Source organism: Sprattus sprattus (assembly GCF_963457725.1).
Source record: "Sprattus sprattus genome assembly, chromosome: 1".
Taxonomy (NCBI): Eukaryota; Metazoa; Chordata; class Actinopteri; order Clupeiformes; family Clupeidae; genus Sprattus; species Sprattus sprattus.
The window spans coordinates 53,384,388-53,451,276 of record NC_137920.1 but is presented as its reverse complement, the minus strand read 5'-3'; the positions used below and the strand labels follow the sequence as shown (position 1 = coordinate 53,451,276).

General features: G+C 42.5%; 5 protein-coding genes across 5 annotated transcripts; 4 read left to right on the top strand and 1 right to left on the bottom strand.

Annotated features, from left to right (window-relative positions):
* Nucleotides 1-7,587: 7,587 nt before the first annotated feature.
* flrt1a (fibronectin leucine rich transmembrane protein 1a) lies at nt 7,588-9,672 on the top strand (the record flags this gene model as incomplete). The annotated part of the gene is made up of 1 exon (XM_080849611.1): nt 7,588-9,672. The coding sequence occupies one exon, from the start codon at nt 7,588-7,590 to the stop codon at nt 9,670-9,672; it is 2,085 nt and encodes a 694-aa protein (XP_080705737.1).
* A 9,385-nt stretch (nt 9,673-19,057) lies between these two features.
* stip1 (stress-induced phosphoprotein 1) lies at nt 19,058-31,983 on the top strand. The gene is made up of 14 exons (XM_080856555.1): nt 19,058-19,361; nt 22,122-22,331; nt 22,830-22,971; nt 24,870-25,011; nt 25,118-25,286; nt 25,524-25,650; nt 26,179-26,281; nt 28,796-28,916; nt 29,249-29,345; nt 29,953-30,077; nt 30,196-30,232; nt 30,336-30,439; nt 30,592-30,764; nt 30,906-31,983. The coding sequence occupies exons 1-14, from the start codon at nt 19,353-19,355 to the stop codon at nt 30,976-30,978; spliced, it is 1,632 nt and encodes a 543-aa protein (XP_080712681.1). The 5' UTR covers nt 19,058-19,352; the 3' UTR covers nt 30,979-31,983.
* A 1,643-nt stretch (nt 31,984-33,626) lies between these two features.
* On the top strand, nt 33,627-38,630 carry fermt3a (FERM domain containing kindlin 3a; the record flags this gene model as incomplete). The annotated part of the gene is given in 15 exon segments (XM_080849598.1): nt 33,627-33,750; nt 33,998-34,231; nt 34,482-34,595; nt 34,883-35,051; nt 35,363-35,465; nt 35,637-35,744; nt 36,067-36,201; nt 36,327-36,376; nt 36,630-36,754; nt 36,860-36,966; nt 36,968-36,970; nt 37,192-37,407; nt 37,905-38,029; nt 38,173-38,314; nt 38,443-38,630. Coding segments are annotated over 15 exon segments (1,935 nt in total). The 3' UTR covers nt 38,623-38,630.
* Nucleotides 38,631-44,109: 5,479 nt separating this feature from the next.
* On the top strand, nt 44,110-53,126 carry kat5b (K(lysine) acetyltransferase 5b; the record flags this gene model as incomplete). Its single annotated transcript, XM_080847580.1, has 15 exons — nt 44,110-44,124; nt 44,235-44,301; nt 44,706-44,774; nt 44,965-45,194; nt 45,707-45,775; nt 46,345-46,491; nt 46,607-46,681; nt 47,211-47,273; nt 47,670-47,918; nt 48,061-48,150; nt 50,510-50,650; nt 50,810-50,903; nt 51,138-51,297; nt 51,438-51,519; nt 52,551-53,126. The coding sequence occupies 15 exons, from the start codon at nt 44,110-44,112 to the stop codon at nt 52,683-52,685; spliced, it is 1,686 nt and encodes a 561-aa protein (XP_080703706.1). The 3' UTR covers nt 52,686-53,126.
* A 5,747-nt stretch (nt 53,127-58,873) lies between these two features.
* On the bottom strand, nt 58,874-60,148 carry LOC308362549 (insulinoma-associated protein 1a-like; the record flags this gene model as incomplete). The annotated part of the gene is made up of 1 exon (XM_080835256.1): nt 58,874-60,148. The coding sequence occupies one exon, from the start codon at nt 60,146-60,148 to the stop codon at nt 58,874-58,876; it is 1,275 nt and encodes a 424-aa protein (XP_080691382.1).
* Between the last annotated feature and the right edge of the window lie 6,741 nt (nt 60,149-66,889).

Genomic DNA, 66,889 nt, shown 5'->3' with positions numbered 1-66,889 from the left:
CGCCGGCTCACACACTAACTCATTCTGTCCCCTAATTCGGCTTTAAACAAAGCCTTAAAAGAAAAGAGAACCACACACACACACACACACACAGACACACACACACACACACACACACACACAACACACACACACACACACACACACACACACACACACACACACACTCATACAGTACACACAAACGTACACATGCACGCACGACACACACAGACACAGCATTTTATATGATGAGGAATGGGGGCAATTTTGCAGTTTTCACAAAGGGCCTGGATTATTTAGAATTGTTGTCTCTTCATGCACAGTGTTGTTCACAGATAGTGGAGTTGGAATTACAAAGCCAGTCCCAGCATTCTCCTTGTTGCCATGGGGATCACATGACTCACAGTCTGTTTGACTGAACATCCAATTTGATGATAATCAAATGAAAAATAAAAAACGAATCCAGAACAAAATCAAAATGAAAAAAACATGGAATCTGGAAAAAAATAAAAGGACATTTGCCAAAAAGTAGAACGGATTTCATAGGGCCCTAGTAATCTAAATCTGCTCTTCCCTCGTCTTTCCACTGTTCCATCAAAATCCTTATGTTCCCTTCTCGGAAGATTTGTGTGAAGAGGATTCCATTTTGAAGAATCTTGGCTTAGCGTATGTGATGCTCCGAGTTAATGTATTAGCCATTAATACCACTGGATATTCTCTGAAGTGCTCCGTGGCAAGTTTCCCACCATCAATCGCAAACGGCACGGCATCGTTTTGGACACGCATGCACACATCCTCAGCCACCCGCCAACGTGGGCTCCAGCCCCAAAGGCTCTCTGTGTTTGCATTATGCAGTACTGAGTGTGTGTGTGTGTGTGTGTGTGTGTGTGTGTGTGTGTGTGTGTGTGTGTGAGTGTGTGTGTGTGTGTGTTTGTGTGTGTCTGTGTGTGGGTCGATCAGATGCAATGCTACGCTTTTCATTGTGCTATCTCTTCCCGTCAGTGGGGCCTGCGAGATCAGCTATCGTGGCCTAGACTGCTACTGTCAGGGAATGCATTGGCCTGTAATTTGGTTGTATCATGGCTGTCTGCTGAGTGAGTTATTTATCTGTCAGCAATATCCTTCACACTGACCATCAGGCTCTGTGCCTGGAAACCAGAGAAATGGGGAAGGTTGGTAGGGGGGGGGGTGCAGGGTGGAGTAGGGGTGTCTGGAGACGGCAGTGGAGGACATTGGGCCCCTCCGTGATAAATCAATCTGGTATTGATGAAAGCCACTGCCAAACTGCTGCCCCCGCTCTGGGACGAGCGCCTGCTCTGCCGGCTAATGCCGGGGATGGAGGTTAAACAGCAGTCCACCCAGGCAGGTGTGATTATATTGTTTTTCCACTCCCTGCTCATCACACTCGACTCCAACCTGTCACTGCCTGTGAACCCCGTGGCTCTGCCCTCTGCCAGCCGTAGCTTCACCTCTCGTACGCCTCGTTAGGTATTTCAACCCCTTTCTCCCGGGTACTGGGTTTGAATTTGAACAGCAGTAATCTTCAAGAAGGAGAATCATTTTCCCCACAACAATGGCAGTGAAAGCAACTATTTAGGTTTCGCTTTTCTTTCTATCGTCCGTATTAGTATGGCAGTGGACAGCATCTGTCACCCCAAAGCCAAGAGTAGCATTGCATCTATTTAGGTTTCTCTTTTCTTTCCATCGTCCGTATTAGTACGGCAGGGGACAGCATCTGTCGCTCCCAAAGCCAAGAAGCAAACGCCATTGTTAGTACGTCTTCCTTTTTAAACAGTCCTCTGCTGAAGCTGCAAATGCTGTGTGTTTGTAAAGGCTTTGTCACTAATATCTTTGCCTCTGTCTCCCTCCACAGCTTCTTGGCACCAGCAAGATTGACTGAATAAAGAAAGAAAAATATTTTATCTGCACAGCATCGCCAAACAAAGGACTTGGACTCAATATCTGCTGATGTCAAAATAAAGTTTTTTTTTTTTTTTAAGAGTTTTTTTTTTTTTTTTGCTAAAAAAGCAAAGTAGGTAACGTCTCAGCACGGAGAGGACAATGACCAGAAAATGACGTAATGTTACAAGAAATGGCATAAATTCTCTTTGTGTGCTCTGAATATCAGTGAGTGTGCCATGAAAGAGCCATTACTGTTCCTCTAGCTCACTGGTTTTAAAATTACAGCTCTGGATTGGGGCAGCAAAGTTGTAAATACTGAAACCCTTCGTGGGGTTTGTTGTTTGGTAGTCTATCAGAATATTGGCCTGTGGCTGGATACGGCATATGATATTTTGACCTGAACCCATTTACCCCCTTGCAAACCCCATCCATCAATCGTGGACACGGTCAAATCCTGGTCACGGAGGTGAAGGGGGGGTGGGGGTAAAATGAGGTGCTGTTCTGGAAGCGTACGTCATGTCTTTCTCGACTGGGACGTGGCTGTGAGAAGAGAAGAGAAAGAACTTTGGGCAGGTGTTCTCCTGGGATAGGCCCCAAAGCGCATCCCATCCTACATTTGACACCCAGCCGCACCACCCCCCCCCCCCCCCCCCCCCCACCCCCATCAAACCTCCTCCTATGGGAGGCCTTTACACGGAGCGAGGTTGAAGGCCAAAGCCCCCAGCTGGGTGGGAGTTTGACCTTCTGCGGCCTGAATAGGATCCCTGCTGTTCCTAGTCTGCGCCTGTTCCACTTCTCCGGAGAGCCAGCAATTGAGAAAGAGCAAAAAGAGAGAGAGAGAGGTAAGAACCCTCACTTTCTGAACCCCTACAGCCAAAGCAGATACTCATGTGAGCTTACCTTTATCCAGCCGGTGACAGTCCGCAGCTTCTTGCTCGGCTTGAAAAGGGCAGCGTGTCTTTGCCTTTGTCCTGCCTCTCAGATTGGGGTGAGTGCACACTCACAGCCCCAAACAGAACCTGTCAATTACTGTAATGAAATCCATCTTATCAGTTACAATTTTCCAGGCACCCTTTTCACATGAAATGGCACATGGTGACAGAAGGCCTGGCACTTGAGTGTTTTTTTTTTTTGCCGTGTGAGTGTACGGTGTGGTGTTGAATTGACTGCGAGGGAGATGACACTGGTGGGTGTTTGTTAGGGATTGGCATTTAATCTGCAGGAAACATTATTTTTGTTCAAAGGGCGGAGAAACATTGCAGAATTGTATCTCCGAGGCTTTCATCAGCTAAAGGAGAAAGGGACAGTGAAAGCAGGGGGATTAAAAGAACATTGTGGGAGACCACATAGAATGGGCAAGAGAAAGAGAGAAAGAAAGACTGAGTGAGAGAGAGAGAGAAAAAGAAGGAGGGAGTGAGATGAAAAAGAGAGGGAGGTGGGGTAGCTTGTGTTGCGCACCAAATTAAATGAGCAAAGAGAGGAGCGGAGAGGAGGGGCGGAGCTCAGCGAGAGACAGATGAAATGGAAGAATGAAGAGAGGATGGATGGAGAGCTGGAGATGAAACGGGTTTATTGAGTCTAAGGAAGAGTGAGATTAGGAAATGCTGTGGTAGAAATGTGCTGCGGAGCTGGGAGAGAGAGGGGAGAAAGCAGAGAGAGAGAAAGCGAGCGAGAGAGAGAGAGAGAGACAGAGAAAGAGAGAGCGGGAGAGAGAGAGAGGGAGGAAAGGAGAGAAGGGCTGCGGGAGAGGCTCAGTGAAACAGAGGCCACAAAGAAGCCAGAGAGAAAATGCGACTCAATCAGCAGCCATGTTCTTCATGCAGGGCATGTGCAGGGGGAGCAGGAGGGTGACAGTGAGAGGATGAAGAGAGAAGGAGAGCGAGGGAGAGAAGGAGAGGGAGAGAGATAAACAGAATGAGAGGAGAGTGCCTTGAGTGTTCAGGGATATAGACACAGCTTTGATATCACCCTTAAATGTCAGTAGAAACCAACAGAATGTTATTCAAACCTGCACAAAACATATCAAACACAAGGCACAGGAGTACGGAACACAGACACACACACACACACACATACACACACGCACACACTGACACACACACACACAGACATACACACAGACACACACATAGACACACACACACACCCCAAACATCTACAGAATGCATTAGATGGCTTTGTCCTTAGCGACGTACGGTGGCTACAGTTGACATTTCATCTGCTGCCTTGAAACTGAATCTATGCTCGGGGCGATATTGAGTTTTGCTCTCATCATAGCAGGAGGAACAGGCTAAGGCATGCAGGTGGACGTGGATGCTCTACTTGTGTGTTGGTGCACACACACACACACACACACACACACACACACACACACGCACACACACACTTACCCACAGAAGCTGGAGCACTTACACATAGTAACACAAATACACACTTAACAAGAATAAAGTCGTATGAACTGAAAGAAGAATAGCTATGAGACAATTTAAGCCCGATTTGAGAATAACAAAAACAAACAAAGCCATGACCTTTTTGCATTATAAAACTTGTTTTCGAATAATGACAGGGGATAGAGTAAAGACATGCACCAACAGGATTATAGATTAATGCAGGCATCCATAGCATCAAACAGTAATCATTTACAAGACAGCACTGGAGATATCAAAGGCCCCCTACCTCCCTGGAAAATGACAAACACAAAGTTAAAAGTCAACTCAATCATATTGCATCATTCTTTTCAGATGACATCTGACAGACACTAAAAGGAAATAGAAGGATATTTGAAATGAGACTGAAATGAAAAAAAAAAAATCCTATTCTGTGTCAGGCTGTTTTTAAAGTACAGAACGAAATTATACTGTCGTGCTGGCAATGTCATGGGTTTTTTCCTCACAGATATAAGCACAGCTTTACTGACTGCCTTTGTGCACCAGTGAAAAACACTTTCTCTATGCGATGTTCAGTTAGTCGTACGTTAGTCGTTTTTTCCCCCTTAACATCTCTTCCTCTTCCTCCCTTTTCTTCTTCCTCCCTCATGTGTCCCTGTTTCCCACTTCTCCATTTGTAGATTTTTTTTTCTTGTCCTCTGCAGTTAATGCCTTCAGGATTTATTTTTTATCTGTGATTCTGTAGCAAGAGACATTGAGCCAAATGAGTTTGGTGGCAACAGGTTCTGACACGGTAGCGCGCTTTAGTGGCCATTTGGGATTTGGAGCAGCATGATTTAGCGCCGGTTCAGACGGGCCTGTCATTTTGCTTTTCTGAAGACTTGATCCCACTCCAGATTACGCTCTGATAACAGACTGCTGATGCAGGCCCAGTGTGGCTGCTTTTTACTGTCACTCATGTTTTCTCTGTCACATCCTATTGGGCATATTTACTTCCTTCAGCTGTCAGTGTATTCCGTCCATTTCTGGAAAAAAGACACATTGGCATTGTGCAGCCTACATAAAACATTTATCAGCGTAATACAGATATCTCGCACAATGAATTGGGTTATTATATTGTAGGATGAACAAATGGATGGGTGGTTGGCTGGACCGACATAAATCATTTTTGTCTTTAAAATATCTCATCTTGAGGAGAGGAATGACGGTAATAATCTGTGGCAGCAGGCACCAGGTAATGCTTTTTTCCTGATATAGATAACAAAGACATGCGGGTCCCCTGCTTGTTTTTCATGGATTCGAACACCTTCCCATGCCTCTGTTCTCGCAGTCGCCATTCCGTCCATCTACCTGATTTCTGTGTCCATTCTGCATTTCAAATCTCACATTCCCCACACCGGCACGGCAGACTCTATGGCCGCGGTTTGATTGATAAGCCTCACTGCAACATTATCTTCCGCGTGCCATCAGGAGAATGGACTACCTGCTGCACCAGTGGCCTCCGATAATGCCAAGATTTTTTCACTCCTGTATCTCACGTGACACCTTGCGATGCCAGATATGGTCCGTATGCTGCGTTTTTGTGGGGGGGATTGAAGATAGCAGGGATGCTCTTGCTCACTCAATCACTTTTCCCACTGCTTCTCCCTCGGTCCCTCAAAGTAAATTGATACAGTCCTTCCTCTCATTCTCTCTCTCTCTCTCTCTCCTGCTCTCGTCCGCCTATGTTTCCAATATTAGAGTGGTGGTGTTGCGTTGTGCCCGAGGCGACTTTCTGTCTGGATGGTCCCATTTCAGCCAATCCTCTAGTGGCCTCAGCCCCGTTTACCACGCCGACGTCTGTCACGGCTGTGTGTAGACGGAGTGGCAGGCAGGCCCGCCACGCATTGGGGGACTCACCGCTATGCTCACACTCACACTCGCATTATTTCACGAGCCCGTCTATGTTACACTAGGGGGTGAAGCCGCGAGAGCGTGCATGTGAAAGGCACACACGAGTCAATGTGTTGGCCTGTCTCAATCTTTTCAATCTTTTTTTCATGTGGCGTGAGACTTTCCATTTTCAGAAAAGCTAGAGAACAAACATTCTAGCACACATAGACTACCTTTAGACACACAGACACACACACACAAACGCATAGTCACATGCCCCCCAACAAACAGACAAACAAATATATACTCTCAACCGCAATCTCCATAAGCCAGCCAGCTTAAGAGAGCCTGGTGAGGTAGTCATTTTCACCTCTCTGAAAGTTAAAGATGAATGGAAAAATATATACGTCTGTATTTGTTTGTAAGTATGTGTGTGTGTTGTTATTGTTTAGCCATGTGCTATTCTTCTGAACACCTGCTTAATCCACACAATCACAACTCCATATGTTCTTAATCCCTCCTACTCCATTCCTCATTGCAATCGCACTCTCTCCCCATCTCGGCCTTTGAGAGAGGTGACCCAAATACCCCATGCTGCTCGACAGACTCATTCGCCCAGCTGTTCCGTCTCAAGCAGACACCCCAAATCTCACCCGGAATCTTCTAGCACAAACACGCCACAAAATTACCACATATAATCATCCCCAGGCCACAGAGAGATTTATGGCCCCTTTCAAAGACAAAACACTGTCTAGCTCAATGCACGGGATCACATGACACGGTAATGCCTGTTTATTTCCGACTCGTGATGACTTGAATTATTCATTCAGACTTGTGATTAATACATCGTAAATAATCACATGTAATGCATCTGGGCATTGTAACAGATCCTAGACATTCAGACTTTCAGCTCTCCTGCTGGGAATTGTGACAGATTAGACAATGGAAACCTCTTTCTTTCTCCCTCTCCTCTGACTTTCTCTCCCTCTCCCCTGCTTTCTGTCGGTCACACTCTCATTCGGTCTCTGTGTTGTTAGTAGTAAAACTCATATCTGGTGGAGGCTACTTGTGGTATGGATAGATTAGTCTTGCAGTTGAGCTGAGCTGCAACAGTGTATAATCAGTTCTTCACAGTCTGGACATGTGGTGGAATAATCATGTAGCAGGTGCTGTGGTGCTGTATCATTGCAAATATTTATCTACCATTGCAGAAACCATATGTGATTATGCAAATAATTTACAGGGTTACTAACATGAACCCTCTTTTCTGAAATTTTTCACAGGCCGGTGAAACTGGATTGGTGCGGGAGGACTTGAGATAAATAAGCACTCTGTGTTCGGCGCGGTGAGGAGGAGACATCGCCGCACAGACACGGCAAGAAATCTGGGACGATAATAGAGGCATCAACAAGAGGAAGTGAAGGAAAAGGAGAGAGGAGGCAACATGGCCCTTGAAGGAGTGGCAGAGTCGCGAGATTGGCTGTTTATGCTTCTGCTATGCTTGACCTTAATGGCTGAGGTGCTTGAGTTTGCTGCTGCCTCGACTCAGGGCCTGGGAGACATCGACATGGGGGACTCTTATTGCCCCTCCGTGTGCCGGTGTGACGAGGACTTCATATACTGCAACGACCGCGGCCTTAGCGCCATCCCGCCGCTTCCGCCCTCCGCAACCGTCCTCTATCTCCAGAACAACCACATCGACAACGCCGGGCTACCCACCTCGCTGGAGCACCTCACCACCGTCCGCGTCATCTACCTCTATGACAACGAGCTGGACGACTTCCCTCTGCACATGCCCCCCTCTCTGCGGGAGCTGCACCTGCAGGACAACAACATCCGCGTTCTGCCCCGTGCCACGCTGGCCCGCCTGCCCTTGCTCGAGAAGCTGCACCTGGACGACAACTCTGTCTCCACTGTCAGCATCGAGGACCAGGCGTTTGTGGACAACCCGCGGCTCCGGCTGCTCTTCCTGTCCCGCAACCACCTCTCGAGCATCCCCTCGGGGCTGCCCGCTGCGCTGGAGGAGCTGCGTCTCGACGACAACCGCATCTCCACCATCCCCACGCACGCCTTCCGCGGGCTGTCCTCACTGCGTCGCCTCGTCCTGGATGGGAACCTGCTGGCCAACCAGCGCATAGCGGACGACACCTTTGCTCGGCTGTCCAACCTGACGGAACTGTCGCTGGTGCGGAACTCCCTGCAGAAGCCACCGCTGAACCTGCCCGGCGCCACCCTGCAGAGGCTGTCCCTGCAGGACAACGCCATCACCCACATGCCCCGTGGCTCTCTGGATGGCATGCGCCACCTGCAGAGGCTTGACCTTTCCGGAAACAACCTTACCACTTTGCCCAGGGGCTTGTTCCGGGATTTGGATAGCCTGGCGCAGCTGCTAGTGCGTGGGAACCCTTGGTACTGCAATTGCAACTTGCGCTGGCTCCATGATTGGCTGCACGCCCGAGGCAACACCATCACAGTCAGGGGTCTGACCTGCCAAGGGCCAGAGAGAGTGCGAGACATGGCCCTGAGGGATCTCACCAGCCAGATGGAGGAGTGTGAGACGACAGCCCCGGCTGCTGGGGCCGCGGGGGCTGCTGGGAGTCGAGATAGGGCGGCGGGGGGAGGTATCGCGGGCAGCTCCACCACCCTGTCACCTCTCCAGGGCTCCCTGTTCACGCTGCGCTCCCGGAGGCCCAGTCTGGGATTCCCGGATGCCGGGCTCGACTTCAAGCTGAGCAGCAGCGGGGTGGGCAAGAACCTGGCACTGAACGTGAAGGCCCTCTCCCACGACAGCATACGGGTGACGTGGAGTGTGGCCCAGCCCACCACCTCCTTCAGGCTCAGCTGGCTCCGGCAGGGCAGCAGTGCGGCCATGGGCTCCATCACCGAGACGCTCGTGCAGTCGGACAGGCGTGAGTACCTGCTGACCTCCCTGCAGCCCCTCTCCAGCTACATCATCTGCATAGTGCCCCTGGCTACCAGCTCAGGGGCCAAGGGCGCGATGACAGGCGAGGAAGTGGACCCGGACAACGAGCCAGTTTGCGCCAAGACGGAGACGGCCAGTCCACGCCAGGACACCAGCCAGGACCAAGGGCAGGGGTCGGAGCAGCTGACCACCTTGCCACTTGCGGGGATCATCGGTGGTGCGTCAGCCCTGGTGTCCCTGGCTCTCATCTTGGCTATATTCTGCTGGTACAGCCACCGAGCAGGCTGCCTCACCAACAGAGACCACTACACCCGTAACAACTCGCGCAAGACCAAGCAGTACGACGACTACATTGAGTCAGGGACTAAGAAAGACACCACCATCCTCGAGATACGCAGCCCTGGCTTCCAGATGACACCCATGGCTACCAGAGAGCCCTTGCAACCAAAACCCCTTCGCGAAGACTACATCATACACACCATTTTCCCTCCGAATGGCACAGGCATTTACAAAGCCCCCCATCATATGACTAACACTGCTGGCTACGGAACAAACCGCGGCTACAGAGAAGGCGGTATCCCAGATTTAGACTACTCCTACACGTGATGGACCTCACCTCACAGTTAGAAATGTCCTGTACTGTATAGATGCACAGTTTTTCTATCAGCATGGGTTGTGAAGCACCCCTTTGTGCCTTCTGGTTTCCATTCCAACTTCGTCCCGCTGTTTACGGCACGGAAACTTTTAATTGGCTGTGCCCCTGGGAAGCATCTCTCTGTCTGTGTGCGTAAAGGCTGTGGTGAATGCAGCATTTCAGGTGTCAACACCAACGGCCAGTTTCACACTGGTAATGATCAGTGTCACTACACTGTTTCCCTGCGTGCTCTCACTCTCTGGGAGCGGTGAGTGCCAGAGCAGTCTGTACAGAAGAAGCTAACCTCCAGACGCTTTCTTTCTTTGCTTGCACAGGCTATTCAGGTTGACACATAAAAAAAGCAGCTGCACCAGAATCTAAACCTACAAACTGCAAGGTGTAAGAGGTGTGCTGTCCAAGTCCTCCAGTAGTTGCCATGCAGTAAAAGGCTATAGCAGTCATTGCAAAAGAACAGCGAGAAGGACACTGCATCCTGTTGGTTCTCTCCGCCTCTGCTTCAGCGAACAGAGGAAACTGATTGCTGCAAGAAGGCTCTTTTTTATGACGAAAGGACTGATGTGGGATATTTATGGATCAGCTGACATTTGGCTCCAAAGGGAGAAGCCGTACCTATTCCCTGAAGATGATTGTTGCACATTGAAAGAGACTTGATTTGTGCTGTATCTCCCCCAAAATGCAGATTCATAAAATGCCTGGATAGCTAGTCTGTCTGTCTCGGAAGGAGTCTACCACATGCTTCGTAACGCCTCAAACTGTCATCACTTGCCAGCAAGCTTACAGTACATGCCTAATGAAATACTGTATTTTTAACTTGGCCCTTTAAACTCATCTGACCCCAAGTACTGTGTACATCTGTGAGAGGGATCCTATTGTGATTGGTTGACTCTTAAACATTTGAAGAGTAAATATCTGCATTGTACTGAAAGCAACTCATGTGTATAAAGATATACACCAACATCTATTAATGGACATCTTTGTGAAAATAATGCTATGTTCCCAAGTAGGTTTGTTTTCCACCAAATGACACAATTTACCTTTATGTATTTGATCTTTACATGCTTTTCTGTTTTTTTATTTTCAGTACCATCAATAGTGATTGACAAATTACCCCCAGGGGGGTTTGGGGGTATTTAATTATTGAGTAGGCCATTGGAAATATGACAGTATGTCAGTGGGAATAATGATACATATGAGAGGGTCAGGGCTTTCAATATTTCACCCTCAGAGGGGAAATTCTTATGGTAGAAGCCTAAAGGTTTGTCCCCTTCCTGGTGGGCTGTGGCAAGAAATAAAGAGTGGTGACAAAGTAAGTCACTTGTAGTATCAACTTAGTCCTTCAGAGATGCTGTATTAGCCTCACCTATGCTCTGGATACTTTCAAACCCAGGCAATTTCGTAAGGGAATGGTAGGCAGACTAGAGAGGATAACAGCTTACTCTGAATTTAGCCTGTGCTAATCACCTGCTCCAAGCCAAACATATTACCCGTTAATAACGAAAGCCCTCCTGTCCTCTCCTAGGTCATCTTTGAATCAGTCCAGAGTGAGTTGGTATCAGTGGGCCATCAGGGAGACTAAAGTAAACTTCACCTAAAAACATGAACCGTTTCACTGTGGACCAGCACTGTGGGAGGGCAGAGGAGATTGTTAACCGAGAGTTGAGAGGTTTGGCCGGTGTGGGGCTTCCAGGAGAACTCACTCCTCTGTTCCAGTTTGTCTGCCTCACAGCACTACTAATGTAAAAGAAGCAGCACTTAACAGGCACTCTTTATTATGGGCATATGAACCAAGAGAAAAGCAAAGGGAGAGAAAGTAAAAGAGTGAAAGAAAAAGAATCAGAGAGCGAGAGAGAGAGAGAGAGAGAGAAAGATCTGAAGACAAATATGAGTTGAGAGATGAAGTAAAATGATAGCTTGGGAGCAGTGAAGTTCACCCATGCATAAACCTGTTTGTCATAGCCTGATATCTCACATTGCATTAGTGTCCTCTACAGACTCTGTTCGCAGGACCATTTATAACTGCACCGTTTGAAAGATGGAAACAAATTGTGCTTCTTTGTCTTTCCTTTGTGTGAGGGAAATGTACGGCCCTGTTTGTACTGAGAAAGAGGAGTTTTCTCCCATAGCTGGTGCAACCCAGAACACGTTTAGCTTAATGTACTACAGATGTGGTTTGACTAACATTGATGGTGTCAGCACATTTCCGCTCCCCAGTATGTTTATGGCTTTCTACAGATATTTCATATAGCAGCATTTTTGTGTCCTTTCCACTGCTGTCCTTAAAAGTGGCACCGTTCAAAGTGCAACACAAACCTTTTTCACAATCTGAAATTTGCACTGTGATGTCTCATCCTTTATCACTATTGTTAAAATTGCATTTTTTAGCTTGAGCACAAGTTACAACACAAACTTTTACCAGTGGATTGATTTATTGCATGGGTGATCTTGATGTAGTAAAGAACACAACAGAAACGACGCCCACCTCCATTTAAAAGGTAGCCATGTTTATCCCTCTGTCCATTATCCAGACTGTCCTGTGTCTACAGAACACATGGTTTTATTTGAGTATGTATGAGAACGCTATGAGTGTGTGTGTCTGTGCGTGCACACATGTCTGTAGGTGTGTGTATGTGTGTGTGTCTGTTCGTGCACACTTGTCCAAGTGTGTGTGTGTGTGTGCGGGTGTCCTTTGTTCTTCGTGAGACTTTTGTGAGATGCACGGTGATGACAGCAGGTATTTATTGGACTATTTATTTATCTATTTATTTATTTATTTATTGAAACCATCTGCAGATTCTGCAGCTCCTGTCGACTCGGACCAGCAGTTGTTCCACCTGCAGTCCATTAACACAGATGTCCCCCCCCCCCTCCCCCGCTGAGCCCTGGCTCTGGTAGAAAAGTGTTTGCCTCCTCTGTGTCCCGTGCAAATAGACAGCCTCTATGCTCCCATTGCGCTATAATTGAGCTCTCAGCGTGGGTCATTTGAGGCTGCATCAATGGGTCCTCCATTTTTCTTCTTTTTCACACCGTGTTGGTGAGATGGTCGACTTCCAACGACATCATCTTCGCCGGCGTCGTCAGCGACATTACGCCCCTCTCTGCATCTGTAAGAGAGGGATGTACGGCTTGCGCAGTCTCCGAGCGTGATAATGGCAATGCTGTTTCCTGGAGGCCACAGTAGTTACTCTTTAGCATCACCACATGCTGCCGTATGGATGCCGAGTTGAAATGGCCAAACGTGCTGACCTTGTGCGTGCTCTCTTCATCCCTCTCCCTCTCCCTCTCCCTCTCCCTCTCCCTCTCCCTCTCTCTCTCTCTCATCTCTCATCTCTCCCTCTCTCTCTCGTCTCACTGCGGCACCATCAGGAAATGGTTTCCTCATCACAGGGACAGAATGTCTTGAGTCTGCAAGGATGGATGCAGGTATCCATGAACAAAACAAATTAAACTAGAAAACATGAGCAAGTGTCCGGACAGGACTGTGGACTACTTCATCCTCTTTCATTTTAGTTTTAGACACAAAAAACAGACACTGACTGTTAACCAGAGTTGGTCTGTTATTTGGTCTCACAGAAACGTTTCCACTGTAACTTTTGATAGGCTGCTGCTTTTGAAACATCGCTCCCTCATCCTTTGCTGGACTCTGTGGTACAAGTCAAAGAGGAAAAAAAAACTATTTTGTATAAAGTATGTTTCTTTTCTATGTGATTAAAGGCGAGATGTACTGAAATGTCTCTGGTTTATTTTGTATTTACAATATTCTTTTGATGTCACATGTGTGGGCGCATGAATATGTTTTATATGTGGTATAATACAACCTAAGATTGTTCTAATATTAATATTTTTTTATGAAAATGCGAGTAAGACACACATCTATATTTGTGTGCATGCGTGTGTGAGCACGTCAGTTGTGTGTGTGTCTACCTGTGTTATGTGTGTGTGTCTTTCTGTGCAGAACAGTGCAAGGGCATGTGTGAGACTGAGACAGAGTTGTACTGACACAAAATAATCTCTGCAGAGGGAGTCCCAGCTGTTCCTTGACTGCAGGTGATTACAGACGTATTGATTTTCCCTGCACTAGCCTTCACCTGTATGCACACGCAGGTACTCGCCAACGTACCGCGTTTACATCCTAACCCCTCACAGGATTATACTTTCATTTGGATTCTTTATTCTAACACTGAAAATACTAAGACACAATTTTACTACTAAATACTAAGAAATAATTAAACACTTATGTTTAATTATTTCATATAAAAGAGTTTGCATGTTTAAGATAAATAGTATCAGATTATTATATGGTGATCAATTAATAATCAACCACATGATTTCACCAAATACTATATAATACATTATAAACTAGTGTCTGATTTATGATATCAAAAAAGTATATTTATGCAAGCTGGAGGAAGCATTGTCTGTTCTAACATTTTGGAGGAAAAGGCTGGATTTAAAATGTTTTCATCTTAAATGAAAAGAGAATACAAAGATATGAAAATTAACTTCTCAGTCCACTAGGAAATAAGCGCTTGTTGACAATAATGTATCCAAAATGTTGCACAGAAATAGAAAAAAAAAAAAAAAAAAACTTTTTCATTCCATCAGTGCTCTGGGTTCCTGGAAAAGGCTCCTTAAAATGTGTCCATTGTGTATTTTGGTGAACACATTGCTTGTTGGGCTGACCAAAAAGTCTGTAAAAGCGCATTAGATTTGGACAAATGCAGAGGAAAATGCACTGAGACATCTTCCAGTTGGAGGGCATGTAGTCATACAGGAAAGAGTGATGTTTTGCTCTCACTCATGCAGAGAACAGAGTCCAAGTGCCCAGGGCCCACAGAGCCGCTATGGTTCATAGAATGACTGGGGGTGCCATGTTTAATCAAAGCATTGGAAAGGGTTGGGGATCATTTGGCATGGGTGGAGGTAGACCCCCACCCCGATGAATCTGCCCTTAGAGAGGAGTGACACAAACAGCCTGCTTTTTGTATTGATCAACACTGAGTGAGGATGAGGTCATTACGTGTGCGTGTGCGTGTGTGTGTGTGGTGTGTGTGTGTGTGTGTGTGCGTGCGTGCGTACGTGCGTGCGTGGGGGCGGGCGTGCGGGCGTGCGTGCTTGCGTGTGGTGTGTGTGTGAGACTATCCGTCCAGTGTCTCCTTCTTCATTTGTCTCTGTTTGCCTCCACCCCACCCCAACCGTCTCCCTCTGTCTGTCCCGTGTTTATTCCTCCATCCATCTGCCCCCCCCCCTACTGCTACTCCTCTGTGGAATGTCTCTTTGTCTGTGTCCTTCAGCTGACATACATAAATCAATCAATCAATCCAATTTCTTTCCAGGCTACTGTAGGCCTGACAGATTTGCCTTGAGCAATATTTGGTATTTAGAGGGAAAAAAGAATATAAAGTGCCTAATTACACTCTAAATCCCATTATGGCTGTAAGTCGATCTATAGGAAATAAAAATCTGACGAATGGACTGCAGGCTATCCATTTGGGATTGAAGAAAAACAATTAGGGATGTCCAGGTGATATTTCTCGGTCACAATAAGAATCTATTGGAGTTCTCCTAAGTTCCTCTTTTTCTTTACAGTGGAGACAGTTCCATAATATGCTTGTCACACCTGTGTAACTATAATGTATGGCACCCTGTGCCCTGCCCTGTATTAGTGCTGGCCAAATGAAATAGAGAGGGGACCATCGTACAGCTCAGGGAAATCTGAGCAAATCCCTCATCAGCAGACTCACAAACAGGCCTGTGCTTCCTAGGCACGGTCCGGCTGGGCCGCTCAAAGCTGATTTACTGCCGACCCCTCTCTCCATGGTGCACGAGAGCCATTCATTACACGAGCCAGTGCCTTAATCCTCACGCTTTTCCACACGGACAGGGCTGTCCACTGATCGATGCAGTCGGAATAAATCAATCGATGGGCCTGCCACACAGCCATACTCTCCCTGCCTCTCTCCCCGGCCAATCACCACCACTACCCCCCCACCCCCCCCCCCACCCCTTCTACCCCCACCCTGTAACCCCCATCCACCGTATTTAAGCTTTTGTTGACTTCATAGCCATCACCTCTGCAGGGCCCAAGTCAACCCAGTTCTTTGCCTCTCGTGGCATTTGCCTTGCGCAAGGAGTTCCTTCCCTTCCCTCTTTATTTAGTTTGCAGATATTAGAATGATCTGCACCAGTAATTACTGTATTTGCTCTGGCTCATAATGGACAAGGCTGTATCACCCCTCTGGTTCGGCTTGGCTCCATATTGCAATCCTTATTTTAATGGGAGCTGTTACACCAGTGTTTATCATGCTCTCTGTCCTTCCTATGCTAAGCACTCTGCTGTTCTCTCTTCTTTGGCACATCCTCTCTCATTTTTCTCTTGCTTCTTCTGCAGGCAATCTAGCTGTGCAGTGAGCTGTGAAAGACTCTCTCTCTTTCTCTCACTCACTCACCCACTCACCCATTCACTCACTCATTCACTCACTCACTCATTCTCTCTCTCTGCCCCACACTTAGTGCACAGGCACCAGTATACACAAACATGGCCATGCAGAAACACACATGCACACAGAAACTGGTATTTCTCTTCCCACTTCACAGGTAAAAAAAAAGCTTCCAACTGATGGGTAGCGTAAAGCATTCTCTCACTCTCCACTTTGTCTGTGGTAGATGTGTCTTCTCTTACCTAAAGAAATTACAATGGCACCCTCATCCCTTGTTTGTGTTTGTGTGAAAGATGAAATCTATTGACTTTTCTAATATCAGGGTGGATAGAGGGTAATGGATATGAATGTAGTTTCCCTGTTCCTCATTTATAGAGCTCTGATGATCTACTTAACTCCCCAAGCCTTATTCTGACAGTGAGAATTAAACGAACATGAGCATGCCGAGAAGCACTGGTTCACTCTAACACAGCCGTCAAGGCCAGGATAACAACTGAGGACTATAATGAACAGGATTTTATGTTTTGTAGTGAAATACTGTTCTTTCAACCTCAAAGTCTCAAGGGTACGTTTTAAACCCACTGTTCTCTTGTTCTTTGTTTGTGCAAGGACAAGTTACCGATTTGTATTAGCAAAAATCCTTCTCTTATAACAATTTTATCATTGTGCCATTAATATAATGGTGGTTTCATGTTTAACAGACTGTACTGCATGTATATTGTTGGAGAAATTTTAACAATAGCTAATAGATCTTATTATATAAAAAGAAAATCAATCTTTCAATTACATATACAATAATGCACACATGCTGCAAAAACACAGCAATATAAAGTGTGTCACTACAGATGACAAAGAGTCATGCAAATCATTCTGTATACATATTATAAGTTGTTTAAATTCTATTTTTTTTCACATGTGTTTTGTAGGTTGCTTGTAAGTTGGCATAAGCATCTGCTATATATACTAAATCTATAACTATAACTACAGTATCTCCAACATCAAGATATTTCCTGTCTTAAGCCTGTTCAGAGAAAATTATTTGAAATAGAATTCCAAACAATAGGATTGGCTTCTTAATATTAAAATGGAAACGTCCATACAAGCATTATAAAGTAACCTTACAGACCTGTCCGGAAAATATGGAAATGTAAGATTCCATAAAGGCAAGGAAATGTGTTCCGGCTGTAGTTGTCTACCTGTGCTGATGTGTGATGAGCTAAGCTTTGCAGCAGCGGCAGACAAAACCATGCCTCATTTCACTTGGATATTCAATATCTATTCCAGCAAGCAGTATAAATCTTAATAAAATACACAGCCACTGCAACAACACCAGTGCAACACATGTACCCACCCATCCACCAATATACATAGACACACGCGCATGCATAAAGACATGCACACACGTACTCATACATATCCCTTTGCACAACTAGTATTATTCAACTGTTGCCATCTGCTGGTAAATGTATGCAACGGCCCCTTTTGTCATGGATTTGTTAAAGCAACACTATGCAACAATTTGCCACTTTTTGAGGTATGCTTTTTTTATGAGCAACTTCTTTTGGTGTCATCTTTTGGAATATGGTCACGTGAATAGGCATTCCCACAAGCTGTCCAGGCTATGCACTATGCAGTTATGTGGTTTGTGTCAGAACACCCCACGGAAATGTAAGAAAAGCCATCATAGCAATACCAATATCCCCAATAAACACCAGTTAGTATCTTGGCAAGCTTTTATCAGGGCCAGCTATGCTGTTGGTGGTGTTTGCAAGGTTAGGCTATAGTTTTAGACCAAAATGTCTCTATGATGTCTCTAGGTGCTGAATAGAAAATTTAGAATATATCATTATTTTCTAAGAAATCTAGCATATTCTACCTCAATTTGATCTACTGGAAATTGAGCATTAGAAACATACCATAAAACAAATATAGAATATTACTGATTGTAAAATAACAATTAATTTCTGACCTGTTAATATAATTCAAAGCAGGACTGACCACAGACTCAGTCACCAGCTACACAACTCATTATGATGAAGAGCAGTCTGCCCAAAGGATCAATCAGCAATCGCTCAAAGCTGTGTTAAATCCTGTGATTTCACATGATAGCCTCTTGAGGGTCATTTCACAAAAGTCAGTTGTATTGGGGTCCTTTAAAAACATGTAAAATTCATTGGTTTCAGTTACAAATAAAAATCATTGTCTCAACCAATATCACCAAATATGTAGACGTTGTTACACCTTTACATGTTGTTTCCATATTTGTTTCTCTTATGGGAGGGTTTTATGTATTGTATGTATTATTGAAGTGGTTTATAGGTTGTCAGTGATTTATTTTTTCTGTTTCTTCCATGTCATGCATTCTAAACAGTCTAAAACAAGGGGTGTTTGAGAAGGCTTCTAACGGCATGTTAAGTTATAGGCCTTGGCAAACAGTATGTCTAGTAACTAGGTTCTTGTTTCTGGAATTTTCTGTAGCCCTATAAAAAAGTAGGCTCAATAAGCCAACCAAAATATAAATTTGCCCTAGCATATTCTCTTCTGGGTCAATGTGTTTTGATTTACTATTATCGGAAGGATTTGTAGACGACATCGAATAATTGAATATATGAAATGTATTGTAGGCTACTACTCTTTTAAGATGACACAGCAGGCTCGTTTCCAGAAGCTTAAGGGCTCAATGAACTAGAACGTTCTTAAAATCATCATAAGACATCACTCATTGCTCGAGCACAGTCCTATTTGATTCGTCAAAAATGAAAAGAAACGACCAGAAAATGATTCGACAGAAGAGGTGAGGGGGTGGAAAGCAGTCTGTCAGCACTTCAACATGAGAAACTTCGAGGCGTATTAGTTGCCATGCAAAGAAACACTGAAGAGGAAGTAGTCACAATCCGTAATTTTAGAAACTTCTAGAACCTGCAGGAACAGACTATCCACTTATCAGAATGTTATTTATCCAGTCTTTAATTGTATGCCTACGCTCGTCTTGCTTGTGAATCCTGCATTTATGTATATATTATTAATTGCGTGCGTGTAACCACTTAGACTGCAGAAAGTTGCCTTACTTCCCAAAGCTTGGACCGACATTTTTGGAGGAAAACCTGGCAACCTGGCAACCTGTTCCGTCAGTGCATAGGCGGAGCTCACCCGCTGTCGTTTCACAGTAGTTTCTGGAACCTCATGGTCGCACCATGGAGAAAGTAAGTAGCTAACTAGCCGGCTAACAACTTACATCCGGAAATTTCTTATTAATATCATAATTTGGTGTTTTGTGGAGTACATTCTATCAACGTCAATTACGTTAAACTTTTAAAGGTTTCTGTATTATACAATTCTGATGAGCACCCGCGATCAAATCAATTAAGATGTCATATCTGCAACTACTGCAGTAAGGTTAACATTGCTTTCATTATTAGCTGACTAGCTTAGCCAACCAGATTACCCTACCTCATTGAAATGATAACGCAAACATTGTTACATTAACGTACTACATTGTATGTACCCATCAACATTTAGAAGTTCGCATTTAATAACTCAGTTTTTGTTTTTAAAGTGCAGTTATAGCAAAGGAGCTCATGCCATCGTTAAGGTCGGCTTTCAGCAATCTTGAGTCTACAAGCTAATGCTGGCTGGCATGAAGCAGCATTGAATCGCCATCATATGCCAACTTTCACTAGAGAATGTCAAATCCACTGCGGATAACAATAAATGGTTTAGCTACCCGGCTAACTAGCTGTTAGGTTTTTACACTTGTACATGTGTTTACTGGCAAACGTGGGTGTAGATCGTAAATAGTCCTCTGAAATGTTCCTTGTAACCTTAGCTACCTGGTTATGAAATGTGTCGCTACGCGAAGTTATTTCTTTCCAATTTAGTGTGTTAACGCTACAATTATCAGAGGTAACGTTAGCTAAATGTTAGCAATCAGGCTAGTTTTCTAGCTATTCAGCTGATTTGATAAAGTTGGATTGTGTCCTAATTTGCTGCTGTGAACTAGCTAACATTAAACGTCAAGTAATATGTTTGAGCTCACGAGTCTGGGTAGCTAGTTAACTACTGCCACCAGGTAACTACCTTTGTAGGCTAACTAGCCAGCTAATGTTAGGTGCATCTTCTATTTCGCTAGCATCTTGCTATGTTCCTTTATGGACTAGCGAGGTTAGTATTATTGGCTGTGAGCTATCCGTGCAGGTCTTGGCCGTATGGATTGTTCCATTATTTTTACGCGGTGGAGTGATGGTCAGGTGTTACATAAATACATTCAGCCTTCGACGTGTGCATGCATCAATTGAGGAGACAAAACGTTGCTTATTAGCATTGTGTGACCATCAAATACACTCACGCTCCCACACAGAGATACAGAGAACATATAGAATATTTAGATCATAAGAGAATCTATTCGAGGGTTCATGGTGTTCTTTAAACCGGCAGCATCTTTGCTAAAACTAGTGCTATACATTACCACCAGAATTATGCTCGCCTCTTACTGGGTGGTGATATTGGCTTGAATGTCAGACACAGCTGATCCATGGCAGTTGTTGAACTTTGCAGCTGCCATTAGAGACCAGTGGAACAAAGCAGGTTTTGATTTTTAAATTTGACCTGTCTATTTGGACAGATACTGATTGGAATGTCGACTATAGAGTCAAAAGTAGAACTACATCACAGTAGAATCGTGAGCAAGGGTGGTAAAGAAGCAAGCCCCCCACCCCCTTTGATCCTAGTTGTGCAAAAGAATGGGCACCCCTTGTTGGAATACCATGCTTAGTTGATTTTTAATATGAAAAGTTAAGTAAAGCCCAAAAGGTTATCTACAGATTTCAATGCTGTGTTACTACTTAGGTTACTACTTAGGTTATTGTGGCTTGTGCAAAGGTTTGGGCACCTTATTTTGTCAGTACTTGGTACTACTTGTTTGACAGATATCGCAGCTTAAAAATATTTGATGATATTATTGATTCATGATTTTTTTTAATTTTTTTTATCCACTCTACCTGGCAAAGCATCTAAAGTTCTGATCTACATTTAGGGTGTCTTGCATGCACATCATATTTAAGATTAACCTACAGATTTTCAGTTATGCTTTTAAGTTTGGTCACTGCAGGATGTACCAAAAGCTGGGTAGACCCCTGTTTGTGTGAGTGGCACTGCACAGTGGAATGGTGCACCACCACACCTGTGTCAGATAAATCTTCCTGTAGGTATTATGATTTCGTATGAGGGCTTTGGCCTTTCTGCCCAACAGACATGAAGTTTTATCTGAAATCGTTCTTGATCTTACTTTGATTTACAGCTACCCTTACATTTCAGTCATTGAAAATTGGAAGCTCAGAATGCTTTTATATCTTTTTAAAAGTCTTCTGCTGCTTTGAGGACATCAGATGGGTTCATTCAGATTCTCTGTCAGTTGCTGGGAAACGTTTGTTGAGTGTTGCCACAACATTGGAAGAGGCAGAGAATTCTTCAGCTTTTGGAATTGTCATTTTGCTGCAGGAGTTGTATTTACTTCCTTTCACTTAAAAAAGCAACTAAATATGGATTTTTGCTCTGGAAGTGCCCAAACGTTTGCATACAACTGTACTACAATGAAATACAACTCTAAGCTGTTACACGCACAGTTAACGAGCAGTTGTCTCTTATTTCAAATTCCCAGTGCTATTTGCTAATAGGACACCTAAAGTTTGATATAGTGTGATATGGTTTCCAAAACAGGAGCTGATGGAAATAAGCAGGCCTACCTGCTACTCAGTTGTGTTATGTTTTTCACTTAAAGATAAGATTAAGACTTAACTGCACAGAATGTGTTGTATTTTTCTTTTTTCTTCTTCTTCAGCGTGAAGACAATCTGTCACTCTCCCTATGCCTATCTGTATCCCTCAGCCTAATCCTCCCCTCCGCTCCCTTGTGCGTCATAGTGATGTCCCCTAATGTCGCTCCTGCACTGTCCTCTCCCCCCTCAGGTGGCACAGCTGAAAGATGAGGGCAACAAGGCACTCAGTGCCGGAAACATTGATGAAGCCGTACGCTGCTACACCGAGGCACTGGCCCTGGACTCCAACAACCACGTACTCTACAGTAACCGCTCAGCCGCGTACGCCAAGAAGGCAGACTACGAAAATGCCTTGAAGGATGCCAGTCAGACTATCAAGATTAAACCTGACTGGGGCAAGGTTGGTGTTGTGATCATCAGTCCTGTTGTAAGAGGGTGGAGTATGTTCATGTGTGGGGTATGTTCCTGCATGGTTTGCAGGGCAGTGGTGTTTTCAATGGATATTTTCCTTCTCGGTGAACCTTACAATTGGGTCCCCCCCCCCGCCAAAACAAAATGATCAATGTTCATAATTTTACACCGTACGTTTGATGCTTGTATTCTGCTGTGGTTGGGTGTAGAAAAGGGATTGTTCGCCACGCCCTTTTAGTCCAGTCTTTGCCAAAGCCAACAGCAAAACTATTTGGAGGTGACACTGTCTAGCCAGAGTGTAGCTACCTTATTAGGGTGCAAGAGCATTCTGAATATCTTTGTCCTTCCCTATTGATTGGAATTACTCCTCTCTTACACATCTCAAGCAGTTTTGTCTATGGAAAGTGATGGGAGGAATATCTAAGTTATCATAGTAATATCTAGGAAGAATAATACTGTGTTGATCGGTTCCTCTGTCTCTCCTCAGGGGTACTCACGAAAAGCTGCGGCGCTCGAGTTCCTTGGGAAATTTGAGGATGCTAAAGCAACTTATCAGGAAGGCATTCGTCAGGAGCCAGGCAACCAACAGCTGAAGGAAGGACTCCAGAATATTGAGGCCCGCCTGGCAGGTACGGAGAGTTGGCTATGCGGAAGCCTTTTTGATGCAAGCTCTTTGAAAGTGACTTTAATTACACTGTGAGCAGTAACCCCCCTGAAGGTTCTAAAAGCAATGTTGGATGAGGCACTCTGTTTACACAGTATTCGTTTTGTAACGTAGAAGGTTTCTGAGACTGGGTGAATTGCCACTCAATGACATCAGCCAAAAAATAAAGTTTCAGGTGGTGTAAACTCAGTTAGGTACACTTGGGTGTTTCCTGTTGAAATAGGCATACAATCACTTGGCAACCTGAAAACAATGTTGCAATGTCCATTTGATTGATGATGGATATTTCCATGACGGACAATACATTACGTTTTTTATTTTGGGAGACGCTAATTAGATGCTATTCTGTTGCAAAGTTTGTACATTAACTATTTTTCTGTTATGACCCTCTCTCTTTTGACTGATGAGCTGGTGCTTATAAGTATAAGCAATGATCCAGTCATATAAAGTGTATGCTTTTATTATTACGGTTGTGGTTGGAGCTCAAAGATCCTCACTCATTCCTTTCTATTTATTTGGTGAATAAGCTTGCAGTTGTCAACATCAGCTGTCTTAACATAAATCATTTGCCCAGTTATCACCAGGTTTGATAGGCAGTTATAGTTGTGTTATTGTATGAAGTATTGTTTGTATTGTGGGCTATGTAAGATGGATATCTCAGTTTAACTGGTCAGTTTGGTCCACCACGACCTTTAATAACTTAGGCGATGTCTCTTCAGACAGCCCTACTACTCCTACTAGGCCTTCACCATGTGTAATGGAGGCTCCATACGTCATTCTGTGCTCCACATGTGAATGGGTCATATGGTTTTGTCACAGACAAGAATTGAAAAGGTATAATCTGGGTTAACAGTGAAGTAGGTAGAGTATTATGTTAGCTCTTTCTGGAGAGAAGGCGTAAAATGCTGCACAGCTGGTTACGACAGCCTCTCTGATAACAATGGGAGTGTTCAGATTTAGTTGTTGATGCTCACTCACCTAGCTTGTTGCTAGGGAAAACTCTTAGGCCGAATCTCGATTCTTCTCCTTGCCCCTTTTGCTTAATCTTGTCTTAGTCTTAACCCTAGCACTTGCAAGTGTAAGGGCCCAGGGCTGAGATTTTCCCCCTATGAAATGAGACGCCACTAGGTTTTGGGTACGTCATGCGTGACTGTATGAGCTATGAAACTAGCGATTTAAAAAAAAGTCTAATGAAGAACATGGTTGCAAATATATATGTATACAACTGTGTAGAGCACGAAACAAGACTGTCGTCATTTTTAAATTAATTATAAGCCAAAAATACTTACATGTAGTGTATGTAGCATGATAGCTGGCAAGCTACCATATAAGCCAATGGAGTGGTGGTATACGCGCTAATTGTATCCTAAAACTACCGTTTGAAAGCTTCAGTTAAGACCAACAATTCTATGCATCGCTCGTGTAGTACATTTCAGATCAAACCGAGTCATGATAAACATATAAAAAGTTGTGTAGATAGCTTTATTCATGTAAAATATTCCTCGCTTCAAGCAGCCATTTTTTTTTGAAAATTCCCGAACTGGTTTCGCTGTGTGCTCTGGGATAGCCCTTGGAGGAGCAAGGTAGCTCTCCGATCAGCTTAAAAACGAGGGCCATACACCACTTAAGCTTACCCCTTAATCTTGATCAAGTTGGGTATTGAGACACCACTAGCTCTCACATGAACGCGCAATTTCAAGGGTAAGGGGTAAGATAAGGGGTAAGGGATGAGGGGAAGTATTGAGATTGGGCCTTAATCCCAGTTGTTCTGTATAGACATTAAGGTTTTAAGTGTGTTCTTTTTAAAGCATAATGGTCATGAGTGTGTCCAACATTCTGCCCTTATTTGGTGTTGCTGCACAGAGAAGAAGATGATGAACCCCTTTGCCATGCCTAATCTGTATGAGAAGTTGGAGGGCGACACCCGCACCCGCGCCCTGCTCTCTGACCCCAGCTACAAGGAGCTGCTGGAGCAGCTCAGGAAAAACCCCTCAGAGCTCGGAACGTGAGTACATCTCTCTCTGCCTCCAACCCATTCAGATGCCCGCAGACGCAGTCTCGTCTCGCCTCGTCCTTGCTCTGCAATCTAACCCCAATTACCCTCCCATTAGGCGGTTGCAGGATCCGAGGGTAATGACCACGCTGTCTGTGCTGCTGGGCCTGGACCTGGCTGGCATGGAGGAAGATGATGAGCCCACCCCGCCGCCACCAGCCCCCAAGCCCAAAGAGACCAAGCCTCCCCCACCCAAAGAGGAAGACCTGCCGGAGAACAAGAGACTGGTACGGCCAGCTCATTAGCTGACTTGCTCAACCCGCACACCTTGCTTTGATTCTGCCTCTTTAGTTTATTTACCACAAAGTGACCTCTTATCTTGTCTGTAAGATGGCTACACATAAGTAGAATAAAGAAATAATACTACACGTGTGTATTGGATATTGGATATTTTATGTTCTTTTAAAGGCCATTGTGATAGAAACAACCCCAGGGCATATTATAACTCTTTCTGTGTATTGCAGGCATTGAAGGCAAAAGAGCTCGGCAATGATGCCTATAAAAAGAAAGAGTTTGAAGCAGCACTGAAACACTATGAAGAGGCCATGAATCACGACCCTACTAATATGACTTACTTGTCCAATCAAGCAGGTAAACAGGCATTCATAACATCAATGACAACAACATCAACATCAAAAAACAATGTTCTGGTCCAGCAGTAAATCTCTTTGTTTATTAAGCATTTATCTGAAATATTAAGCTAGTATTGGTAATTCTGTACCCAGCTAGATCATTTGTATGGCTTTGTGTGTAATGAATGCAGTTGATATAAAGGACCAATCATCTTTGTACATGACCTTTGGAACACACATTGAAAGGCTAATCTGAATCGGGTGATCTAGGGTGTAAATTTCTTGAACATTAATTGAATGTCTGCCCTCAGCTTAGCTCAGCTCAGTCACTCATTAAGGCAACCAGCAAATTGAAGAAAAAAAAAAGTAGTGCATAACCAATGGGATTCCTCAGGCTATAATGTGATTGCATTCAGAATGTTGAATGCAAAAAGTAGCCCAGAATCATGCCCAGTTGTAAGATTTTTGAGTACACAAAGCTTCATTTGAAATTTTCTACCCATTTTTCCACTTTAAAATGTTAAATTTCTCTCTTTCTCCATTCCAGCGGTATACTTTGAGAAGGGCCATTATGACAAGTGCAGGGAACTGTGTGAGAAAGCTATTGATGTTGGCCGAGAGAATCGAGAGGACTACAGACAGATTGCTAAGTGAGTGTCTTTTTACTTGCTTAGCGCTGGCTGCATTCAGGAGCTGTATGTGGAGCTCTGACCTGATGCCAAAAACAGCCTTTGCTCTCCTCTCCCTTCCTCTCCTCTCCTCTCCTCTTCTAGATGAGGTGCTAACACTCAGCCAGTCACATTTGCATGAAATCACCACCCAGAGTGGCAGCTCGTATGCAGTGCTTTGAAATTGAAATGGTTTTATGTTGGCCATGCCTGACACTAATATGTCAGAATCTAACCGGTGCACACAGTATGTCGCAAATAATTTCGAACTGTGTTTGAAACAACTGGCTTGGAATTATTGCCCTTTACTCTCTCGAAGGGACAAAATGAAATTGTAATAGCAACTAGAAAATGCATTTCCTGAAGGAAATACCAGTGCATGAAATGCAAAGGTTAAGAAAGGAAGAAGAAAAGAAAGAAGAGTGAAAGAAGGAAAGAAGAAAGGAAAGAAGAGTGGAAGAAGGAAAGACAAAAGGAAAGAAGAGTGAAGAAAGGAGAGAAGAGTGGAAGAAGGAAAGAAGAAAGGTAAGAAGAGTGAAAGAAGGAAAGAAGAAAAGAAAGAAGAGTGAAGAAAGGTAAGAAGAGTGGAAGAAGGAAAGAAGAAAAGAAAGAAGAGTGAAATAATGAAAGAAGAAAGGAAAGAAGAGTGAAGGAAGGAAAGAAGAGTGGAAGAAGGAAATAAGAAAAGAAAGAAGAAGGAAAGAAGAGTGTAAGAAGGAAAGAAGAGTAAAGAAAGGAAAGAAAAGTGGAAGAAGGAAATAAGAGTGGATGAAGGAAAAAAGAAAGGCAAGAAGAGTGGAAGAAGGAAAGAAAAATGGAAGAAGAAAATAAGAAAGGAAAGAAGAGTGGAAGAAGGAAAGAAGAGTGAACAAGAGTGGCTCTGGATGAAGAGATAAAGAGAGAGTGAAAATATTGAAAAAAGGAGATAAAAATGGAGTGAAGAAGAGAGATTGAGTGTGAGAGAAAGTTGACTGAGAGAGAAAGATGGAGAGATGGAGAGAAAAAAAATTGAGAATGGATGGTGTCTTAATGTTCATAGTAACAGTTAAATTGAGAGGGACAGAGAGAGAAGAGGTTCCTTGGATTTGGCACAGGTGTCAGTAAAGCACAGGTGCAAGCCAGTTTAAAGACCCTATCATGATGTCATAATGGCCCAATGTAAGTCAATGGGAGAAATTTATATTCGTTTTTATTTAATATCTTAAAAAGTATAAAGTTTAGAAAAGTGAAAAATACATAGCATAAGTGTCGTTTACAAGACCTACGCCACAAAGTTTGAATGAAGTTTCTACGTTAAGCGGTTCGGGCTGAATTAATCGCAGAAAAAGGTAACAAGAATAAGAACTAGAAAATGCATTTCCTGAAGGAAATACCAGTGCATGAAATGCAAAAGTTAGGAAAGGAAGAAGAAAAGAAAGAAGAGTGAAAGAAGGAAATAAGAAAGGAAAGAAGAGTGGAAGAAGGAAAGAAGAAAGGAAAGAAGAGTGAAGAAAGGAGAGAAGAGAGGATGAAGGAAAGAAGAAAAGAAAGAAGAGTGAAGAAAGAAAAGAAGAGTGGAAGAAGAAAAGAAAGAAGAGTGAAGAAAGGAAAGAAGAGTGAAAGAAGGAAATAATAGTTGAAGAAGGAAAGAAGAAAGGAAAGAAGAGTGAAAGAAGGAAAGAAGAAAGGAGAGTGAAGAAAGGAAAGAAAAGTGAAAGAAGGAAAGAAGAGTGGAAGAAGGAAAGAAGAAAGGAAAGAAGAGTGGAGGAAGGAAAGAAGAGTGGAAGAGAAAAAGAGAGTGAAAATGTTGAAAAAAGGAGATAAAAATGGAGTGAAGAAGAGAGATTGAGTGTGAGAGAAAGTAGACTGAGAGGGAAAGAGAGAAAGATGGAGAGATGGAGAGAAAAAAAGTAGAGAATGGAAGGTGTCTTAATGTTCCTAGTTACAGTTAAATTGAGAGGGACAGAGAAGAGGTTCCTTTGATTTGGTGCAGCTGTCAGTGAAGCACAGGTGCAAGCCAGTTTAAAGACCCTATTATGATGTCATAATGGCCCAATGTAAGTCAATGGGAAAATTTAGATTCGTTTTTATTTAATATCTTAAAAAGTATAAAGTTTAGAAAAGTGAAAAATACATAGCATAAGTGTCCTTTACAAGACCTACGCGACAAAGTTTGAATGAAGTTTCTACGTTAAGCGGTTCGGGCTGAATTAATCGCAGAAAAAGGTAACAAGAATAAGAAGAAGAAGAAGAAGCCTAGGAATAACAATACAGGGCATTTCATGCACTGTAATAAGAAGAAGAAGAAGAAGCCTAGGAATAACAATACAGGGCATTTCATGCACTGTAATAACTAAATCATAGCTTTGTTAGAAATGTTCCGTGATGTATTTATCAATCTACTAAAGCTAGGAATTCTGAAAGCTGACAGCTGCATGGCCTCTTGTGTTTGTCTCTGCGTAGATGTGTCTGATAATCTGGTGCGGCTCCTCTGACTCATCTGCTTCTCTTCTTCAGAGCCTATGCTAGGATTGGAAACTCCTACTTCAAGCAGAACCAGCACAAAGAAGCCATTAAGTTCTTCCACAAAAGCCTCTCAGAGCACCGCGTTCCTGAGGTGCTGAAGAGGTGTCAGCAGGTAAGCCTTGACCACAGCCGAACCTTGGAACCTGGAAACTTGATTATTTTGCCATGGATTGAGCTGGACGAGTCTTGGTGAAAGCTTCAACAGCTCTCTATCTTGGGTGGAACTGGGACAAAAAAACAAATGCAATGGCCAAGCAGCAGTAGAGTACTTTCTGATGTACAGCTAATTTTCTTCTTGGGTTTTGTTTAAAATAGACATAGTATTACATATATTTTACAATATGGTAGACTTAAGCTACATGAGTAAAATGCCATAAGTAGTATTTTAAAGGATTAGATGTTTTCTTTCATGAAGTTAATTTTATTCTTTTCTTCTGTCCTTAGGCAGAGAAGATAGTGAAGGACCAGGAGACGATTGCCTACATTAATCCTGATTTGGCCCTGGAGGAGAAGAGCAAGGGCAATGAGGCCTTCCAGAAGGGTGAGCCTCAGATGGCACTCTGACCGTGTCGCTGTTAATCCCCACTGCTTGTTTTGTGTTGGTACAGTTATAGTACAAGAGTGGTTAGCTTAAGTATCACGTTGATAGCTAAGTTAGCCGTGTTAATACAAAGTAATTCCATGAAACTGATCTGAATACCACTTCCTACCTCAATATTATTGTACTAGGCTGCACCAGTTAAACAGTTTGCCTACAGGCATTACTTTGGAGTTACCCTCAAACTACTACAAGTGCACCACACAAATAGTTTCAGGATATGGCTATCCATTTTTAACGGTAGGAAGGTTCAATTTGAGTGTACGTCGAGAGGAGTTCATACACTATCAACATAGTGTGCCGAACTGCAAGATGCTTCCCCCATCATCTGACGGCTATATTGATTAGTTGTCTGTGGTGAAAACATCATTCTGCCCAACAGTATTTAGATTTTAAGACCTACTAGGGTACTAGAGACGCTTTACACCCAAACTTACGATGAAACCTATGCTCAAGTGGTGCACCCGTCTGCAGATGCTGTATTGGTATTGATCTATGAGATGACTTTTGTTTCAAAGAGCCGTCCTCTGATTCATTCCCTTGTACACAGGTGATTATCCAGCGGCTATGAAACATTACTCCGAGGCCATCAAGAGGAACCCAAAGGATGCCAAGCTCTTCAGCAACAGAGCTGCATGCTACACCAAACTGGCCGAGTTCCAGCTGGCCCTCAAGGTTTTGCACTTCTGTCTGACACGGTTCTAGGTTTTGACGTACTCTGTTCCGTGAGGTCCGTTTGGAGTTATGAGGTTTGACATGTTGAATTTCTCCATTTTGTTCATTTATCTATCAGGACTGTGAAGACTGCATCAAACTGGACCCCGACTTCAGTACGTATTAGGACTCTAATTTAGAGTTGTTCAACTGTATTGTATTTATAAATGTGTTTATTATTATTGTTGTTGTTGTATTTACACATGTTTTTTTCTGCAGTAAAGGGATACACACGCAAGGCTGGTTGTCTTGAGGCCATGAAAGATTTCACCAAAGCCACAGACGCCTACCAGAAAGCTCTGGAGCTCGACTCCACTTCTAAGGTACACAACAAGACCTAGAGCAGCTGTTTGCTCACTGTGTGATGTTATGCGACCTGGCCAGTCCCTAACACAATGTCTCTTCTGATTTTTCTCTCATGCTCTCTCTCTCTCCCCCCCCCACACACACACCTTTGCATCCTCTCCTGCTACAGGAAGCATCCGAGGGTATCCAACGCTGCATTATGAATCAGGCCACGAGGAACGACAGTCCGGAGGACGTGAAGCGGAGGGCCATGGCCGACCCCGAGGTGCAGCAGATCATGACCGACCCGGCCATGCGCATGATCCTGGAGCAGATGCAGAAGGACCCGCAGGCCCTCAGCGAGTACGACCACTCACACATACACTAAAAACCTTTTTACGGAAGTGCCTTTCTAATTCTCCTTCCAGTGACCGTTCCGCCTTGTTTGTATCCTGTTGTTTTGTATGTTTTGACAGTCTCTCTTTGTCCTTGTTTCTGTCTCAGTCACCTGAAGAACCCGGTCATTGCCGGGAAGATCCAGAAACTAATTGATGTCGGACTCATAGCCATCCGGTGATCACCGGGACTCGGGGAAGCAAGGGCAGTGGTCCATTGGAGAAAATGGATTGAAGAGACGGAAGAAAATGCCATTCCCTCTGGACAAGGACAGATCATCTCTCCATCACTATTTGCTCGCCGCCGCTTCACTCACCACCCTAGTTACTTACGCAGGCACCCCCTACCCCAAACTCCCCTCTGTCAGTGTTGATTTCATCTTCAGAATTTGGCCTTAATCAGATTGAGAAACGTTGCATTTTATCTGAAGTTTTGATCTCATAGCACTCCTGACTGTGGTCTTGCGCACTGTCTGTCTCTCTCTCTCTCCACCTGCTTATTGCATAGGCCATTGGGAGGTTGAAAGTGTTGTGAGTGAATACTTGATTTGATGGTGTATTTCAGCCCTTCAGATATTTGTCTTTGGATTCTTGTCTCTAAACATTTTTTGTTTCCTTTTTTTACATTATGAAATTGTCACTTTTAGCCAGAGGAAGTTAGAATGGATTTTCTTTCTTTTTTTTCTTTTCTCTGTTGTGTTCCCGATGGCCAATGTTAGTCGCAGACAGATAAAGAACTCAGCTGGGTGTACCAATGTTACATTAGCTATTTGAAGTTGTCAGGCTTATTGAATTCCCTCCCCTCAAAAACTTTGTATCAGTGCAGGACGCAAAGCTTATCTACTTCGGTTGGTGCATAGTGAACTTGATTTAGGTAACATAACGTCTGCTTCATGCAGTTCAGGGACACCTCTGTCTAAATTATAAAGGCACATGGAATGGACAGGTGGGTGGGGGGGGTACATCAGTGTGCTCAAAACAAATACCACGTGGCACTGAATTGTTTGGGGGGGCTGGTATTGCAGAAACAGGTGGCTCATTGACATAGAAGCAAGTTCTTATCACTTGACACAATATCAAAAAGTGGTGCTCACATGTTAAATGCCCTTGTAAAAATGACTCCCCACATGTGTAATGTTATATCACGATCCTGTAATGAAAATACATATGAATGTATTTCAATTGTTCAGTTGCTTTTGTGTGTGTTTCTGTTGTGTCCCAAGTTTGATTCTGCTTTTAGTACTGCGTGCTCAGATGGTTCAAAATACAGTTAATACATTAAGACCTCATCTTACAATGATTTAATTTGTGTTCATCTTAAGTTGTCAAAAATGTTTCAATAACAGTATCATATGAAGAATTGTGAGTATCATATGAAGAATTGTGAGGGTTTGGGGTATCGAAAAGTTTGCATGTGAACAGAAGGTCGATTGACATTGATTGAGATGGCATGCCTTTTGTTGTAAAAGGGAAGGTTTACTGAGTGTCTAAGGACAGAACATTCCATTGGCAGCAGTTGCTCTCGAGTCCTACTTCTTGCATACTGCAAACTACCCGTGACACATCTAGCTTTTTTTGTAATGGCTAATTCAGTCAAGGAGTTAAGCACAAAAATAGGAGTGGTGACAGAATACTTGTGTTTGAAGTAGCATCTGTTTTTCTTAACTTTAAAGTTTGCTGATAGTATTTGAAACCTCTGCACACCCAGTAAAACAGTAAAAACTTGATGAATGCTCAATATCACAAAATACATATTCAACATATTGATGCCTTTTACAAATGGACTTAGTGTAAGCAGAGCAGTCTACAATGTGTCCACTGGAAGGCGCTCTTATCTCATTTTAGGTGCACTGATGAGCAGATAATGAAACTCATCATTTTATTCACACGGTGGTCTGCTTCTCACACAACAAATTCTCTTTTTATACTTTCGGTCTTCTCTGACTTTGGTAATGATGAGTTACTGTTTAAAAGCTAGCAGTCTTTGGGATTTAGCCCCTAACCGCTAAAAAAGGCCTTATTCAGAGTTTCCCTCAATGCAGAAGAGCAAAAAAGCATGAGAAGAGGAAGTGCTTACTTGAAGCTTGTGCATGTGCTCAAACAGGATGAAGCGCTAAGTGACACTGGAAGAAAAAAAAATTGAGAAGAGGAAGTGGCACTGTTTCTCGAACTGACAAAGGAGAGTATCACAGTGGTGGAGACAAGGGCGTTTTCTGTTAAATACTTTTGGAACCACGTTCAAAGGTAAGTCATATAAAATATGCCGAGGGCGGGGGATGGTGATGCTCAAGATGCCGGGGTAACGGGGAGGGAGAGAAGAGATCAGTGCTGAGGTGATCTACATTTGTAGGTCCTTCATGTGCGACTGGCAGAAAAGCATGCCGTTATCTACATATATAATCAAAAGGACCTGGGTATGAAAAGATTGCCCATTGTTTCTTGGTTTTGTTGCCATTAATAGTAATTATTTTGACAAATACATCATTTTTGATATGTATTAAGAAATTAATTCAGGTGAAAGTTAATTTTAGCTCTTCCTGAAGGACAATACTAGTTTAATTTTCAGCAAGTGCCAAGTTAAGGATTGTAGCTTTTAATATGCCTGATAATATCACAATTCCTGCCTCACAAGTGAAGTATTCCTCTAATATGATGGACCTATATTTCTTAAACATGTATTTAACTTAATTTTGTGTCAAAAACCACTATGTTCATTCAGTGTTATGACCAGCATGAACGTAACTCCTTTAATTTCAGAAGTAACAGGTGACCTCTCCTTTAATTTCAGAAGTAACTGTTGACTTGTGTGAATGGTTTTTTTTCTGACAGCATGGCTGCATGGGACCTGACTGTCATTGTGGAGGAACTGGGCCCTGAGGCCCCTCCTCTCAAAGTCAGCGTGACCTCTGACCTCCATATAGGGGGAGTCATCCTCAAGATAGTAGAGAAAACACGTAAGTGTCCCTTATCCATGACATCTTTAGGACATGAACAGTTTGGAGGTGTGGATTATAGGTTTTCTGTATCTTTTTTTTCTGATATAGTTTAACAATAGTGGAAGATGATAAGCCATATATACTAATGGTTGGTGATATCAACTGAACTGTCAGCAGAAACAGAAAATAACTTTATTTCTCATGTGTGCAATTACTTGCTTTTTGGCACACACACCGCTTTGAGTCCATTCTTATTGTCTTGCAGAGATAAAGAAGGACTGGTCAGACCATGGGCTTTGGTGGGAGCAGAAGAAGCTATGGGTTCTGAAGGCGGCTTGGTCGCTGGATAAGTGCGGGATCCACGCCGACGCCCGGCTCAACTTCATGCCCCAGCACAAGCCCCTAAGGCTGGGCCTGCCCAACGGGGCCACAGTCTTACTGAGCGCTTCTTTCTCCGCTCCGGTGTTCCGCTGCGTCGTGGGCCTCTGCCAAATACTGAGTGAGTGAAGGAGGGAATGGGGAAGTGTGTGGAGGGAAAGCCTAACAAGCAAGGCAAGCCATTAAAGAAGGAGGACATTTTAGAAAACAATAGGTCTCATGCAGTATGCAGTGCGGCAGTACAAAGGAATGTATCATTTTAGGCTCACACATCTAAGCCCATCTTAGAAACAAAATAATTTCAAGCGGGGATTCCCAGACATTTGATGCAACAAATTATTGACATATTTTTTTCTTGGTGTGTGTTTCAGACATTCGTCATCCTGAAGAGCTCTCTCTGCTGCGGCCCTTGGAAGAGAAGAAGAAGAAAAAAGTAAAATCACAAGAGACCGTGTATGACATCACGGGCGCCTCAGTTACCTCAGGTCTGTTTTGAATCAAAAATACAAAGCTACAAAAAAAGAGCTTTCAACAGCCAAAAGGATCACTTAGACTCAGGATGTCATTGGCTGTTTAAATGAATGTAGGAAGAAAATGCATGCATTATCTGTGTATACTGGACACCTCAATGCATTAACAACTGCAGGATATCAGAATTAGATGACTGGAATCTAGTGGTTTCAATCATCTGTCCTTATGTTAAAATATACATCTTAAAATCTGCTGTTGATTGGTCAGTGATAATGATATAGTTTGCTCTAAACTGTTGTAGGCTCTTTGCTGACTCTAGCAAATGGGATGCCTGCTCACTTTGCACAGTCTGCAGAATATGAGGCTGTGTATAAGATACTGTCTATAAGCCAACCAGCTCCCGCCCCAGAGACCATAGCCAAGACATTTCGACCAGCCAATATTGTGGAAAAAGCTCAAGTGAATGGCCGGTCAGTACGATGAGAACTGCTAAAATATGAGTACTTTTTTTGTTTTGCTGTGTGAACAAGGTTGTGGTTGTGTGAGATGAAATCCTATAGAGATGTTTGCAGAGCTATTCCATTGATGAACGCATAAAACATTTCTGTAGTACATTTACTTTTAGCCATTTAGCAGACGCTTTTTATCCAAAGTGACGTACAAGGGAGAGAACAGTCAAGCTACGAGCAATAGAGACCTAGTGTAACAATAAATACTACTTTACATAAGAAATAGAACAAAGAAATGGAAATATTATGACTTAAGAGATGTGTCTCTCCAGGTGGCTGGATTCATCTCGCTCTCTGCTGCAGCAGGAGATCAATGAAAATGACATGCTGCAACTGCGCTTCAAATACTTCACTTTCCATGACATGACACCCAAGGTACACTGATGGTGCTCAGACCCCTCTTGCATGTATTCAATGTACACAGCATGTATTCCACATCCCATGTTCAGTATTTGGCTGTTGTAGTGAGCTTAGCCTGTGTGATTTCCTCAATGGCGTGTTGCATTTGAGTGTGGGTTTTAAGTAGTCTCCCGTTCTTCTTTCAAGCATGATGCGGTTCGTCTAACGCAGCTCTTTGAGCAAGCTCGATGGGCCATTTTGTTGGAGGAAATCGACTGCACTGAAGAAGAGATGATGCTGTTTGCAGCCCTTCAGGTATATACAATGACAGTACACACTTTCAACCTCTGCATACAAATACATGTCTTGTATCACAATCTCTCTCTCTCATTCTCTCTCTCTCTCTCTCTCTCTCTCTCTCTCTCTGCCTGTGTGTGTGTGTGTGTGTGTGTGTGTGAATGTGTGTGTGTGTGTGTCTGTGTGTGTGTGTGTGTGTGTGTGTGTGTGTGTTTGTGTGTGTGTGTGTGTGTGTTTGTGTGTTTGTGTGTGTGTGTGTGTGTGTCTGTGTGTGTGTGTGTGTGTGTGTGTGTGTGTGTGTGTGTGTGTGTGTGTGTGTGTGTGTGTGTGTGTTCTCTAGTACCACATTGGAAAGGTTTCTCTGACAGAGCCTCAGGTGACATCATCTCCAGCTATGGATGATCTGGACTCTGCTCTTCAGTGTCTGGAGCTGAAGCTGGACGAGGAGAGCGGCGGCAGTAGCGCAGACATGCTGGTCAGTCTCACTGGCCTCCTCTCGTGGCTGTTTTCATAGGCCTTGTATCAGTATCAGATGTCAAATCTATCAAATGAAAAATGAAAGATGCCGAGTTCAAAGTAAGTATTTTTGTATCTTTGTAGGACACCATGACACCAGCTCCAGAACTTCATGATTATTTGAAAATCTTTAGGTAAGTGATGTGTTATAATGACACATCTAGGATAAACACATCAAATGTTACAACCACTTGATGAATGTTACAACCATTTCCATTCTGTGGAACAAATGACAGATACACACACACACACACACACACACACACACACACACACACACACACACACACACCTGTACTGAATCCTGATGCAGGGTTCAGTCCTCCTCTCACATCTGCAGTGGACAGACTGAACATTCACCTCACATTTATCTCCCTCATATTGCAGGCCAAAGAAACTGACTCTTAAGGGCTACAAGCAGTTCTGGTTTACCTTCAAGGACACATCCATCTCATACTACAAAAGTAAAGAGGAGAGCTTAAGGGAGCCCATTCAGCAAATGAACCTGAAAGGTAAACCAACTGATACATTTTTTAAAAAACACAATTAAAGGCACATTTATAATTAAAACGTATGAGTGAGTACATGTTCAGAAGTGTTTTGAATAATTTTCACAGGCTGTGAGGCGACCCCTGATGTGAGCATAGCAGGCCAGAAGTTCTGTATAAAGCTGCTTATCCCTGAATCTGATGGGATGAATGAAGTCTATCTGCGGTGTGAAAATGCAAGTGATATTTCCTCCACTTTCTTAACCACAACCAAAACAAGAGAATGTGGTGAAATACACTGTAGTGAAATACACTGCAATATACTGTTTTACTCCTGGTCTAACTCTGGGGGCGTTACTGTGCACTTTTATCTCATAACATACCGCAGTGTATGTCTAGAGTGTGTTTTAGGTGTTTATAAATTATTATTTTAAAAGTGGCTTATCAATGACTCTCACCAGGAGCAACAGTATAGTAAGTGGATGGCAGCCTGTCGCCTGGCCTCTAAAGGGAAGACCTTAGCAGACAGTTCTTACTCCAGTGAGGTAGAGAGCATCGAGTCTTTCTTATCCATGCAGCGAACCAACCCTGGCACCGCCTCTGCCCAGACCGATGAGAGCATCAACACACACAGCTTGGTGTCACCACGATACCAGAAAAAGTACAAACCCAAACAGGTACTTCAGCTTAATAATATGCCCTTTTGAGTTTCAGCCCTACACACCACACACACACACACACACACACACACACACACACACACACACACACACACACACACACACACACACACACACACACACACACACACACACACACACACACGCACACACACACACAAAAACACACACACAAAAACACACACACAAACAAACACTCACATACACACACACACACACATATACGCACACACACTGATACATGCACACACACACATACACATTCAGATATGCGTGCACACACAGAGACTGATGCATGCACACACACACACACACACATATGCATGCACACACAGAGATAGATACACGCACACACACACACACACACAACACACACACACACACACACACACACACACACACACACACACACATACACACACACACACCTATGCATGCACACACAGACAGATATGCACACAGTTTATGGTCTAAGACCTTTTTCCTTTCCCCAGTTGACCCCTCGAATCCTCGAGTCCTATCAGAATGTCGCACAGCTCTCATTAACAGAAGCAATTCAGAAGTTCCTTCAGATCTGGCAAGGCTTGCCTGATTTTGGAGCCGCATATTTTGTGGTGAAGTGAGTAATTGCCATGAATTCATGACCTTGAAGAAAATATGTATTATTCCTTGACATATTCCAGAACCATTCACAATATCTTGTGATACTGTGAACCCATATCAGCCTTTCTCATTGCTCTCTAATGGCACTCTCACACACAGATTTAAAGGCTGCCGTAAGGATGAAGTCCTCGGAATTGCCAACAATCGCCTAATCCGCATTGACCTCAGTGTGGGAGATGTGGTGAAAACGTGGAGGTACAACACCATGAAGCAGTGGAATGTCAACTGGGACATCCGTCAGGTGAACACCCAAGTTAACTTTTAGAACACGACCCTACGTGTGTTAGCATCTAGTGTATTCATCTTATTATGTCTGTGCTAATACCTGTATCTTCTTTCTCCTCTCTCATCCAATGTTCGATGTACTAGGTTCGTATTGAGTTTAACGGTAATGTAAACATTGCCTTCTCCTGTGTGACTGCTGACTGCAAGATTGTGCACGAGTACATCGGGGGCTACATCTTCATGTCGACCCGCAGCAAAGAGCCCAGTAACACTCTCAATGAGGAACTCTTTCACAAACTCACCGGAGGCCACGAAGCACTCTGAAGCCTATCTGATATATGGACATGACAATCAGTAAACTGTGTAATAATTAACAGCTTTAATAGGTTAAACAATCTAATAAATCTTTGTCCAAATTTGTTTCCCTTTCATAGTAGATTCAGTTGTCTTTATCTTCTAGAGGAAATGGTTTGATACTTTGTTCAGTCTAAAAAAATGAAATTATGACACAGAACAACATGACACCAACATGTAGAGATTGCGTGTTTATATGAACCACATATTGACACATTTAAAATGTTTGTTTTACCAATTCATTCTCAACATATATGTACTTCCACTCACTTCCTTTTAGCTAAATAAATGTAAGCCATAAGTCAACCCATAGATGTATTGCTACTGAATCCACCACATCCTGTTTCCTGCCATATCTAGTTTACAGTTTTGCAAATGGCAGTGGTTTACATCGGAAAAGGGTTTGGACATGCTGGAAGAGGCTGTATGATTTGTACACCTTTGTAAGTCTGTGCAGAAACAATTGAGTTAGAACACAAACAATCTGTTTGTTATTATACAATCTGTTATAGATTACTCAGATGTGTAGTGAAATACGCTATAAGTGTGAAAGTGTGTGAATCTGCTATTAACCCCAATATAGTCGAGTTCTGGATGCACCCTGTGTCTGCTGGGCTCACCTTAATTTCCTTGCAATGATTAAGCCTCAATGAATGTTTAATCTAAAATGAATTAATTGTGTGTGTGTGTGTGTGTGTGTGTGTGTATGTGTGTGTGTGTGTGTGTCTGTGTCTGTGTCTGTGTCTGTGTCTGTGTCTGTGTCTGTGTCTGTGTGTCTCTGTGTTAAGGTGACCATATTTCTGAGACAAAATCCCAGGACGTTTTCAGTTTAGAAACGAAAACACCTCCAAAACAGTGTAATATTCTTATGTTTGTACACGAAAAACAGGGACTGTCCCCGGAAACCGAGGACGTCTGGTCACCTTACTCTGTGTGTGAGAGGAAATAAAAATCAGTTTGGGTCAAATTAAGGTTGGGCCCAGTGTGTAGTCCAGGGTATACCCAGGTATACGGAGTATACACACTTGTTTTTCAGTCAGCATTTGGTATAGGCTACCCACCACTTCTCAAAACAGGGCGTTTATCCTGTGCTGTATGGGCTGCTTAAAAATAAATAAGAGTATACCCACTTCTCCAGGGACCACTCCACCACTGGTTGGGCCTCTATAAATGTACACCCATCAGTCAAGTATTTGTAATACAGTAGCCCAATTCGTTATTATGAAATTGTATTCAAACAAGCAATAGAACGAAATTTGTTTGCATAAAAACAGTGCAGTGATCAAGACACTTAAACAGCGTAACATTTGAAGAATACTAGGCTAACTATTGTGGGAGTTACCAGTCAAGCACGCATTCATTAAGTTACTCAAAACTTACTGACTAATACAGATGAGCATGTGAAATAAATGTATGACTGTTATTTATACTTAAAACCACTCTACACAATTGCTCAATAGGATTACTACAGGAAACTCACCTAAATGAGGCTGAGCACAAGAAATTGAGAAGAGATTGGGTGGAGCAGGTGTTCTATGCATCTTGTCCAAATAGTAGAAAGAGAGGAGTGGCAATTTTGATTAGTAGATCCAGCGGTCTTGCAGTACATAGGGAAGTAAAGGATATTCAGGGCAGGTATATAGCAGTCATAGGAAAAATAGGTGGAATAGATCTGACCATCATGAATATTTATGCTCCGAATGAAGATGATCCTTCGTTTTTTAAGGATGTTGCATCCATATTGGCAAGGGAAGCTAAAGGTACCATCATTTTAGGAGGAGACTTTAATTGTGTCTTAAATGCAAAATTAGACAAATTACCTACAGACCATGGACCCCCTAGCAGGAAAGCTAGAGCTGCAAAACATATGTTGGAAGAGTTAGGGCTTGAAGATGGCTGGAGAGTCAAGAATCCAACGACAAAAGATTTTACATTTCTGTCTATGGTTCATGGCTCATACTCCAGGATTGATCTGATTTGCATTTCAAAGCAGAGCCTTCATAAAATTAAGGAGTGTGTTATAGAACCTATTACTCTATCTGATCATGGCCCAGTAAGACTGAAATTGAACTTGGGTTTCGAAAGGCATTTTAAATACTGGAGATTAAACATCTCTTTGCTAACAGACCCGATAACCCAAGAGCAACTAAAACAAACTATAGAAGAATACTTTGCAATAAATGATAATGGAGCAGTATCCCCCTCCACCCTTTGGGATGGGGCTAAGGCGGTGCTGAGAGGGAAATGTATAGAAATAGCTGTTAAATTAAACAAACAGAGACTTGAAAAGGAGAAACAATTGGAAAGTGATCTAAAAAGATTGGGACATGAGCATAGAGTAACTGGGGACAAAAATATATTGACACAACTAGAGGAGTGTAGATCTGCTCTGGACGAATTACTTACACGCAAAGCCGAGGGGGCGCTCAGATATACAAATCAAAGATATTATGAGATGGGGAATCGAGCAAGCCGGCTACTTGCCTTCCAGTTGAGAAAGGAGCAGTCAAACCGTATTGTTCCTACAATAAGGCACCCAACATCCTTAGCTGAGGTTTCACATCCAGTAGAAGTGGCAGAGGCATTTCAAACTTTTTACAAGAATCTTTATGATGCACCAGAGGAAGCACCAAACATGGTGAAAATGGAGGGAATATTTAAAGATCTTAACTTAGTAAAGCTATCAGATGCAGAGGCAGTGGAGTTGACGGCCCCAATTTTAGAAAGTGAAATAGAAGGTGTCATCAGATCTCTGAAAAACAACCGTTCCCCAGGGACAGATGGCCTGCCTGGAGAGCTTTACAAGACCTTTATGAAGGAGCTTGTGCCTAAGCTTTGTGGGCTCTTTAACTATGCATTGCATGAGAATGACCCACCCAAGAGCTGGTCAGAGGCTATAATAACAGTCATACACAAAGAGGGGAAGGATCCACTAGAGTGTGGCGCCTATAGGCCAATTAGTCTGCTTGGAAGTGATGTAAAGATTCTTAGTTCTATACTGGCGAATAGAATGCAGAAATACCTAAGGAACTTAATCAATCCTGATCAGACTGGGTTTATCCCGGGCCGTCAAGGTGCAAATAATATTAGAAGAGTTCTAAATTTACAATCAGTAGCTAGAGACTCTGTTCTTCCTTCAATGCTTCTCAGTCTTGATGCTGAGAAGGCGTTTGATAGGGTGGACTGGTCATATTTAAATTATACTATGGAACAAATGGGATTTAATTTGACATTTATTAAATGGATTAACACTCTAAATAAAGACCCAATATCAAGAGTTAGAGTTAACGGACACTGCTCTCAATTCTTCAAACTTAAGAAGGGGGTTCGACAAGGAAATCCAGTGTCTCCTATTTTGTTTGCACTAAGTATTGAACCATTGGCTGAGTTAATAAGGGTTAATGATCAAATTGAAGGTATAGCAGATAAAGGGGGCATGATGCATAAGATATCGTTGTTTGCAGATGATGTTCTTTTGTTTATAAGAAATCCCTTGTCATCTATACCAGCGGTTATGCAATGTCTGAGGAACTATGGAGAAGTTTCAGGACATAAGGTTAATGAGGGGAAATCAGAAGCAATGATGATCACAGGAAGCTGGCCTACACAATTGGACAGACTTGTGAGATTTAGATGGTCAAAAGGGGGCTTTAGATACTTGGGGGTGATTTTGACTCCTATTTCCTCTCAATTATACAGCACAAATTATGACAAACTTATTTCCCAGATCAAAAACGACCTGGAAAGGTGGGAGATGCTTCCTCTTTCCTTGGTTGGGAGGGTAGAAACCATTAGGATGAATGTTCTGCCAAGGCTGTTATTTCTCTTTTGCTCTCTTCCTATTGTTGTCCCGGTATCTACATTTAAGATCTTAGATAAGCTTGTTTCCCGATTCATATGGCAGAACAAGAGGCCGAGAGTGAGACTCAAAGTTCTCTGCTTACATAAAGAAAAGGGCGGTTTATCTTTGCCTCATTTCAGAAGTTATTACTGGGCAGCACAACTTAGAGTACTGGTCTCCTGGATGAGATTGGATATGGAAACAAAATGGGTACATATAGAGCAAAGTTCAGTAAACACATCACTCTCAGCCCTCCCCTTTCTGACGACAAAAGCATTGCGTAAACTAAGAATACAAAATGAATGGGTTAAGTATACATTAAAGGTTTGGAAGAAAATACGACAGGTATTAAATCTATCATTATCTGTCTCTAGGGCAACAAAAATAACTGATCTTTCGGATTTTTTGCCTGCCAAATTAGACAGTGGTTTTAGAAGATGGGCGGAGAAGGGTTTGACCACAACAAGTCAATTATTTGAAGGAATGACTCTCAGGGCTTTTGCACAACTTCAAGCTAAGTATGGTATTGAATCTAAGGATCTATTCCGATACTTCCAACTTCGGCACTATTTGACCACACACAAGGAATGGGGAAAAATGAAGGAATCACCAGGCAATTTTGAACAGTATTGGGTGGAGATAGCTGAGTATCGAATCGAAACAAAACATATAATATCCTGTATATACGGTAGAATTCATATGGACACATCTATTGATACACTGGATATAAAAGGTAAATGGGAATTGGAGGCTAACATCATTATTACAGATGAAGAATGGGAAAGCTCTTGGATGTCCTGGCACAAATGTTTAAGTAGTCCAAACTGGAGAGAATTTAGTTGGAAGCTAAGGATGAGATATTTTAAAACACCCTTAGTAATATCTAAGTATGACAAGAAGTGTTCCCCTCTCTGCTGGAGAGGTTGTGGTCAAATAGGGGATTTTTCCCACATTTTCTGGGATTGCCCTAAATTGCAGAGGTACTGGGAGGAGGTGAAGGGGAAGATAAAGGAGATCTTGAACTTAGACAGTTCGATTGACCCACAGCAGCTGATTTTGGGAACTATGCCTTCAATGGGGCTAGGGAAAAACACACTGTACATAATCAGAGTTATGATGATAATTGCCCACAAAATGATCACAGTAAACTGGCTCAAGCCCCACCCACCTACCGTGGACCAGTGGGCCCAGAGGCTCCATGCTGTGAATTGTATGGAAAGTTTAACTGCAAGTTTACGACTCCGAATGGACATTTATTTAGCAAGATGGACACCTGTTACAGTGTATCTGTTAAAATGAACATTCTGTTGACATCTGACTGGACAAGCTGGATCGATTATGAAACTATGTGAACGCATTGGGATAACTCTTCTGCCATTTGTGTTTTCTTTTTATTTGGTATAGACTTGTAATATATATTGTTATTATAACTATATGTATTATTGTATGCCATTCTGTGTGAGACTCATTGTCAAGGTACTTGTTCTAATAAAAGTTCAAAAAAAAAAAAAACCACTCTACATTGCCTACAGTATTAGCGGAGCCCCATCCAGAGAGTGAAACTGAGTTGGCTTCCCAGAAGCCTTTGCGTCATTAGCTACGATCGCAGAATCACAATGGCGGACACTACGGTAGGTTGATACGAAGAACTCGATCTAAAATATGTTATTCTTCGATGTATTATTATTTAATCGACTTGTGACCTTGCATTAATACTCATAACTGTGTTATGTGTTGACAGGTGGATATCGTCGAGGGCTGTCGGCTTCCTGTCCTGCGAAAAAATCAGGAAAACGAAGACGAGTGGCGTGAGTACATCAGTTAGCCGGGTGCTAAAATGCTAGCTGCATAGTAAAACAACTGTCATGGCTGATAAGCTACCATGGGTCAGCCTCTGTGTTATATAAGCGTATGGGACTGCACTTGTCAGATAGTAAACAAAGCTTTGGCAGCGAGAAACGTGAAATGGAACATGGCTTCTAACGCTTTGGTATGTATTGCTGCAAACTTTGCAAAATGTCAATCAGCTGGTTACGTTAGTTGTTTTTAGTGAATTCAAGACAAGTCAGCCCTAGCCGCTAGTTATTAACGTTACTGTCAACATGAGAGAATTGTGGAATGTGTTGTATGTAAACGGTGGTGAAATGTTTGATGTATTTTAATTTAATTTAGTTGACCATAATTGAACACACTTAACACTCTTCTTTGACAGCCTTGGCTGAAATTCTCAGTGTTAAAGATATCCCTGGGAAAAAGGTCTACTATGTGCACTACATCGACTGTAAGTATATTCTTGCTTGCCTATCATAACTAGCTAGTGCTGTAATACAAGCCAATAATTGATAGACCTCAATGCATGATTGTCATTGAAAAATTGTTGTCGGTGTATAAGGCCAGCACAGTTTTACCTGGATACTACAGTTTGCATGTCTGAAATCTCATGACATACCTTCGGTCTCTTATGATAATAGTCAATAAGCGTCTGGATGAATGGGTCACACCAGAGCGACTGGATTTGAAGAAGCTTCAATTCCCTAAGAAGGAGGCCAAGACACCCACTAAAAATGGGCTCTCTGGATCTCGGCCTAGTTCGCCGGAGAGAGACGTGGTAAGACCTGCCAGACCTGGACCCCATCCTCCAGTCACTCTCCCACCTGTAACTCCAGCTCCTCTTCACCAAACTACACAACCTCAACCACAGGTTTGACAACATATTACTCCTTGACCCCATTGTGTTTACTCAGGCAATCAGTGCTGTATTGACCTCTTCCGATCCAATATGACATGATTATGATGACATTAGGTGTTTAGGTGTGGGATATGCATTTTGTTCGTGCACTGTAATACTCATTTACCTTTGGATAAACAGATGTGATTCTTCAATTTCTCAACCCCCTAATGCCTGAAACCTTTGGAAAGAGCATCTTCATGAGGTTGTCTAAAAGATGTTTGTGGTCTTGCCTCTGAAATGAGAGCCCACTGCCACAAATGTTATTCTCTTCATCCAGTTTTTTGAGAGTGTTGTAACAATGTTGAGCGAAACATCCCTGTGGTGAGCTCCCGTTGGAATCAAAAGTAATCGAGCAGGTGGTTGATTGACTGCGTTCTGGTACAACTCATCCTGAATGAAACTGTTGGCTCCGTGCTTGTGGAGGTCTGAAGTGGGACTGTCACTTAACCTCCCTTTCCCTCATCCTTTGTGTTGAAATTCAGAGGAAGAGTCTAGAAATCAACGTTCAACCCGCCGCAGCTCCTTCCAGAGGCAAAACCCTCCCTACACCGGTACAATTTCCACCTTACCGATTCTACACAATGAGAAATTTACTACTGATGGCCTTTTAAAATTGCAAAGCATGGGACCCATTTGGCAATATCAGATTTCAGTATGAACACTCTAGGTCTCAGGCTTTCACATTTAAAGCTGGGAGGTTCACACATTTGTCTGCAGCTGTACATCCTTTTGTAATTACAGTCATTACGAAAAATGTTCCATTTGTCAGACCTTAATAATTGATGAGAGAGCAAGTATGTTGAAAAGAACCTGTTCTGTTATTGTCTAACAGATACAAAATAGTTTGTGGCAGTACCTTTTTAAATATCTGTGTACAGGTTGTTACTGTTTGTGCATGCTTTGTTTACTTCTGTGAATATGTGCACATGGTTTAAGTGCCACCCAGCATTGAACTATTGAATTGTTGTTTTTATTATGCCATTATAATCATAAAAGATGTGGATGAACAAGGAAACATTTAAAGTTAAAACTATCCTCTAAAATTCTTAAGCTTGTTTTAAGATGGATGATATCTATATTGTTACCTCCATCTGTTGTCTTTGTTGTGATTGACTAACAGAAGAGAAAAGCAGAGCCGGTCTCTTTGACATCACAGCCATCCCCGGCAACACCAAGTTCCACAGAGACCCCTCAGACCTACCCACCCGCAAGAGAAGCCTTCACCCCTAAATCAAATAACCGGGAGGAGCATGAACCACTCACTACAGTACTGTGATTTTCAGTTGGTTTAGTATTCATGCCAGTACATGTAACTTGCTGTACATTTATGGATTTTGTTATCTTTTAATAATCTTCCCTTTAAATGTCTTTTGCCTTTTCAGAATGGAACAACCCGTCGTCTCATCCCATCTCAGCCAGGAAGGAAGAGGAAAGCCAACTGTGGGGCCACAGATGAGGTACAATATCTTTCTTTGGCTTTCTCCTCATTCTTCTTCTGTTTCATTTCATTTTTTGTATTATGATTATTTCTGGTGTTTTAGTGCCTTTGGCTTTTGAATCCATCAGTCCAGTTTTTTCAGAACATCTCATGTTTTGTTGCATTAAGTCTTGTTTAGTTGAAATCTTTTTCGTCATATCCCGTTATCTGCTTCAATAATCCTCCAAAGGCATAGTGCTTGGGCAGGCTGTCTGTGTTGGGCTGTATTTAAACAGCACTGTGTGTGACCAAAAGCAGAAAAGATTTCAGCAGTCACTGATATGGCATTAAAAGGAAGATTAAAATAGCTGTATTATAATTTTTAGGAAATGTATGTCTGCAGGTCATAATTAACTACTACACACACCAAAACAACACTTCTAACACATATAAGTGATTAATAATTAAGTAATTCCTCTGGATGAAAAAAAAGAAAAGCTTTTTAGGAAAGTAATTTCCTCCTCCCCTTTAAACCATGTCCAAAAAGTCTGCAATTCCTGTGTTTCTAGATTATAAAGGTTTTCCAGTATAACAGCCCTCGATGCCCCAGTGCCTATCTTCCATCAGGAGAGGTCCGTCCGATTTCCTTGTCATTGCCTGTTTGCTGTGTGTTTGTTTGGGCCCAGGCCCTGGTTTATGTTAAGGAGTAAGTCTATCCAGTTATGCTCTATGAATGACATATTGAATACTTCTGACCCTGGGAACATACCAGGCCTTCACTGTAACATGGAGGTGTTGGTGCTTGATGCATATGGTGCCATTGCCCAGCACTTGTAATGATGTTGTAAGATGATATATTTTGGCTAGCATTAGGGCTTCAAAATAATAAATCTTAGAAATCCAGAGTTTTAAATGAAAATATGTTTTAGTTGTATATCATTATTCAAATGTTACATTTTTTTTTTTTAAGTAGTTCAACAATAATAACCCTGTCCTTGCTTCCTCCCTAACCAATGGTGATGGTTTAGGACTCTCAGGACAGCACGGATGGCATCCCGACCGCACCCCGCATGACCGGCAGTCTGGTGTCGGACCGCAGCCACGACGACATAGTCACGCGCATGAAGAACATCGACTGCATCGAACTAGGCCGGCACCGGCTCAAGCCCTGGTACTTCTCGCCCTACCCGCAGGAGCTCACCGCCCTCCCCATCCTCTACCTCTGCGAGTTCTGTCTCAAGTACCTCAAGAGCCTTAAGTGTCTCCAAAGACACCTGGTGAGTGCTGCCTATGCCTTTAGCCGTCACATTAGAGGACCTCTTTGATGTCATAAGCTGCAGTAGTAGTAGTGTTTGGTTTCCTGTTGTCTTTTTGCCTTATCTGTCAGTGATGTTTGTGTGTTTGTTTGTTTGTTTTCAGACAAAATGCAACCTTCGCCATCCACCAGGAAATGAGATTTACCGTAAAGGGACCATCTCCTTCTTTGAAATTGATGGCAGGAAAAACAAGGTGAACGAATATGCAGGCATGCAAACTTGTCGCTTTTCGGCGAAATTTGCCGTTTTCCCACCGAAATATGCCATTTACGTGAATCGTGTAGATCCGAGGAGTTTTTTTTTGGGGGGGGGGGGGGCAATACGGGCAAATGACAATTGTCGTTATGGTTACGCCCATAGACATATAGAATTATAATTCTATATGTCTATGGTTACGCCACTCCTGCCCCTCCATCCCACAGTCTGTGCTCCCTCCCGCCACCTTGTTCTGTTTACATGCGCGCCATGGTTACGCCACTCCTGTGCTACCTCCCGCCACCTCGTTCTATTTATGCGTGCGACCATCTGAGCTGTCATCTTCAAAAGAGAACATCTTTGTTGTCTTTTGGCCTATAATCAAGAACGTCATCTTTCCCATGGATAAAGTCAGCTGCATTCAGAAGAAGATGAAGAACAGCTGCATTACTTTTGAGGTGAGTCTCGGTATCTGGCAATGAAGTAATATATGCTATGTGTGACTTAAGTTACACAGCATTATAGCAACATTATCTTACTTACGTAATCTTACTTAAACAACGTGTCGTGAGCTGTTACCTTTTTTATTTATTTCAAACGTGTTTTACTAGCTAGCTAGTATTCACATTAGTGAATTGTGTGTTATTATAATCTCCACTGCATAAGTATTAATGTATATCATCGTCGTAAGATATGAGAGAATTCTTACTAATAATACGTACTAATAAACCTGGACACGCCTGTAATTTCCATTCAAATGGCTGCTGCTAGAATCCCTGAGCCTAATGTTAAGATATTGCATCAGATGTTACATTAACTTCACGACATGAAATTATCTATAATTATGTATTATTATCATGTTTAACGTAAACACCTTTTAAAAAAGTGTGCCGCTACAATTGACGTTTATTGATACCACGCTACGCGCTCTGTGATCTTAGATTGATACTACTGCCTGGGGTCAACAAGCGAACTTCTCCATGCTGCACTTTTCTTAGAGCCACCAGGTAACTACTCTCTGCCTAGCAAGTTACTTATTTGCCGTCGTATTTGTCGTCTTGCCTTGTCTTATGTTGCAGTTGCTTGATGTGTGACTGTGTTAGGAAAGTTGTTGACTAGTTCGTCATATTGTCAAAGTAAGCTAATTTAACGGGTTTAATCTCGTTTGCAATTAGGCTTGTGCTGCATAGGATCACTTTAACGTTAGATACCCATGTTAATGTAGGCAAACATTTGTGAAAACAGAAAATATAGACGAACATTTTCGCTAAATATCACATATGTTGCCTTGTAATGGATATTACAGGTGTGTCTTGTTTCATTAGTACTACGTGGTCGTTTTAATTTCTCTCCTATTTTAGGACTATGACATACATTAACAATATGCTAATGCAGTGGAGATAGCCTTCTAGCTAGTATTAAGTAATGATTATATGTCAGTTATTGTACGGTAATTAAGATTAGCATGTCACATTTAATATTATGTAAATAACACATTTGATATGATAATGTGTTTGTGATGTATCTGATAGATAATAATTTAAAATATAAAAATATGATATATGTGTCTAATATGATAATATTAGACCAGCATTTGAATGAAACTTTTGCCTGACCCTAAACTGTTCTTATGGCTTTATTCCAGAATGAGAGATCTTGGAGAGCAGGATGCCCTTACAGTCAAACAGCTAGATGCAGGCCTGAAGTGTCCCTGGAATTGGGCCTGGCTGAAGTTAGACTTCCAGGTAAAAGGGGACAGCTGCAGACTACCTCACCTGGCAGTGCTCTGGAGAGGAAAAAACAGACCATTGAGGAGGAGAGGAGGGCCAGGCTGAAGCATGCTGCCAAACAGCGGAAGCAAGCGCTCCAAACTTTGGTCCAAGCAAAAAAAAACGAAATAAATGTTGTATGTTTTGTTGTTTATTTGTTGTTTGGCTGCAATAAAAGCCTTTCTGTAGAATGAGTCATTCTGTAGTTTGTTTTCTTTGTAAATCTGTTTTTGAGCCATTTCATACTCAATGTTAATAATGTCACTCGTGCGTGAAGAAGCGGCAATTTTTCCTCTCACGCAATCTTCTCACCTTTTTCCACCCCTGACCAGTTTGCATGCCTGAATATGTGTTAAACTGATTCAGTGTCGTGTCTGTGTGTCTGTGTGTCTGTGTCTGTGTGTCTGTGTGTCTGTGTGTCTGTGTGTCTGTGTCTGTGTCTGTGTCTCTGTCTATGTGTATGTGTGTGTGTCTGTAGGTATGTGTGTGTGTGTGTGTGTGTGTGTGTGTGTGTGTGTGTGTGTTTGTCTGTGTCTGTGTCTGTGTACCCACTCACTAGTAGTTCTCCGTCATTGTGTTATTCTACAGATGTACTCCCAGAACCTGTGTTTGCTTGCCAAGTGCTTCCTGGACCACAAAACCCTCTACTATGACACTGACCCATTCCTCTTCTATGTAATGACCGAATATGACTCCAAAGGCTTCCACATAGTGGGGTATTTTTCCAAGGTACAGTACAGACCTTTCCCTTTTACTTCCTTCATGAAGGACAAACATGTAGCCTTAATGTAGATTCCCCTTCGGTAACCGCAGGGTTTTATTTGGGCCAGTGGGTTGGAATATTCCCCTTACATTTTTTCACCTGCGGCTGTCCTTAACCTTTTTTAGGAGAAAGAGTCGACAGAAGATTACAACGTGGCATGTATTCTGACATTACCGCCATACCAGAGGAGAGGCTATGGGAAACTGCTCATAGAGTTCAGTAAGTCCACACGACTTCAAGCCCCCCCAACCTACAACCAAAGTTTACAACTTCAGATTAAAGTCTGTAAAACAAAGCAATATATATATATTTTAAATCTGCTGCTAAAGTAAAACACATTTATTGGCAAACACAATTATGAAGCAATTATGTGTTATGTTATGCCGTTACCTGGCTTGTGGAGTTAACCTCTACTCTTCCTTGTTCCCTTACTTCCATCCCCACCTCTCTCAGGCTATGAGTTGTCAAAGGTGGAAGGGAAGACTGGCACCCCAGAGAAGCCCCTGTCTGACCTAGGCCTGCTGTCCTACCGCTCCTACTGGTCTCAGACCATCCTGGAGATACTCATGGACCTCAAGTCGGAAAACGGGGAGAGGCCCCAGATCACTATCAAGTATGTGTTCAGTTATATGGGCCCATATGGCTCAACAACCTAAAGGTTGAGGCCATATTAATACTGTGCTAAGACATGATTTTACTGGCATCATGATTTTGTTTGTGTGAAGTTGTAAGATTACTGTTCATTTGTTTCAGTGAGATCAGTGAAATAACCAGCGTTAAGAAGGAGGACGTCATATCAACCCTTCAATACCTCAATCTCATCAATTACTACAAGGTAATCTATAGCTCTGGAGCAGCCTGTCCAGTATGTGTATTCAACTCTGTTTTTCCTTTTTTTTTTTGCCACTGTTTTTTTATAGGCAGTAGGTGTTTTGCGCGCTGCTTACGTTTTTCTGCCATTGTTTTATATAGGCAGTAGGCGTTTTGTGCCCTGGGCACCTTGCTTTTTTGCAGGAGAGCTCTCCAGTTGGAAAAACTTCCACTCAGAATCAGAACTCCACCTGTCCATTTCTGAATGCTGATGTTCTTAGCCAAAAAAGGTACAGATCTGTGAGCAAGATCGTGGTAAGGCTAAGGACAGCTGATTCGATGGTTGCCTAGCAACAGCAAAAAAAGAGATGCTGCAAACGGCCCTTTTTTAAATAGTGGGCTTTGGCAAAAAAAAAGGCTCTGCAGTGTGGCGTGGCCCTGTCTCTGTCTGTCTGTCTGTCTGTCTGTCTGTCTGTCTGTCTGTCTGTCTGTCTGTCTGTCTGTCTGTGTCTGTCTGTGACTGTCTTGACTGACTGGGCCCTCAAAGTGATTTTGTGAAAGAGATAGTCAGGATGCAGAGCATTACATAATCCTACTGCCACAACTAACAGAAAGAAATATGTGCCTCCTTTGCCCATAACAAAAGAACATCATTTGTTGTAATGTAGTATGATGTCCAGTAGAGGTCTCCTTCATCCAAGGATTTTGCAGTCGAGAGGCAGGCAGTAGCCTTTTTTTGGAAGATCTTGTAAAACATCCATGTATATAGTCATTGATGTGTCTGTGCCATGGCTGGTGGTGTAGGTGTGATATGCCAGCCAGTGTCTTAACAACACATCTCAAAAACCATGAAGTACAAGTGTTCTCAAACCTTGCAACTGCTATTTGACACTGCATGAGACAGCCTGCAGCGATTAAATCACCATACCACTACTACTACGCGTCTCCGCGACACTCTGCACTGGGTCCGTCTCGTCACAAATTGTTGGCGTTGGCCTTTTACACAAAACACATCCTGCGTCTAAAAGGTTTCCCCTCTTCTCTCCCTTCGCTCAGGGCCAGTACATCCTGACCCTGTCTGAGGACATCGTGGACGGCCACGAGAGAGCCATGCAGAAACGCCACCTGCGCATCGACTCCAAATGCCTCCATTTCACCCCCAAGGACTGGAGCAAGAGGGGGAAGTGGTGAAAGCACGCCAAGAGCACAAACGCCGCATTATCCAAATTGATTACCTTTTTATTTCACTCGCGTTTGGTCCTCCACTGTTGTGGGTGGTCGTTTGAATAAGAGATGTCACATATCCACCAGACCATGACTAAAAACATTTGTTAGTGTTCAGAGGTATTCGTACATCTAAATAGTTTCTTTGTAAAGGATTTTTGAATAACTTTGTGTTGAACAAAACAGTGGCAGTTTCCTCTTTCAAAAAGCCATGATATACTGTTACAAGAATGTAAATTTGGTACTTGTACAGATGTGTGTCTTTTTTTATCTGAATGTAAACTATGGTAATACACTGGCACAATGGGCGTGCCAATTTTAAATTAGACAATTTTCTGTAAAACTGTGTGTATTAATCTTTATAGTTGTAAATGTGAACTAGGAACAGAATCATGATTTCACCCTAATAAATGTATAGTCATTCAAATTTTATTTAAAATGTCATGTTTTCTGAAATGAACGCCCCAATCCAAACTATTTGGGCAAGCTATTGTGATTGTGTCCATTCATGTTTAAGAGCATATTCACAAGGAAATACAGTACCAGATGATCAAAAGCAGCTTTATTGCGCTATAAATCTGTGGTAATAAAAACTGAAGAGCGTAACGCTCAATCATACTCGGCAGCCTCAATATTATCGCCAGCCTGAAACGGAAAAGAAAAAAAATCACTTATGCTGCGGATATATATGTATATATTATATATAATCCTCACAGGTTAGTTTATATGTGTGAAAATATATATATATATATATATATATATATATATATATATATAAGCCTTACCGGTTTGGTAGATAAGTTGCAGTTTTATCAGTTTGAGTTATGCACATTTCATTTCCCTATATAGAAATAAAGCCTCTTTTGTTTCGATAATAATAACACTGTTCTTGATGAGTCACATGGAACTAATGAGATGGCTTTACCTCAAAGAAGGTGTCAACAAGCCTGTCAAGCACAGCACCTTGGGACACGAATGTTTGCTGGTTCTGGTCGATGGCGGCCAGAAGTTTGAGGTACGAAGTAATCGAGTTAATCTCCCTGTAACCAACATTTACATTGAGTACAGGCGCTTACAGGCCAAAGTTAATTAAAGAAATTATTATAAGATGCATCCCTACACTCATTCCAGCTCTGGGTAGTCTCTGTGGCGAACGCATCAAGGGCGTGGTTAGAGACTGACAGTAGTCTTAGAAAGTTTGTGAGCTGTTCACACACTTCTACATTGTGTCATTTAACAAATGGTGCTGTCCCTGTCAACATCACCCCTGGTGCAACTGTGTTTTGATTTTCTTGAGCTGACGGACACTCAGTAAATGTAAATTTAGCAAACAAAATATTGTAAAGTCAAAAGGTTTTGATTCAGCTGTAACTATAACGCTTTGAGGAAAACTTCACCTCACTTTTCATGTGATGCCGATGGAAACTGATTGGCTTTCTATTTCTATTGTTCACACAATCGCTCTGAAAGTGATGCCCAATGGTATCATTTTTCATGTTGTTATTGGGGGTATACAGACGACATCACAACATTTACATGATTTGTAGCTAACAGTAGTTCGGGGGTAAAAAATAAGTTATATTTCCTTAAGACTGTTTGCAACTTTCCACACCTGTTAGTACTAATGATTCACTATTTTGTTGAACATGTCTGCTGTCTTAACTTAATATTCCTATTACCCACTCTGCACTGTATTTATTCTCGCTGTAGGTCAGCTTCAGAGCCTGCTTATAGAACTCCTCATCAGTCTGGGGCACTGTGGTCTTGGCCTCTGAGAAAGCAAGAACAATTGAAATATTTCAATTTCAGATTTCAGATTAGAATTAGAAGTATGTATTGTGCAGTGTTGTCACAATGTACCTATTTTTCTGATTGACTCCAACTCATCCGCAAATATGTCCTGAAACTGAAAATGACCATATGCCTTAATATCTTGATTTTCATTCACAGTTACAGCATGTGGATTTAAAAACAGTATAAGTATAGTTTGAATACCCTCTGAAACTTGGATTCCATTCTCTTCTTAATTGTGAGTTGGAAATTGTCAACTAACACGGCCATGAATAGACTAAAAAGAGAAGGTTTTGTTAGTAATGTATGTGTAATATACTGTACATGTAACCTGTAGCAAATATACAATCAAGAACATACCTAAATGTATTTAAGGATGCAAGTTTGAACACTGGTGACCACTTACTTAAGAAAAGTGAAGTACTCCACCACAATGTAGCAGATGAGGAAGATGATAATGTGTGGTGCACCTGCCATTAACCAGATGGATGCAGATAAGAGTAACCATGTCAAAACATAGAAAACCACTTTAAAGTTCAAACCAGTCCTACAGAGACGATCTTTTTAACACAACTGGCAGTCTTCCTACCATTGTCCCGACTGATGGAGTAGGTGAAGGACCAGTCATCCAGCGTGAGCAGCTGGAAAAGGGTGAAGACGGTACGAAACATGGTGCCAAAGTGATAAGGATCTGTCTGACTGAACATCCCGCGGAAGAGGACGGCAAACATGAGCAGGAAGGTGAACATGAGGATGATGATGGCGCCCATGGACGCCAGGGACTGAAGGCAAGTTGACACAATGGACTGCAGGTTTTGAAGGAAGCTGAAGGGTGAGGCACAGAGGGATATTGTTCAGAGGGCTTAGATGACACAAGAGAGAATACCACAAACACCAAGGGGGTAGAGGTCCTTACCGGATGGTCCGTAGGACACGGAATGCTCGGATTGCACGGATACCTTTGAAGATTTTAAGGATCTGGAACACCGCTGAAGCTTGGCCAGAGAAATCCACAAACTCCACAAAAGGCAGTATGAAATCGATCATGCTAACTAGGATAATGAAGAAGTCTGTGTGCATGTGTGGGTGTATGAGAGAGAGGGGGGGGGGGGGGGGGGGGGGGGGGGTAAAATTGCATAAACACTGGGAATGATGAATATGTCCTGAATGTACATAAATATAATCTGAGTTTTGTCCTTTCTAATGGTTTAGTAACTCACCAACGTTATTCCATGCGTTTTTGAAGTATATAAATCCCCAGACCAGAAACTTAAGTACAAACTCCATCAGGTAGATTGCCATGAAAGCTGAATCCATGGCTGTCATATACCATCCTGTGACAGAGAAGGAGAAATGGGTGTAGAAAAGCTTTTGCATTATCTTCTGACAATCACCTTCTTTTCTGTTCCTAGATCACTGAATCATTTTATATCAAGAACATTTGTCTTTAATGTCAATCTGTCAGGATTAAATGTCTCATTGGATTTGAGGAGTAATAAATATCTTAGCTTTTACCTCCCCTCACAATGACGTTCTCAAATGTCTGAGCCACCAGGGTGGCGGTGTTGAGCATCACCACAAACAGGATGAACTGGTCAAAGAGACTATCCTCTGTGAACCCGTAGGTGAGGCGGTAGAGCTGACGCTTCCAGGACAGCAGCGCCCCTGTGATCCTCTTCCAGCAGACTTTAGAGTTCCTCAGACTCTGGACATATCTTTCCTCGTCTAAGCACAAGAGTCAGAAGGAAAGTGTTGCTGACCAGATAAAATACACGTTACAATTCAAACATTTAACTTGCCTTGTCGAGCATCCACTTGATCCAAAGTTCATACACCATCCACCATTTCTTGCTGAGATGCATGGTATGATTTTATTATTTCATGTTTTGATATTAAAAATAAAAGTACCCATGTGCATGAGCTTCTGCAGTTGTTCTGGAGTAACATCCCCACATGTGGCAAACAATCTTTTTCTCTGCTGTGGTTTTTTGCTGATTGATGCTGTCCTTTGCCGCACTTCGGTCGCAGGTCAAAAAAGGTTAAACATTAGCAATCTCATGGACATACTGTCATTAAGGTTCAGAGGTACCCATAACATGCAATGCAGAGCATATAACTCATTGTGATTAGCGTTTATAAAATTAATTTTGCCATTGACCAGCACAAGTAAGCCCTTGAATGGAATGAATGGGTGTACTGAATTACATCATCACTTACCACTTTTGGCCCTCATCTGGCGATACGCCCGTGATGGTGCTTTCCTCTCCATCGTTCTCACCCTAAACAACCACAACTGAGAGCAAAACGCAAAATCTAGAGCTTGTAATCCACATCATTTTAAGTAAAGTGCTAGCAGAACACATTATGGACAGCTGGCTACACAGAAGCAGTGGAGGTTAATCAGTCTCTTAAGTTATGTTAAGTTATTAGATATTTTATATATAGGCTAAGTTGCATAGATGTCCATTCTCCTCATTGACATTTGAACAGCTGTTTGCATTGACTTTAGCTTTAAAAAACATATGAAAACAAAATACAGAATTACATTTACCTCTATGCAACGGTAGAAATACAGCAGTCAACAAAACTGAAATGAACTGAACTGGACTGAAATTATAATTCTCAACTCACAGAAATAGAACTTTACGACTGTGCATTCTTGTTTCAAGTCATAGTGGCTCAAACTATGACGTCACAAAACGGTCAAGTGCCATGACTGACGTTTGACATCGTGTTCCACTTCCAACTAACTCACGACTCTTTTTGTGCTTATTTTGCCTGCAAGTTTCAGTTTCAGTTTGTTTATTTGATTAAGAGGGAAAGTGTACATTAATAAACATTAAAATGTAAACGCACCCAATTATAGCCAGTTATAGCTAGTTTCCATTGGCAGTCCCCCTGCCAGAGTGAAAAAGGCTAAACAACCTAATAAAAGGCATTAACTTATATATCAAACATAACATTGACAAGAAAAATCCAAAATAAAATAAGTGAAATAAAATAATATCACAATATACAAGTTCTGCTTACCCACTAATGATCACATTTTGGGTTATTTATTAACCATGTTTTAATATTTCTTTTAAAGCTGTTGAATGAGGTTGATTCTCTAAGGTTCTGTGGGAGATTCATTCCCGGGCTTGAAGTTTGATGTGATGAAGTCTCTTTTCGAAGAATCAGCCAACTCTTTACAAATACATGTTTGAATGTACTTACCTTTTAGGTACCGTTGGACTAACTTTTGACTCCGTTGTGCTGTTAAAACATGTTTTTAATGTTTTACCTTAATAATGAAGTGATAGTGTTTATTTTATCGTGAAGAGACCTTCAACAAACCTTGAGCCTGTTTTCTTAAACGAAAAAGCGGTGGTCTTCGTAATAGGCGACCTCTCCATCTGAGAGTAACAAACTATAACATAACTTAGTGTCTTGAATCCATTAAAAGGTCATTTCAGGTCAAATGTGTGATTTTTTTAAGAACCGTCTGACCTGACATCTGTTTTTCGAGAATAAAGAAAAACATCAATAGACAACAGACGGAATTCATAGGCATATTTTTTTTTTTTTTTTTTTAAATCGCAGCTTTTCACACGTCGGGGATCAGCAACGGTTGGTAATTAAGCAGTCGCCCTCTTATTCGTCCAAACCTGGACGTTTAATGGACAGGAGTCAGTCAGTCAATAACGGCGACAAATTGAGGATTACCAATGGACTATTTGCTATGGTCTAGGCACACGCCTGGTCCTGCAATAAGTTAATGAAAAACATTTCGAATGGATATATGCCGGATAAGAGATAAGGATGCTTTTCTGAGCGCCAATGCTAAACTGAGCACTAAAAAGTGCAATGTGGTCATTAAATGTCCATCTCATGTAAAGGCCTAATCCTATGGAATAAATTGAAATATTTGAGTGGATAGAAAATCTGAAGTTAGACCATCACATTGGTGTGGTCCTTGGAACTTTGGAAAGAACCACAGAAGCGATTGAAACTTCAACTGATTTTATTGAACACTGATATTTAGAAAAATATTATTAAAGACGTTGTAGCCCTTATGTTTTTGATTCACAAAAAACTGTGACTGGTTGATTCAGATCACGTACAATTCTTCACAATATAAATGGACACAAATCATGCAAAACAATAAATACAATTAATGAAATAAATAATAATATATAAATAATTAATACATAAATAAATAAATAAATAAATATTTCTTACACAGACACAAACATTTACAAAATATGGGTTAATGCAATTTGGGGTCGAGATTATCTTATTAAAATATTTCAGTAAAAAAAAAAACATTTATAAAAAATATATAAAAGATATTCAAACAGGACAAATCCGCCATCCTTTTGGGTTCAAACTGTCCGGGGGAAAAATATCACCTGTCTGTTCTCCGTGGGGTGATACTTGTTGATGTGTCTTGTAAACCCAGGAGACGAAAAGAAATTGTCTCCACAAAATCTACAGTGATACACATCGCCTTCCTGCGCAGACATTTTGTCGTTCGTTGAGTTTTGAACAGAACCGTCTTGTGTGTCTCTCTCTTCCTTACCGCTGGGATTTTGTGCTGTCACGGTGGCGTCGGGGGAATGCTGGCTCTGTAGCAGGCCACTTGCTTTTCTGCTGTGGAGAGCCAGGTGTTTTCTGAGGTATGCCTGTCGTCTGAACTTCTTTGCGCACAAAGGGCAGTTAAAGGGCGTTTCATCATCTGAAGCCGAGTCTGAGGAGTGGGGTGGCGGCGTGACGGTTTCTCGGGAGTTCGACACATGGCTGGATGCTGTCGGTGAGGATTTGTTCTCTTCTCGTTGTGGGGACTGGGAGACACTTTCCCCTTGTGCGCTCCTGGGTTTGTGCCAGCGCCTGTGTGAAGCGAGATTAGCTGGGCAGCTGAAAACTTTGTCACACTCGGTGCAGCGATACTCGACTCGCACAATGCGGCAACACTTGTGGTGAGCCAAGCTGAGTGGGTCTAAGTAACTTTCTTTGCAGAGCTGACAAATAAACCCACCCAATGGACTGCCTGTGCTTGAGCTCTTTTTTGAGTCTTCATCTAGATCCTCCGTGATACGCAGGCCTAGTACAGGCGACTTGGTGACCTCGTCCCGGCTGACAGGCCGTTTCTCTTGGTGTGCGGAACTGGTGGATTTGCGCTTTTTGGCGCTGGCTTGATTTTTCGCTCTGATCGGGGCAAGTCTCTTCGCCGCAGCTCGTGCCTCTTCTTTACAAATAGAGTCCAATTTGGAAGTCATCTCGGGTAGGGAGGGTGTCGCCGGCGACCCATTTAGAGCAAAGCTTCCCAGAATCGGTTCGGGAAAAATCTCTGCCAACGATTGAGAGACAGTGCTGCGCTGAGGCTCCGCGCTTTTAGGGTACTGATTATTGTACTCCGCGCTGTCTGGTCGAGTTGGGCTTAGAGATGGCCCATAAAATGATTCAGGCATCCCTCCGAAGTAAACCCTGTTTGGTGTTCTTTGCGCGAAGCTGGACGTCTGCACATTGTCCCTAAAGAGATGATATGTCGGAAACCCAGCAACTGAGGGGAGACTTTGAGCTGGTTCGGAGTCGTCACGAATTCTGTATGAGACAGCGCCTGCCCTTTTGGACCGTTTTACGAGAAACCCCTTTGGCATGATGAAGGTCGGGATTCCAACAAGTTTGTTTACGCCTTGAGTTCAAATGCTGTGTCTCCAAAGGAAAGAGAAAGGAGTTGTGTCCCGAACACTCTGACGGGATTACTGAGACTGAAAACCTGTCGCTCGACTCGTCCTTTTAAAGCCCCTGAACATGCATTGTGCATCGGTTAGGACGCAGATGGCCCCAGTCCAGGCATCAATAGTGAGGCCCGGCAACATGATCCACCCGGGGTCTCAGATGAGTGGAGTGGCAGATGTCACACCCCACCCTCTCCCCCGCCCTCCTCTTTTTACCATACCACTCCTAGGCCACTTGCCCCGTCCTTGACGGTCCCTCGCCATTATGCAGATTACACCATGCCACACTCCAGCCTTATCCAGCTTTTATTCAGCCTTCCCCTGGGGGACTTCATTCAGCACACACGTGCCGCATCCCCTCGTCCGTTCATCAAAACGGTGGAAAGAAAGAGAGGGAAGAGGGTGCCTGTTGTAGGGGGAGGGGGCCTTGGTGAGTAAAGATAGTGTCAGGGTTTAAGCAAAAAGTCATGAAAAAAAATATCTTACCCCACCACATCCTCCTCCACACAAACACACATGAACATTAAGAGTGACATGATTTAAACGATTTACACTATTGTTTGTATTTATTCTCAAAAGCATATTTTTATTGTATTCTTATTTAGCAAGACCTGATCTGTTGTTGTTAACCCTCTAAATCCTCCAAACTCTTGCCCCCACCTCCTGATGTCTGATCCTAACAATGGCAACAGTCTGGCATGTCATTGTCATCGAAATTAACAATTTTCATCACACGTCCACAATCTGGCGCAAAATGACATCACATACATCCCCCTTCCTTTCGAGAAGAAACTTTTGTGAGAGCATTTCGATCGGCGCCGTGCTGTTGTCGGTGATTGTAATCCGCATCGGAAAACTCTTGCATTGCATTGTACCTAAACAGACACAACACATCAAGTTATTTCAACAAAACATAAAAGGGAAGCTTGTGGGAATCGTTAGCCCATTATATCATGCACAAAGTCTCAATTAATTTCCAATAATGTGCCAGCAAAGGTTGGGCTGAGCTGAACAAAAACTTGTAGAAGTTTGGGAGGAAGGCTACGTATGTGTATGAACGTCTGGTTACAATAAATTGAGAACAATCTTTTGATGTCTCATTTCACAGTTGAAAAGGTGGCTACGTTACGGGCTCACAGAAGAAATATAAAGAGAAAAATGTTTTGTTATTACTGTGAGATGTGTTGGTGCATGGAGGACTATTTAAACCTCATACGGAACATGATAACACTTGTTGTGGCAATATATGTAAACCATGCTTTTAAGAAAGATTTAATTTAGATCTATTTTGATTTCAACCAGACACAGTATAAATACTTTTTTTTAAACCTTTCTAAAGATTCAAGTTTTAAAGCCTCCTTAATAATGATGTAGCTTACCACTCAGCTGCCTTTATTCAAAAGAAGGGGAAACATTTTAACATACATACAACTTGTACAAATTTAAGTCTCAGGATTGTTCGTATGTTGTGTAACATGAAACAACAATGTAAAAATGTGCCCACAATATGCATAAAACATTATACATCACAAAATCTGTAATTTAACAACATAACACGACTTGGCCGATGTGATTGACTGGTGTGATTTATGACAAAAATCCCCACCTTTTCATATCAACACCCAACTGACAGCATGAAATGTGACATCTGGCAAGTTTACCATGTATTACCTCCAGGTATTACAATCTGTAAAAGTTTTTGACTGGAGACACAACAAATATAACAATGTTAAATTATTTGAAATAAACCTTATGAATCTTTCTATAATTTATTGTATCCGACTTTCTGTTCTAGGTAGGACGAAGAATAGGCTATAACTAATCCATGTGGGAATATGATGTAGCCTATTAAAAAGTATTACAACGTTTTAAAAAAAAAAAAAAAAAGTATTTTTGGACAGGAACACAACATGAGGGTGAATGGTTCACCTTTTATGGATCTATACCATGAAAACCAGGTTGCCTTTACATACTTATTTCATAAAGGCCTGGTGTAACCTCTGCACAATGGAAAGTTTAATAGGCTGTTTGGTTGATACGCTACATTACCAAGATGTATTTCAATAACGGGGGTGTTACTAAGCCTTTGAACTGTTTGATTTTGCCCTTGCTTGTTGCAGATGCTTGTTGATGCTTTGTTGAAATATTTAACAACACAACCGAATGGCCTACGCATAACCACCTTTGCATTTGTGTTTTGTTGAGGGGGCTAGCCAGTGTCTTGGCGAAACAGATCGCTGTAGGCTTACTAAATAACCCATAAATGCAACCAGAAGCAAGTGTGCAATGACAAATGACGGCAACGGCACTTTGATTTGGCATTAAAACAGACTTTGCGCCTGAAAGCCATCAGAATACATGAAATGAATATACATGAGTCTGAATGTGACCACCTCCTTCGCTCTTCTTTGCATTCCGCCTTTGAGACGACACACACTGACCCGGACCTCTATCCCCCACGCACCCGCAGCCGTTGTGCGTGTCCCCCAACCGGTCTGTTGTCTCTAGGGAAAGCTGATTGTTATTGGATTTTTTTCTCCCTCTAGGGAAAAGAGGACAAAGAGGAGGGTACGAGCGCGAGGCGGATTGCAGTATGGAAGGGTGGGGGTTTCTTCTCCCCATTCTTTTACTTTCCGCCTTTGTTGGATTTGGAAGTTTGAGCGTGTGCCTTTGGAGCCACAAGCCACGCGCCCGCCCTGACCCCTCTGACACGACATTTGCATAAAGCTGGAAAATTGTATTCAGCCTATTCTTTAATGTGACCTGCCTGACATGCCCCATTACCGCCGTTTCAACAACAAAAATAATCCAGAAGGATTTTTGCGCTTCCAATACCATCCAACATGTAGGCCTACATTACATGAATGCAGTTAGCTCTTTATCAAATTAATGCCAAAAGCGCAAGGCATTCCAGGATCAGGAGACAGGCTAGCCCTTTTGAAGGTAGGTTTGTGACTGTCAGTCTTAAGTCCAAGCAGATCACAGTACCCAACTTTAACAAACATTAAAAAACTTAATTGTGTCTTAAGCGAAAGTTCCACTCATACCGCTGTGTATATTATTTTTTCCAAGGCATATGGGATGGGGATAGTAACACAAACATGCAACCTTATTTGTATATCTTTGTTTGTGTTTCTCCCACAAACAATGCTAGTCTCTTATATTGTTCAAGTGTCATACACGTGTAGAAGAAGGAGAACGAAATGGTCTCTTGGTTGGATAAATACATTTATAATGTAGCCTACATATAGGCTGTTTGTATTTGGCTGGTTTGTATTTTTCTGGTTGCTGGAGAGGGAAAATAGCACAGTCTTAACTGAACCTGGCACAATACAGGCCTATTGTTAGATGTTTTCAAAGGACAGGTGCAGTGCAACACACAATCTGTTTGCCTTCATTTCAATAGTATTCATCTTTTATCATCAACACAGCAACATATGCCTTCTACTCTGGGGCTCTGACATAGGCCCACTGTAGGCCTAGTAATAAAAACATCAAAATTGTGTTAGGGATAGGAATTGTCAAATGGTAAATAGCCCAGTTCTTCCAAAAGAAATCTTTTGAAACACGAAAACTGCATGCAGTCTGAGACATCGCCTTACATCATATTGCAGTGCAACTCGCGGCTATAGGCTATAGGGTAGCCTACATCTTGTTGCTAAGGGTACTGACGCTGGCATGCCCGTGATTGGATGCTGGGGCTCGCCAGCCATGTGCGACCTGTGCTGTGTCTATTTGCATACAGCTGTACAGTACTTGCTGTGGACGTGAATGCGCTGCCTCTATAACAAAGGAAGGAGCAAACTTGCAGCCACCGCCACGATCCATTCCTTCAATCCCTTTTTTAAGCCGCATACAATCACATTAAATGGGCCACGGTAGCCTACTGACGGAGGGAGGGGGGATTCTAAAGCCGCAAATTGTGATCAATTAGGAAGAGGTGACAGCGATAACACGCAAGTTACCTCGACCCCTGTTGTGGAATTCTTTCTCCAGATTCCTTCAATGAAAAGAAAAGAAAGATCGTGACCCAATCCTGAAAGAAACGTATTTGTCTTAATGTATAACGTAAACGTGTGTCTCAAAAAACGACAACGACAGTAGGCCTACAGAACTCATTGGAGGGCAACGCTTCGTTAGTTAGCCTATGAATTCCCTTTATTTAGTATTTTCTTTAAATTTCATAAAACAGTTCCCTCTTTTACCCATTCTGACATAATACAAGTGTGTTTAAAGGCTTCCAATGGAATCGTGCGTGTTTCCTCCCTTAATTCTGGTATTTACTATATTTCTATATATAGCCTACTTTTCTATAGAACGTTTTCATACAATCATATCGCAGTTATTGGTAGGCCTACATTTTCATTATTTTGTGGCATACATGTTAAATAGTTTTGGGCTATACATAAAACATTTCTGAATATATATATATATATTTTTAAAGGAAAATAAACGTATTCAGATAGATAGTATTGAATAATAAGCAAGCTGTTAACAGTTCTGACCTGCCAGTTATTCAGATGAAATGGGAGAGTGAGGAGGAAATTGGCCATATCCTTTTTTAGGTTAAATGTTCAGAGAATGAACCCTTTACTTCTGGTGCCTCAAATTCTCTGTGGATACAATTATCAAATACTCCAGTGAAAATGACATAACGACACCTGGCATAAAATCAGATGACAACCTGACAGGACCAACGCCTCAGCAACAGTGGTGACTGTGCATCTCCCTGAATCATTGACAACACAGCTAGGATAGTTAAGCTAAAACCTCTGGGTCACACAGAGGGTGATATCCTGTCATGAGTCAATCTTATGCACTGCTCATTCCATTTCTGTTTGAGTCAGTTTCAGTCCCATTAATGAGAGCACTGCTGAGCTTCTGCTGTTCCGTTGATTCTAATCCGATGCAAATTGCTCCTCACCGTGCCCTGGCTGTCCGTTCTCTGTGTCCAATCAGAACAGTTCAGTGACCCTGTCGCACAAATATCTGTGTATGTTGTGTCAAGCAGGACCATTCAAGTGGCAACAAATGGTCAATGGGATAACATTTCACAGGGCACAGAGTATTGTGCTCCATAGAAGCATAACCCAGAGATATGACCCCGGGCCATGAGCAAGCTTGTGCCCAGCTGAAGCAGAGAAAAGTCAACAGCACCATCCTGACCAACTGGCAAAGGTACTTTAGTAGGTGACCGTTAAAGTCAGTGTGTTCCATACCATTTGCCAGAGATATGCTACTTTGCTTGCAAACATGCTCATGCACACACCAGGTAATTTCACAAATTGATCTTTCTATATTTCTATTCGTGGTAGTTACTGTCTGGGATGGTATTCCCTCTCCCTATCAAGTCATGATTGCCTGATATCAGATTGCTGGTTTGCATTATTCCAATCTTTTTCCTAATTTCTCCCTTGATAGAAAACAAATTTACCCGAATGAAAGTGTGGTTCAGCATTTGACTGAGCAATGGCCATTGACAATTAAAAAAAAGAAATAAACCATATCAAGTAGTGACACATCAAGGCTTCCTAACCTCATACTACTGTCAACTGTCTGGTGATCCTCCAGCACTGTAAATGGTTATGTGAAAGTGACCACAGGAATGGCTGCCACTAGGACAACTAAACATACCATCACATACTGTACTGCACAGTACCATACCATGCTAAGGTGTGCTTCCATGCTGTTGAGAAAGGCATTTGGGTGCAACAAAGCCCCAAATGGCCCGTGCCCTCGCTCGCAGGAGGGAGGGAGGAAAGTTGACATCCTGCCTGCAGCCAGCTGAATTCAAATGAACCGTAGGAGCTCAGCTGGGCTGAGCTGAGCCGCCTGTCTAGTGTCTGTCATTAAGTCCCAAAAGCACAACACATTGCTGGGTACCTGCTGCAGGGACCTGCCTCACAGGAGCCTATTGTTTAGACAGGGAGGCACACAATGCCTTGGCACCGCTGGGGGGCTCAGCCTGGATCCAATTGATGAATACCCTCAGGGTTAGAGAAAGGCCAAAGGAGGACACTTTGAAGTGACGAGTCTGTCTTCAGAATGAAAGCGAACCTGGCCCCGCTCCAGCATAGGCAGCGTGGCCGACACAGCATGGAATGCCCAAGGAGAAATCTGTGTGCCTCAAAAGCAAGTACGTGTGGTTCAGTCTGGAAATCTCTCAGGTGCTAAATACTTCAGCAGCATTTTGGCCATCACAGTTATTTACCACGATAGAGACGACGGGATGCAATGGTAGGTGAAATATATTTGCCACCATCAGTTAATGGAATTAAAGAGGATAGTATTGATAGTATCAATCAATGGGACATAACCCTACCTTGAGGAATCAACAAAGTGTCTGTTTCACTAAATGTTTGATCATGTTAATGTTAATGTTAAATGACCATCAAATACTTGTCTGACCAGCTCCACTGAGGCAGCAGGGAATGGAAACTACATCAGGCATAAAGTGTGCTTGTCGTGGAATAAGGATGTCAAATCTCAGTGAAATGAAGACGTGTCATTGTTTTTCCATCCTTTCAAATGAATGTTGTGTCATAAGAAAGGGGCATTTCACTTCAAAAGTCTGTCAGGGTAACCTAAGCCCATGACAGCTGAGCGCCTATGGAGTGGAACTAAGAACCAGGCACCAGTCAGTATAAGGACAAGAAGAGA

Excerpts from the sequence above, each read along its gene's own strand:
- stip1 (XM_080856555.1), top strand. Across the intron at positions 28,917-29,248 it reads TGCTGAAGAGGTGTCAGCAG|GCAGAGAAGATAGTGAAGGA; the intron begins GTAAGCCTTGAC and ends TTCTGTCCTTAG. Across the intron at positions 30,440-30,591 it reads AGCTCGACTCCACTTCTAAG|GAAGCATCCGAGGGTATCCA; the intron begins GTACACAACAAG and ends CTCCTGCTACAG.